The sequence below is a fragment of the Phyllostomus hastatus genome, unplaced genomic scaffold (assembly GCF_019186645.2).
Source record: "Phyllostomus hastatus isolate PE091 unplaced genomic scaffold, TTU_PhHast_1.1 phas_scaffold_12, whole genome shotgun sequence".
NCBI classification, from domain to species: Eukaryota; Metazoa; Chordata; class Mammalia; order Chiroptera; family Phyllostomidae; genus Phyllostomus; species Phyllostomus hastatus.
Window position 1 is genome coordinate 11,700,344 of NW_025334007.1, and position 53,041 is coordinate 11,753,384.

The 53,041-nt window shown below is 39.4% G+C and overlaps 1 protein-coding gene across 1 annotated transcript; it reads left to right on the forward strand.

The window, feature by feature from the left end:
- The first annotated feature begins 446 nt into the window (after positions 1–446).
- On the forward strand, positions 447–52,216 carry BCLAF3 (BCLAF1 and THRAP3 family member 3). The gene is made up of 11 exons (XM_045856105.1): positions 447–575; positions 10,610–10,690; positions 15,681–16,235; positions 16,607–17,257; positions 25,998–26,170; positions 27,727–27,841; positions 28,547–28,592; positions 30,142–30,257; positions 36,227–36,329; positions 40,249–40,401; positions 51,938–52,216. The coding sequence occupies exons 2-11, from the start codon at positions 10,647–10,649 to the stop codon at positions 51,965–51,967; spliced, it is 1,986 nt and encodes a 661-aa protein (XP_045712061.1). The 5' UTR covers positions 447–575; positions 10,610–10,646; the 3' UTR covers positions 51,968–52,216.
- The last annotated feature ends 825 nt before the right edge of the window (positions 52,217–53,041 follow it).

The window sequence follows — 53,041 nt, forward strand, 5'->3', positions numbered from 1 at the left end:
TTAATTTGAGGCCGTGGGGAATGTTTACAGATTGAGTAGGCAGAGAGAGAAGCCACAGGGATGCACGTGCAGGTGGGATGGTTCTGGAAGGGCTTTGAGGGCCAACCCAGGGCCTGGAAGGCCTCCTGCGCTCCCACTTGCACAAGGCTGGAAGGTCTACAAGACCAAGCTCCTGTATCTGACTGAAGGGTGAGCTCCAGACCCTAATCCTCAACCCCTAGGATGCCTGCACCTGCAACGCCCGAGGCGATCCTTCCTTCGGAGCGGACCGGGAGGCAGGCGGCGCACGCGCTCTGGACAGAACGGCAGAGGGCGCAGGCGCCGGGGGCCGGAGCGGCGTGGGAGGGTCACAACGGCTGAGGGAGCCGTGAGAGCAGGGGTTGCGAGAGGCAGCCCAGCGCAAAGTCTCGGGGAGTGGGCGGGGCCAGGGCGGGGCGCGGCAGTTGCGGAAGGAAGTCGTTCCGGTTTCAGGGCCCGGCTAGTGGTACAGCTGCTGCTGAATGCGGTTGCTGTGGTAAGGGCGAGGCCTCAGTGGGCGGCGGCGGCGGCGGCGGCTACCTGGATCTCGGGGACCGGTGAGCAGCCTAGCAGGGCGGAGGGGGCGTGGAGGCTCCGACTCACGGGGAGGGCGTGTCAGTCGCCCGGGAGGGGCGGTTCTTGGGATGGCGGGTGAGGCAGCTGAGAGGATGCCGCGGTCGGACTCGGACTGCCGGGCGACCGTTTTTCCCTGCCACCACATCTGGCCGTTGGACTGGTGTCTTCTCTTAGGCTCGGCGATCCCGCCACCTGCTGCCACGGCTCCGGTCCTCCCCGGTCGTTGGACCGTGTGCGGTCCCGGTGCTTGGGAGCGTCTGCCGTGGGGACTCGGGGAGCGGTGTCCGGGGACGGTGCCCTTGTCTCTGATGCGGCCGCGATCGCGTTGCCTGAGCGACCCGAGCGGAGGAGCCCCCGCTTTGTCCTTCTCCAGGGGCGCTCCTGCCGCGCTGTAGCATCTTCCTCCAGAATGAGTACTGAAGGCTGCTCTTTACCCTGGAGGGTTAAACTTGTCTTTTTAGAAACGTACACTGAAAATCGGCTTCATCTGTGCTTCTCTAGTGTGTATTAGGAAACTGGGCTAGTCACTGACAGGATTGTCCTTTGGGAGGGAAAGAAATGGGAGAGAAACTTATCCTCCCAAATATTTTCCTGCCGAAGTGCTGTTAAGAGCTACCCCTTAGGTGATGCTTTTCTTTTCTGGAACAAAGTAAAAACTACAGGTAGAAATGGGGAATGTCTTTCAGACTTTCAATGCCTTCTGGCGAGGCAACTGTTGTAGCGTTTTTCTGAATTCCAGCTGGTAGGAATGAAAGACTGGGATTTGAAAAGAATAGGGCTTGGGTGTGGATTCGTGAGTGCTTTATGTTTCAACGGTACTTTTTAAATTGAGGTGGCATTGGTTAACAACAAGTTTCGGTATGCAACGTTACAATCCAGTGCTATTTTAATGGTAATGGTATATACTAATGCGTTTTGAAAATGTTTTTTTAAAAATGGCTACTAAAATATTCTTTTGAAAGTCCCCCTGTTCCATACCCCCCTGAAGCCTTAAAACGTCTTATTAGAAACCCTGAAATATACAATTACAAAGAAGATACACTGTTTAACCGTTCCGCATAACAATTGTGAATGTGGTTGCACTCGGTGTACACTTCTCCAGCCCTTTTCTTTGCAGTGATGAATGTGTGTATTGCTCTAAAGTGGATACTCTTTGGTAACCTTTTTATTTTCTGACTACATACCCTTGTATGACCTCAGTAATTTATTTAGTTGGCCGTTCCCAGTCTTTAATTACTTAAATGCATTGTTGGAGAAATGTAAATCTGCATATCTATGATTACTTTCTTAGTGTAGGTTCCTAGATGATAGAATTGTTGGTCTGTTTCTGTGAATTGCTCAATTTCCCTCTGGAAAGGATGTGCTGTTTTGCACCTCCAACAATCTGTAGGTGTCCTTCTCCACACCCTAGCTAAAGGCAACATTTAAACACTTGAGCCCTTTCTATTTCTCTCCCACCGTGTGCAGATGTTTCCTCTAGCTATCCTTCCCCCATCCTTATTTGTTGATAGCAGTTCAGTTTCTCATCTTTTATTCCACATTTACCACTTTACTAAAGAAAGTATCTAGATGAGGCAAAAGCATTGCAGAGTAGGAGATTTGAAGTCAGGACTTCCGTGAATTCCAGTGTATCAGATTACATTGCACAAGTCACTAATTTTTTTCCTAAGGGACTCTTTCCTCAACTCTGAATTAGACATTAGAGAGCATTTGTCTTATCTTTCTTACAGGATGGTTTTAAGGGTCAAACGAGGCATTTATGAAAAAGTACATTTAAATATACTTTGGCTGCTAATTATAGTCATCTTGTAAAAATTTCAGGGCACAAAAGTATCTTGATTTTTTTAAAGGAAATATCTAAATTCAAATTTGTCCCCATACTCTTTCACTCCTTAAATTTGAACTTTTATGCTGCTGTCCCAGGTTCTATTAAAAATGATATCAAAGTTATAAAATTAGGTGCATGAATGAACTTACACAAATGTTGGAGAAAATATTTAAAAGCACTATATATAAAGCTGAGGACAGATGTAATAAAGCTAAATAAAACTTAATCCTTGGAATCAAGGTAAATAAAACATAGTCTTTGTGTCCTATAAGTTACAGAATGTCCAGGAGGTTAGAGGGCATAAAAGCTGCTTTCTGAATCTAGACAGCAATTTTAGATGTAATGCAGGATTCAACTGTTCCGGAGTGTGCTAAAGGCTAATTCTACTGACTAAGCATATGTGAAATGACCAAGCAGTGCCTTCAGGGTCATTTTTCTGAAGGTAGAGTTGAAAGGTGGGGAAGTGTTAGAACCTGGACTTTAGTTTCAGGTCCTTCATTGGAGCAGATTGGTTCATCTTTTTGAGGCTCGGTTTCTTTGCCTAGGAAATGGAGGTAATCCCAGTTTCCTTAAAGGCATGTGAGGATTAAATGAGACAGTAGTTGTAACACACTTAGTACTGGCACTCCTGTGATCTTTGTTACCTACTGAAGATTTAGCATCTCCAGGAAATAAACTATGTCTTTTGCAACTTTGCATGCCTAGCCCCCAGTCAGTCACTGTTTGCCAAATTAACAGAAAATGGGACTGCTGATAAAAATAAAAATTTAGTTTGGACCATTGAAGAAGGTAATATGTAAATGTGGAACACTGGGAGAAATTGACTATATTATGTGGAGGGGATAATAAGGAATCAAGGAAACATTAAACTAATTGGACCTAGAGGCATCTCTATTATTACTGTCATTCTACAATGTACCCTCAGTGCCAGACATGTATAGTCCCTCCTTACCAACAGCGAAGCTACGCCCTTAGACCCGTATCATCCAGCAGCAACCCAGTTTATTTCCTCCCCTTCCAGCTAGACTGTTAGAAGGAGTTAATTAGCTTTCTCAGTTTCCTTACCTTCGACTGAAGCTGTGTGGTCACATTTTTCTTTTTCTTTTCTTAAGATTTTATTTATTTATTTTTTAGAGAGGGGGAAGGAGGGAGAAAGAGAGGGAGAGAAACGTCAATGTGTGGTTGCCTCTCCCGCGACCCTTACTGGGGACCTGGCGTGCAACCCAGGCATGTGCCCTGACTGCGAATCGAACCGGCAGCCCTTTGCTTCACAGTCAGTGGCTCAATCTGCTGAGCCACACCAGCCAGGGCTTTCCGTTCTTAAAAAAAAACAACAACAACAATATTTTTATTGTTTATGCTGTTATAGTTGTTCCTGCTTACATTTTTCATTCCTTTTATTGGGTCTCTATGCAGCTTTTGACATGAAAGTCTGCTCTCTTGAAACATCCTTTTTTAAAATTTAATAGTTTATTATTTATTTTATTTTTTTCATTACCTTTTATCTCCCTTATACCCGCTTCCACCTCCATCCTTAGTTTCTTTTTTTTTTTCATTGTAAAATTTTTATATTTAGAATTAGCCAGCTGGGCTCAGTTTAGATGATCCCAATTTTGTTGGCAGTGACCAAGGCATCATAGTCCGGAGGCAGTCGGACATAGCCTTCTATCTGGCCTGATCAGGGTGTGGACCTTGGCCACGTGGATGTCTGAGAGCTTCTTCACAGCCTGTTAGATCTCCGGCTTGTTGGCCTCGATATCCACAATGAACACAGGCTGTCTTCTGTCTTTTTAAGATATTTGGGGGCGGGGTAGTCTTCATGATGGCTTAGTGGTCAAACTTGTTTCTCCTGGGGGCCCTCCTCCAAGGGTATTTAGACAGTCTTCAGAGCCACGGCAGTGTCTTTGGCGGGCTGAAGCTGGGTGCGGTCAGAAGGTGCGGTCAGAACGTGCGGGACCTGGGGGTCTTTTTTTTTGTGGCTGTGGATGCATTTCAGCATTGCATTTTTTGCCTTCCTGCAGGTCTTCTTTGTGTGTGGCTGTGGACGCCTTTCAGCTTTGTGTTCTTTGCCCTCAAAGTGGTTGCTTTGGCTTGGGCTTTGGGAGAGGCAAGGACTTCCTTCTTCGCTTTGGGCGCCATCTTCTTGAAAGGGTCCTTTTTTAGTTTTTGAGATTCTATGCCTCCAGGGTTTCCTACTTCTTCAAAGGGTGTACCTTTTAGTCTCTTTGGTTAGTGTGTCTTCTGCGAATGGTTGGTGTTTCTGTAAGTTTGGTATTTTCTGTGTGTGATATACAGGCTCTGGAAGAATTTCTAAAGCACGGAGGCTATCTGGTATTGGAAGGTTTGGTAAAATTCCCCTGTGAAATCATCTGGACCTGATGCTTTTTCCTGGAATAAAGTTTTATTTCCTTAGTAATTTTCTCTGTTTTATCTATGGAAATTGTTCTGTCTAAGCTTTCTAATTCTATGGGGGTTAATTTTAGTAATTTGTACTGTTCCAGCAAAGTTTCCCTTTCATGTGGATTTTCAGATTTGTTAGATAAGAGGGCTACAAAGTAATTGCTTGCAGTTTAAATTTTTTTCTATTTAAATGGTTATTTCTCCCTTGCCATTTCTCATTTTGTATATTTGTGCTTTCTCCCTTTTTTCTTAAGTTACATAGTGCTTCATCTATTTTAATATTTTCACAAACTACAAAATTTTGAATTATTACTTAGATCTAGTTTTCTATTCTCTTCCTCTACTTTTATCTTTATTATTTCCCTTTTTTTTGTTTACCTTGTTATTTTATAGGTTATTTTTACCATGGAAAATGAATGTATTGATTTTTTTTAGAGATTTTTATTCATTTATTTTTAGAGACGGTAAGGGAGGAAGAAAGAGAGAGAGAGAGAAACATCAATGTGTGGTTGCCTCTCCGTGGCCCCCACTGGGGACGTGGCCTGCAACCCAGGCATGTTCCCTAACTGGGAATTGAACCTGCAATGCTTTGGTTTGCAGCCCGTGCTCAATCCACTGAGCTACTCCAGCCAGAGCTGAATGTATTGATTTTTATTCTTTCATTTTTATGTTTAATACAATGAATTTTCCTTTGCCACTTCAAATCATATCATGAAATTTTATGTGTAGTGCTTTCATTGTCATTATTTCTTTAAAAATCAATAATTTTAGCTACAGAATACCAGGAATGGCTTAATAGGAAATTTTTTAATTTGTAGGTGGAAAAGGGCCTGTTTTTTTTTTGTTAGTAAATTCCAGTTTTATTGCATTATGATTAGAGAGTATTATTTGTAATATTTCTAGTTTATGGAGGTTACTGATGTTTTCTTTGTGACCTACTATATGGCTATTTTTGGTGAATGTAGTGTGGGCACTTTAGAAGAATGTGTATTCTCTAGTATTGGAGTGTAGAGTTTGCTCAATATCCTTAAGATTTACCCCATTGATTACACTGTTTAAATCTTTTTGGTTCTCCTAATATATCACTGAGAATGCTATATTAAAGTATGCTGTTATTAGTGTGTTTCTCTCTGTGTCTTCTTCCATTTCTTGTAGTTTTTGTTTTATAAAGGTGGTTGCTATGTCACATTCATGTGAATATGTATATTTTAATTTATTCTGTCTTCATCTTGAATTGTGGCTTTAAGCATTAAAAAGCGTCTGGCAGCCCTGGCTGGCGTAGCTCAGTGGATTGAGCGCAGGCTGCGAAACAGTGTCGCAGGTTCGATTCCCAGCCAGGGTACATGCCTGGGTTGCAGGCCATGACCCCCAGCAACTGCACATTGATGTTTCTCTCTCCCTCTCTTTCTCCCTCCCTTCCCTCTCTAAAAAAATAAATAAATAAAATCTAAAAAAAAAAAAAGCGTCTGTCTTTGTACGAATGCTTTGGGGCTTTAATTCTGCCTTGCCTTTTCCCAGGATTGCCACCCCTCCCATCTTTTTGGAAACATCTGCCTTGTACGCTGTTGCATATGGTAACTCTGTTTAATTTCTTCAGGAACTGCCAGATTGTTTTCAAAGTGGCTGCATCATTTTACATTACCACCAGCAGTATAAGGGTTCTCTTACCTCTATATCCTTTCAGTACTTACTATTTGAATTTAGCCATCCTGCTTGATGTGAAGTGGTATGTCATTGTGATTTTGATTTGCATTCTCCTAATGATTAGTGATGTTGAGCATTTTTTCATGCGCTTATTGGGTGTTTGTGTATCTTCTATGGAGAAATGTCTTTTCAGCTCCTTTGCCCATTTTTAATTGGGTTATTTGTCTTTTATTATTGGATTGTAAGGGTTTTTTATATATTCTAGATACAATCCCTCATCAGATATGACTTGCACAAAATTTTCATCCATTCTATGGGTTGTCTTTTTACTTTATTTTATTTTATTTTATTTTATTTTATTTTATTTTAATCATTGTTGCAGTACAATTTTCTATCTTTTACTCCCATTCCACCCCACCCACCCTGCTCTCCCTCTCTTTACTTTTTTGATAGCATCTTTTATAGTGTAATTGCTTTTAATTATGAAGCCTAGTTTATCTATTTTTGTTACTGTTTTTGATGTCATATCTAAGAAACCACTGTCTGATCCAAGGTTACAAGGATTATTTATCCTTATGTTTCCCTCTAAGTTTTATAATTTTAGTTCTTAAATTTGGTCCTAAATTTGGGACCAAAGACCTAAAGATCTAAACTTGGGTTTTAGTCCATTTTAAGTTATTTTTTGCATATGGTGTGGGGAAAGGGGGAACTTAATTCTTTTGCTTGAGGATATCCAGGTGTCCCTGCAGTGTGTGTTGATTTGTTTAACCTCTCAATATCTGATTTATTATGTTTTCCCCTCAGTATGTTTAAACCCAGCTATTACCTACACAACAATTTGAGCTTTCACTATTCTCTTTAGCTGTCTCTTCTCCCATTTTTTTAGTTGTAAGTAACTTTTCTACTCTGTCACAATATGCAATAATTTTACATTAGTCTTCCACCCTCATCTCCATCTTTCTTTGAATGTCTTATATGTACACTTCCATTATGTTAAAATGCTCACTGTCAACTTTGCCGATGTTTTCTCAGCAAAGTTGGGTCATCATTTGGTTGAATGAAGCTCATCCTGTAGTAGATTCCTCAGAAGGGCTAGTAAATGCAGAAATTCTCTATGTTCTTATATGTTGAAAGCTTTTCTTTCTGTAGCCTTGATGTTTGAGGGACAACTTGATGGATATAAAATCCTTGGTTCACATCTACTTTTATTGATTTTATTTTATTTTTTAAATTTTAAATGCTGATCCTTTGTTGCCTTATACTTTGTGGTTGGTTTTAAAATATCTGATGCTAGTCTAATTTTGGGGGGATTTGTAAATTATTTATTCTTGTTACTTAAAGTTCTGGGGGACTTTAACTTTGAAATCAAATAGTTTTTACTAAACTATATTTCAGAATTGATTGTTTAGGGGTAATTTTCCCAAGTATCTGGTGAGCCCTTCAGTATGTAGATTCAGGTCTTAATTTCTGGAAAGTTTTCTTAAATCACAGTTTTTAATATTAGTTCAGTTTTATTGTTAGTTTTTCTGCTCTGGGACTATAATAATACAAATATTATTCCTTCTTTATGTCTTCTGTCTCCCCCACTTACTCTCCATCTTCTGTAAAATCATTTTCATTTTCTTGGTTGTTTTCATGACTTTCTTCAGTGTACCTTATTAAATTATCATTTGGGTTTATTCTGTTTTGGGTACCTTGTTATTTTTCACTTCTGAGAGAACTGATTTTTGTTTTCTAAAGAAGTTTTAAAATTTCTGATTTAAGGTGAGGTTTTTTGTTGTTTTTAAATATCCTTAGGTGCTGCAGCTTATATGTATTGTGTTTGGACTACAGATTTAGTTAGACTTTCTTTCTGCTTCAGGGTTTTGGGGGAAGGAATTTTCCTCAGGTGAGAAACTCCTTTTCCACTTTCTCATAAACACACAGGGATATCAAACTTTAAAATTTTTGTATATCTCCTAAGTATGAAATGGTATCTTGTTTTAATTTTACTTTCCTGATTAGGTAGGGTTGGTTATCTTTTTCTATATTTATTGGACATTTATGTTTCCTGTCTGTTGAAAACTCAAAGGATATAGCTGCTATTTACTGAGGTGAGGCAGGCTGTCGGAGGGGCAGGTTTTGGAGGGAAGTCAGGAGTTTGTTCTTGGACATGTTTATAGCCTGCCTGGATTCTTTGTCTTGAGGCTTTTATCTCTCTCTTGCAGACAGGAATCTTAGGGGAGGACTGGGAGGGTTTCAGCAGAATGTTCCGTCAGATTTCCAGGTATGCCCTTTCGGGGTCATGGTTTCCACCGAGGCAGGTGGTCAGTGACAAGGAAGGAATCTCTCATCATTGCAGTTGGTTCTGGTGTTACCCACCTGGTTTTGCTACTTTTCTGAGACCTCAATGTTATCTCCAGGAAGAAAGCCTGGGGAGGAGAGGTTTCCCTGGGGGTAAGTCTTGTTTTCCCAGTTTTGCCCCCTGCCAGGCGCTAGGGGCCTTCCGCCCTGGTTAACATCTGCACCTGGCTGTCAATTGCTGGGCTTGTAAATTGCTAAACCATTGTGTTCAACCCATCTACCTATCTGTTTCCCTATTTCACTTGCTAAGGAATTTTTCTAGCTTGTTACTATCCTGTCTTTGTAGGTCCAGGAGAAGGAGGAGGGGCCATAACCATTGGATGTAGCAACATGGATTTCTTTAGTGACTTTGACTAGAGCAGTTTGATGCAGTGGTGGAGTAGAAAGCCAGATTGATGAGGGCCCACGCAAGAATGGGAAGGCAGTTCCATCTTTACTTCTCTGACCTAATCTTTAGAGCATTTGTATCACCCAAAGGTTGCCTTTTTTTTTTTTGCAGCTTTGAGGTATAATTTGTATGCAATAAGATTCACCCATTCTGAGTAAATAGTTTGAATTTCAATAAAGCTAATTTTAATATTAGCAAAGGAATATATCCTAACACTTCTTTTTATCATGTAGTCAGTAAATCTCACTTGTAAATATTTTCTCCCGTGACTTTCACCTTTCCACTTTAAATCAGTAGTTCTACAGTTCCAAGACTAGCACATGGGCACCTGCATTGCCTGGGAACATGCTAGAGGTGGGGCCCAGCCCTGGGGTAAGGCCCAGCAGTGAGCCTTTCAGGTGATTCTGACACACACTGAAGTTTAAGAACCATTGCTCTAAGGTATGTCTCTGAGTGGAATTGCTGGACTGTGGAATATGAGCGTGCTCAACTTTACCAGGTGCTCTCAGCCCCTTCCAAATTGGTTATGCTTATGTATATGTGTACATAGCAGTATATGAGAGTCCCTGTGGTTCCACATCCTCACCAACACTCCGGAATTTTTAAAATTCAGTTCCTGAAGCCATCAGTTCCTTTTAAAGATTGAAGTATACCTTTAAAGAAGTCAAGTCTGTCTTTTAAAATGTACTTATTTGGCTTTATTTTAGGAAAAATCAGAAGTAAGCTAAATGTTTAATCATGGTTAATTATGTTTTGATATATTTATCCAGTGAAAGTTAGGTAGGTAGTCGAGTACTATAATTGGGCATTGTAATTCTTATTATTTCACAATTTAAAAAGCAGGAGAATACCGTCAGATATTCTTAAACATTTTGACTGATTACGTGAATTGTCTGTGTACATGGCAAAAGACAGGAGGGTAGTAGTGGTTGTACTTAGAAGAATTCTGGGTAATTTTTTCCTCTTTTGGAACACTCACTTGGCAGTTGCTGTATGCCAGGTGTTCTTCTAAGTTCTTTTCATGAGTCAACTCAGGAATCATCAAACTGTACTGCATTTGGTATTTGGGGCCTGTCTGTGTGTTGGAGGGGAGGAACTTGAGTTAAGAATGGTTTTTATATTTTTAAAGGATTGTTTAAAAAAGAAGATGCATAGAGACTGCATTTGGCCCGCAAAGCCTAAAATAGTGACTCTCTGGCCCTCTGTAGAAAATGTTTGCTCACCCCTGATTTAATAATTTTATCCTCAGAGCATTGCACTAAAGTGGGTCCTATTATTATCATCTTCATTTTTCAGATGAGGAAACTGAGGCGTAGTAGGCCTAAGTAATGTTTTGGCCCATGGCATTCACTGTTTTTAGAGCAGATCGCAGGCTCTTTCTATAAACTTGCTAACACTGTGTTTCTTTGCAGTGTAAAAAGTGGATAGTGACTTGCATGACAAGAAAAGATGGCGAGGTCACGCTCCAAATCATCTCCCAAGAAGAAACAGAGGTGAGCAGTTCTTAGTTTAGCAGGGCGAGCTTGGATTTGAGATGTACTTTGCTTTCAGTTCACTAGTATCCTTGTTATAGAAGAGACTGGGAAGGGGGGCAATATACTGTTATTGAATGGACCTCCTCTTCTCCCAGGGTCTCCCTGTACTAGGTTTGGCCTGCCTGTTGCCAGGGAATTACAGCTCTCGATGTCAGAGATTGGTGAAAAGGAAAGGAATTCTTTATTCAAAGGTTATACAGACTTAGAGTAATGACTTAATGTCTTCATTAACATCCCAAAGTTCCTTAAAATACCCCAAAACACACAGTCCTTCCTTCCCGCTTTGCCCAGTCAGGGGTACCATATCTCAGGAAAAGAAATAGAGGTCCGTGGCTCAGGTCGCCCCCGGTTCTTCCCAGTAATCCATGCTCAGCTGGCAGGCCTGCCTCGGTTCCTAGCACCATCAGCTGTGTCACCACCACGATCTCCAGTTCTTAATCCAAATCTGTGTGGCACCTTCTCATGGCCTACCAGCAAGAGTCCTTTCACCCCTTTCCTTCCCGCAGCATCTCTCCTGCATTCTTCCATACTGCTAAGAGAGAGTTCTATATCACTGCTACATCTTGCTTTCCAGATTCCTAAGCTGCATGGCAAAGGGAGCCTCAAAGCCGCGTAGCTCTCCCTTTCTCACCAAAAACCGCGTGGTCCGTCCTTTTTTTCTCTAAAGCCGCATGGGCCCCTCCTAGCATGGCAGCCAGGCTGGATTTAAATCCTGGTACCAATCTTCCTCTGCGGCCCAATTTCCGACTCCCCCCTGTTTCTGACTCCTCCCACAATAGGCTACAACTGCCAGCATTCCCATATTTCTCCAGCTTTTCTGGGCTGCCATAGTAAGTCCAGGCAGGTATGGCCCCATGGCCTGGAGCGAATCATCTCCAAGCTCACATGCAGGCCACTGTAACCAGGGGAGTTGCCTCCCAGTTATATCTGGGTGTAAGTCACTCCCATCTCCCTGGCTCAAAGCTCGACCACAGCTATTTAAGGTATCAGTGAAATCAGTTAAAACTTATAGGTATGTTAAATGACCATACCTGAGGTTATTTGCAAAACTGTTGCTATGCAGAACAACTCTCAATGGCCCTGCTGCATGCGTCACATCTCCCAGTTCAGGCTTGTGGGGGAGAGAACATCCTACATTTTTAAAAATATTTCCTGGACACCCTGAGTTCTGGACCCCATTACAAATCCCTATTTGGGGTCTCCCCTTGCTGCACTCTGTTACATCATTAAGAATTTATTTTAATGAGCTCACAGGATGTGGTTATTCACAGTAGGTGCTTTACAGTCTTAGAGGTTGTATTTCTAGGAGTTGACAGCTTTCTTTAATTACAGCCCGCAGCTAGAATTAATCCATAATAAAAAGAAACACAGTGGCCACAGCCAGGGAAAGTGAAAAACATCTTTGAAAGTGTTCCATGTTTTTGTAACAGTAAGTGGTTTAGAACTTTTGAGGGTGCATTTTATTTTATTTTTTGATAATCAATGTTTGAAGAAATTGGGAGTTAGAAGATTGGGAGCTTCCTATTTCTTCATGGCAGAATAATATAGAGTTTTACGTAGCTCAATTGTAGTTCAACTCACTTTTTTCCAAGTTGGTAGTATGAAGCATGTATATATAATTAGATTGCAAGAATTCAACTAGTACTTATTGTATATCTTTTGCTGGCAAGTTCTAGGGCTACAAAGGCAAATACAAAACCTTAAGAGCCCTCAGCAAGCACACAGGCTGGCTGGAGAAATTGACACCATCACAGGTGGGAAAAGTGTGGTACAACTCATTGAGACAAAGTGTTGTGGATCCACAGGCAGGGAGTAATTCTGCTTTTGTGGAGGGAAAAGGGGGCTATACTAAGAAAGTCTAAAAAAGAGATGAGATTTTAGTTGTCCATTTAAGGATGAGTAGAACTTCTAAAGGCAGAAAGAGAGAAGAAAAGTATTCTAGTTAGCCTTGGCCGGTTGGCTCCCTTGATTGGAGCGTTGTCCCATACACCCAAAGGTGTTGCGGGTTCCATCCTTCCATCCCTGGCAGGGCCGAGTATGGGAGGCAGCTGATGTTGGTTTCTCTCTCTCCTTCTCTCTCTCTCTCCCCCTCCCTCCCTCTCCCCCCTCCCTCCTCCCCCATCCTCTCTCCCCCCTCCCCCTGAAATCAGTAAATATATCTTGGGGTGAAGATTAAAAAAAGAGAAAGTATTCCAGTTAAGGGGGACAACAGGAGCAAAGGCACAGAGTTGGGACTCCTAAAAAGGACAATAATTACACACACAAGGCAGACCAAGACTTTTCCTGTTAATATGACTTGGCCATTGTGCTTGTTTTCATTATGGTTCTACAATGACTAATCAATCATTTCTTCAACAATTTTAATTTGGAGTTTATAGGACTGAATTGTAATGGGGAGGAGCTGTAAAAAAAAAAAGGAGAATATAAAGAAGCAAATGTTTTTAACATGGAGGGCATCACAGAGGCCATTTTGTGTCACCCTTTTGTGGTAGGCCCTGGTGTGGGGGCACAAAAGAACCTGTCAGACTTAGTGCTGGGGTGATGACACAGCTGAGGAACCCAAGTCCCACGAGGGGCTTTCGCATTGGAGAAGACATGATCTTATTATCCTGTATGTCAAACAAATAGGCCCTCTGCCCCTGGGGGAGGCCCTAGCTCCCTCTTCCCAGGCTGTTTGCCTTGGAATGAAAGCTGTCAGTGCCTTTGCTCACAACGTGTGCTGAATGGAGGGACCCACGGAAAATTGTCTCCCAAGACTCCTTGGGTCTCTTTTTTCCTTTAGGAGAACCAAAAATGATAGCAAGCATTCCAGCAGTCCCCTTCAGAAGAAAGGGGTTCTATACAATAAAACTGTGAAGTGAAATATCATATCAAAGTGTATTCAAAATGAGGTATGGACTAAAGTAAGAGATTAAATATTTGGTCCAGTCTGGAAAACCTCTGCCTCTGGCTGCTAGCAGTGGAAGAAGTTAAACCTTCCAGAAAGTCCTCAGAGGCTCCAGTTGCTTTTTGCTGCAATGATGAGGTGCAGCCAGCTGGATGACAGAGCTTCAGCTTCGGCTAAATAACACACTTGCCAGTACCAATCTAGCTTGGTGATTTTACCGGGACATATTGCCAAGTCCAGTATGTAAATCCCAATATCATGTGGGGAAGCTGAGTCTGCCTACTTTCCTGCAGGGAGCACACAGGCAGGTCACCAAATGGAAAAGAGTTTTTACTCATGGTTCTAACTCTGAGGCAGCTTCTGAAGAGGGGGTGATAACAAAGCTGCAAGGGCAGCAAGCAGCTTCATTGACTAGAAGACATTAAACCCTCAGGAAGGAGATGGGGAGATTGGACAGGTCAGATGGGAGAAAATGTCTCCAGGGGCAAAATGGAACTTCATTGTGCTCCAGATTGTAGGGCTCCTCTCTCTTATCCTGAAGTCTAAGTAACTGGGACCCACTGCTTTCTCTGGATACAGAAGTCTTCCTCCTCAGTGAGAGTGAAAGCCTGGATGTTGACAGTGCTGAGGCGTTAGAGAAGGCAGCTACAGAAAGGATGTGCTGTCCCTGGAGAGGATTTTAGCAGCGTAAACACTCACATTCACCAAAGTTACACATCTTTCATTTCATATGTAAGAGAATACGATATATTTAGGACTATAAGATGCACTGAACCATAAGATACACCTAGGTTTTAGAGGAGGAAAATAGGGGGGTAAATTTCAAAGCAAAAAATGTGGTAAAATATTTAATAACCTGTGATGCCGCCCCGCCCCCCTGCGAGCCAGGTAAGCTACATTCGGGCTATAAGACGCACCCCTTTCCTCCCAAATTTGCGGGGGCATGTCTTATAGTCTGAAAAATATAGTAGGTCTGGGAGAGAAGGGCAACTTACCTATGTTGATAATATTTATGGAGGAACTAAGCATGAGGTTCAAGTCTTAAGACTCTCTTCTCCCCCCCCTCAACCCTCCACACACCATTGAAAGATGAATTTTTTGTACCTTGATACAGCCTTAGTAGAGAGAACAGACGGTTGGAAAAACTGGGGTCAGTTTTGGAACTGAGTTTGGGTTTTTGTGGCCTTAAACTCTTAGAATCTATTTTAATTTCAGAGGTTATGTTCAGTTGGCCAGACATTCTCCTACATATTTATTAGTATGAATTCAGCCCTCCTTCTGCCTTTTTCCTTTCCTTCTTTTTTTAATCTTCACCCAAGGACAGTTTTTTTCCATTGCTTTTAGAGAGAGAGAGAGGAAAGGAAAGAGAGAAACATCAATGCAAGAGAGAAGCGTCGATTCATTGCCCTTCTGCCTTTTTTTACCTAACCATTGAACCTGATGTAAGCTCTTGCTAACCAGTCCTTTTGCCAGAACTTTGCCGTCAGTAATATTCCAAAATGGAGTTTGCTCTCTGCCTAAGCTGGTCCTCCTCCCAGCAGGATGGGAGTTCTCAGCCCTTTTGAACAGCGGATACATTAGTTCAGATGGAAAGAGAGTGCTTGTTGAATGGGAACAAGCATAATCAGAGCCCCACATGGACAGTTTAAAATGTGGATATAGCAAATTGATGAATTTAATTTGAGTGGAAGGAACAGTAGAAAACAAATCTTTTATTTGGGTAAGTCATGTTAAGACAAGTAATTTATTGGTTTTTTTTTTCTTTTTTTAATTTTTGAGTATTTTTTTAAATTTTTAATTGTTGTTCAAGTACAATTTTCTGCCTTTTACTCCCATCCCGGCCCACCCCCCAGCCTTCCCACCTCCCTCCCCACCTCCCTCCCATTTCCACCCCCACCTTGTTTTTGTCCATGTGTCCTTTGTACTGGTTCCTGCAAACCCTTCCCCTTTTCCCCTGAAATTCCCTCCCCTCTCCCCTCTGGTCACTGTCAGCCCGTTCTCTGTTTCAGTGAGTACTTTATTGTTTTTAAATGAACTAAACTTGTCTGTGTTTGTTTATAGGCCTTCATCACCAGCACCTAGAAAGTCTGAACACTACAAGCAAAGAAGTTCTCATGGGTATCATGGCCTTGACCATAGGAAGGATCTGAACAGATCCACCACTTGGAGAATGCACAAGAATGGACAGAGGAGATCAAGGAATTCTTCTCGTGAAAATACGTATTACCGATATCATAAACGTAGATCATCTTCTCCAAACACAAGAAGCTCTTCAGACAAATTTTATTCTTATAAGCCTTACCAAGCATATTCACCAGGAAGAGAGGATGGTAACAGGTATACGTCCAGATACTCAGAAGGTGGATACTACCCAGAGTATCAGTGGGATTATTATCCTCAGCACGTGCGAGGAAGGTCTATTCCTTATGACCACAGAGGTAGAAGAAGTGGAAAAAGAGGAAAATCACCTCAGAGGTCAACAGAAGATTCTTCTAGATTTGAACGAAAGCAGCGTGAAGATGAGCTGAGGTCCCAGAAGACACGAGATGAAAAATATTCTCGCTCTCTTAGAAGACGCTCTGAAGATGTTGAGAAAAGGAGCTCTTTTAAGAAGAGGTATAAGAAAACATTAAACCTGGGTAATCTGATATAAAGCCTCAAGTGAAAAAGTGTGTTTACTTTATAGTTGAAGATAACCACCTTGAAAAGCTTTTTTCTGAAAAGATAAAAAGCATTATAATGTAGTTAGTTCAACTGGTAGGAGTGAAGTATTTATTTTAGAGTAAATTATGTTGAAGTTACTTGCATATTTAAAAATAAGATGGCATTTCCTCTCTAATGAACCTCTATGAGTTGGCTTGAAGGATTATAGGTTAACTTTGCCCACTGCATTCTGCATTTAAAGCCATGCTACCCAACATTCCACACATATAAGTTCTCACTTTATTCTCTGTAGTGCAAGTATAAACTGTTTTATGTCACCACAGGCATACTGAGGATCGTGATTACAGAAGACATGGACACACATCAACAAGACACACAGGCGTGGAGAGGCATGACAACAGAGAGCCGTCCAGAAACCCTCAGAGCAAGCCGAGGCATCCCCCTTCGCCTCACCAAGAGAAGAGAGCTCAGCGCAGCCCTAAGTACCAAGCTCATCGACATGCTCAGAAGAGACCCTCGGAGACCAGTTCATCAACCAGGGCATCCAGCGACTCTCGCCACAAACGCCGCAAGACCTCAGATGGGGACCAGGACTTGTCTGATGGAAAAACTCAGAAATACTCTAAGGAGGAAGATAGAAAGAGCACTCCTCAGAATGACAATGGAAAGTCCAGTTGCTCACGTGCTGGAAGACAGAGAGAGACTGAAGATGGGAAAGATAAAAGTCCTTCAAAATCATCTAAGAAACACTCCATTGCCTCTGCTCATTCAGATAAAAGTGTTGATTTCAGAACCTCTAACGACAAACAGAAGATGGAAAGAAAGAAAGAAAGGGATGACAGGAAAGAGAGCAACTCCTCCAGTAACCACCTTGATGAAAGTAAAGCTTCTGATATGAAACCTTCATCCACTAGTCTTAGAAAGAAATCACTTATAATTAAAGTAGATGAGAAGAAAACAGTAAATATATCCAGGTATTATCTTTGTTTTTTTCTTAATGCTATTTAATAAATGTTTCTGCCATCTTTACTCAAATCTTTGAAATGAAATGAAAAATAAAATGAATAGTGTGTCTAGAGTCTGTCAAGGGGGAGGGATAGCCTAGATTTTTTCAAAAAAGCCCTGTAATCCGGATGAATCTCATGATCAGTCATACGGGGTGGCATCACATCTGCTTGTTTCCATGTCATATCTCAAGGTACTTTTGCGGCAGAGCACTCTATGGAGCTGTTTTCCTCATGAGTATGCATGTTATTATGCTGCCAGATATTCTGTGTCCAGGGATAGGCGGGGTAGAGTTCAAGGAGACCTATTCCCTGCTCAGTTTCTCGGAGCCTGTTTTCCTTGTTGCCTGAAAGTCTGAGAATTTTTGCCCTGAGAGAGACCTCAGCAGTTCCAGCTTTTATAGAGCAAGAGAATGAGGCTCTGAGACATGAAGCGACTTGTTTAAGTCAGTGCCTTGGTCTCAAACCCACGTGGCCCCTTGTGACTCAAGGAGGCTGGTGACTTAACATGGTTCTTGCTGCCATCTCAAGATGACTAGCACTCAACCTACTGGAATCTCCTAGGTAGAGGAAATTAGGCTAGAGTCAAGAAAGAGGCCCATGTATAAGACACTTGATTTAGCTCATAATGATTCTCTAACAAAATAGACCACTGTCGTTATACATTATATTCTAAAGTGGTTTATGTGCTTTCTTGCATTATGAATATTACCTCTGTGTATGAATCCTAAGAATAATAAGGCACTGCAGTTTGCTATGTCAGCTAAGTCTGTTCATTACTTGAATACATTACCAGTACGTGAATAAAAAGTGATGCACCATGTTGTTGATCTGGGGCATTTATGTTCCCAGTTGACTCATATATCTGTATTTGAATCAAAAACAAGAAAATAAAATCCAAGGCGAGGATGTGACAGGGAATTAGGTAAACCCAAAGTCCTTTTTTTTTTTTTAACAAAATATATTTTATTTTCTTAAAGTTAGGTACTCCAGTCCCCCCCCCCTTTTTTTATACTTGAAAAAATAACTTTTTCAAAGATTTTATTTATTTATTTTTAGAGAGAGGGGAAGGGAGAGAGAAAGAGAGGGAGAGAAACATCAATGTGAGAGAAAAACATCAAGCAGCTAGCTGCCCCCTGTGCATGCCCTAACTGGGGACCTGGCCCACAAATCCATGCATGTTCCCTGACTGGGAATCAAACCAGCCACTCTTTGCTTTGCGGGACAATGCTCAACCAACTGAGCCATACCAGTCAGGGCACAAAACCATTCTTCAGTATACATATGTATATATTTTTAAGAATACTTATGTATTTATTTTTAGAGAGGGAAAGGAGGGAGAAAGAGGGAGAGGAAAACACTGATGTGTGAGAGAAACATCTGTCGGTTGTCTTTCGAACCCCCCTAACTGGGGACCTCGCCCACAACCCAGGCATGTGCCCTGACTGAGAATTGAACTGGCAACCTTTCCATCCTCAGGCCAGCGCTCAGTCCACTCAGCCACACCAGCCAAGGCTATATGTGTTGTATTTATATGTGCATAGAAAACATTACAAATATAATTATGGCACAGAAAGTTAGACAAATAGAGGTGGGAAAATAACTCATAACCCTACTACCCTAGGACAATTTTATTAATATTTTAGAATAGCTCTTTTTGTTATTTTTCTACATGTGTGTTACATGGTTATCGTAATACTATATTAATAATTTTGTATTCTATGTCATATAATATTTCTTACATCATTTTGTGCTATTATATTTCCTACTAGTTCTTAATCTTAAGAGCACAAAGGCTCCTGTAAGCATCAAGTTTAGGGATGTTAAACTATTTCTCTTTCCAATATTATATCATGAAAATGTTCAAATATACAGAAAAGTTGAAAGAATTATGCAGTGAGGATCTATACACCCACCACCTAGAGTCTACAATTAACATTTTACTCTACTTTTGTAATCACATATCTGTCTATATTTTCATCTGTTGTTCCATCTTATTTTTCAGTGTATTTCAAAGTGAATTGCAAATATCAGTAATTACCTTTTAAATACTTCAGTATTTAATTTTTATATAGTTTTTTCTTTTGAGATAAAATTATATAAAATCAAATTGCAAAAAAAAATCTTGAATTGTTTTGTAAAAGTAATGCTACACCCACTTTTAAAATACAGTGTTTTCTTTAAAAAAGATCTTATTTGCTTATTTTCAGAGACAGGGGAACAGAAGGAGAAGGAGAGGAAGAGAAACACCAACATGTGGCCGCTTCTCCTGTGTCCCCCACTGAGGACCCAGCCAACAAACCCAGGCATGTGCCGTGACTGGGAAACAGTGAACAGCCGCCCCGCCCCCATCCCCCCCACCCCAGTTCACAGGCCAGCGCTCAATCCACTGAGGCACACCAGCCAGGGTGAAGTGTTTTAGAGTGCTAGAAATAGCGATTTTAAAGGGTTTTATATTAAAGATACTGAACACAATTAGTTTTATAATTCTACATTGAGAAACGGTAGCTTGATCTTCATCACGATCACACAAGTGAGCTTCCCAAAATTGAGGCTGCCATATCTTTTGTTTGAATTTACAAACTAATTTTGTGAAATTTTATGAGCTGTCAGCAGGGCCTGTCAGCACACATTTAAATTACCTGACAAGGACCTGAAGTGCGGCTTATGTAATAAAAAGCTTCCACTGCAAATGCTTTCTATTCAGAAACCTGAAGACTGAATAACTTAATAAATACATGCATTTTTTTTTTTCAGTTTGATAAAGCATCATGCTCAACAAGATCTTTCTGATGATAATTATTTATTTGTTAATGAGTTGTGGAAGAGTTTTGTGGGGTTGGGTTGAATTATGTATGGACTCATGAAATATCCATAAAACAAAGGTAGTTAATGCAAACCTCAGTAGAATTATGTTCTCAACTATTGCCATAAATTAGCTTTTCCTCTGCTCGAAAAGACTTAAATAATCCTAGAGTGGACAGAAGTTTATTTGTTGGTTAAAATCTAGAGAATTTATCCTTTTTTTTCTTTTCTTTTTTCTTTTCTTTTTGGAAAGACTAAGATGGTTCATTTAGTGCATTTGTTTGCTTTCTTAGCTTTGGTCAAGTATTGACATATGTAGTTAAAAACATATGGCTATCACCCTGACGGGTGTGGCTTAGTGGGTTGGGCACTGTCCCACAAAGCAAAAGGTTGACGGTTCAATTCCTGGTCAAGGCACATGCCTAAGTGGCAGGTTCAGTCCCCTGTCTGGGTACATGCAAGAGACAGCCAATCAGTGTTTCTCTCTCTCTCATTGATTTCCCTCTCCCTTTCTTTCTCCTCCCTTCCCCTCTCTCTAAAAAATAAATAAATAAAATTAGAAAACATATGGCTATCACCTAGTGATTTTTCTAGATTCTAGTTTGTATCTAGAGCAGCAGTAGATAGATACTTACTTGAATGAATGTTCACCACATAGTTAATACTTCTCTTAACAAAGATCGTATTCTAGTGATCCCCTTAGTCAGAAACTGCATTATCAGAGGTAGAAGTTACACATAACTCACAATTATCTGTCTCAGAATGCAATAGGGAGCCACAATAGGAAAAATTGCACGAAGGTTATCATGAACCCCAAACATCCAGCTGTATATATCTGAAGCCTTGGGGCAGACGAAGGGAGTTCTGGTTTAATGTTGCGCTGAGTAAGTGAGAGCCCGAACCTTGATCAGACTCGGAAGGAAGTGAGGGGGAGGAGTAGGGGGTGCCAGTCTCTGGAGATGAAAATCTGATGCTGATGGACCTGAGGCTTCTCTCACCTCCGCAGGTGCTGATACTAGGCATCTAGGATACAAAGGTTGTCTAGCAAAGTTGATGTTGGACTGAGTATATGAGCCTCTGTTGCATTCAGTCCTTTTGTTCCCCACTGAAAAGATACAGAGGGCCTCCCTACCACCATCAGATCTTTCCCCATTCTGAGAGGCTTTCCTCCTTCTGAAAGGGGGTGGCTCCCAGAAGACAGTGGAGCCCTGATGCTCTGAGGAAAGGGCTGCCGTGTAGGTGGAGGAACACTGTAAAAAACCATAGCAAGGACTGAAGGAAGGTAGCCTAATCACACGAAATTTACGTGTGGTAGGTACTGTTCAGCTGGAGGCAAATATAAACAGGGTGGAGATATTTTTGTGATATACAAGCCTGCTGCTATCTTGCTGTTACGTATCACAAAAGTAAGGTTTCTATCTAAAATATTTCTCATGCATTTTTAAATCAAACATTAATTGAGGGAAGGCTCCCTTTCAGTCCTATCACCATAGCTTCTCATGTCTCTTAGGGGTCCTAATTTAGGGAGGTGAACATTGTGTTTGGGGTTGGGGTATGTAGGTTTTTGTGTTCCTGTGGGTCACTGAGCAGCTCTGTGACATTGGGCAGGTCACCTGGCTATGTCTTTTGGGGCCCAAATTAACCTGCATTTCCTCCTGGTTATATGAGTCTGCTTTGATGGGCTGATAACTATTGAAGCTGGGTTGATAGGCTCATCATAGGATTCTCTGAACTTTTATGTATATTTGAGATTCTATATTATTAAAATAGGAAATATTTCCATTTTAAATTGCTGTAAATGAAGTAAAAAATTTTAAGTAAAAAGTAAGCCAAGAAAGTTTAAAAACAAAATTAAATCGGCCCCAATTAGAATTTTGAAGTCAGTCATCTTTTTAGCTGAATCTTTCATTTCAAATGGTCCAAATCATTTTCCATTTATCATTTATTCATTCAATGGGTATTTTCTGAGGACCTACCCTGTGAGACAGCCTGTTAGCGTAACCTGGGGCTGTAGATGGGCACAGGATTAGGTTTCTTCTCCTCTGGTCTTGCACAGTAGGGCGGTGTTGGTAATACATGGCACTGTGATGTGGTGTGTGACCCGGATGATCTCCGGCGGGGGGATTTAGGGAAGGCCTCTTTCAGGACTTGACATGTGAGCTAGGCTTCAGAGGTTACGCTGTGTTTTCAACACATGATGACAAGATAGATATTTTATGTTCATATGTTAACAAAGGCAGACACCACACACAGGAACTTTGAGCTGCATGCCTTTGAGCAGTCGGTAAAAGGGAGTAAGGTACAGGAGGCTGCAAAGGTGGGGCTGCTGCACGGCCAGCCTGGTTTGACAGGATTAGCTAATAGGAGAGGACAGGTTGGCTCAGTTCTGGCTGCCAGGGGACTGCTGGCAAGGCCAGTTAGGGGACTTTTGTGAAACAAGTAATGACATACTGAGTTAACGGACTAGCAGTCTCCCTCTTTTCCCTCAAGTCCAAAAATTCTAAATGTGTATTCTTAGGAAGACAGGAGCAAATTAATGATTGCGAAAGTGCTTTATGAAATACTGGATACTGTACAAAATGTTCATTATTTTTGGAAGGAAACTAAGAAAAGAAAACCTTTATGTGTTGTATGGATTTTGTTCTCTATTTTAAGCTTACAGAGGACAGGATTTTGGTTGTTGGTTTTTTTGTTACTGTTGTTTTGCTGTGCAGTTGGGGTTTTTTTGATGGATCTTAGTTGTGTGTAAGAGGAAATTGAGGTCTAATGTAGCTGCTTATGTTTTCTTAGTTATTAGTGCACAACACTCAGGATGTCAGAAAATATCCTTAAAGAGAAAGAAAATAGGGAGGGGTTGAGGACAGAACCAAAGAACCTGGAAGATTTCATCAGACCACTTTAGAATATAGGTGATTTTTAACTACCTAAAATTCATCTCAAATGAGAACAACTTGGTCTTTTCAGCTTAACTCTTGTGTTGGGGGTTATTTCCTGAAATTGTTAACTTGTATTAATAGTAAATAATAAAAAGGAACATTTGAACTGATAGGAGATGAAATTTACAAATGTGAAGACCTAAGAACATTTTTTATTCCCAAGTTTCAGGAAGGTTCGTCATATAGCAAAAGTATGATTTTTAAAAAAGATTTTATTTATTTATTATTTATTTTTCGAGAGAGGGGAAGGGAGGGACAGAAGAGAAGAGAAACATCCATTGGTTGCACGTGCCCCATTCAAGGACCAAACCTGCAACCCAGGCCTGTGCCCTGACCAAGAATTAAGCCAGTGACCTTTCATTTTGCAGGACAATGCCCAACACACTGAGCTACACCAGTAAGGGCAAAAGTATAATTGTTTTTAAAAAACTAAAATTTTAGGCCCTGGCCAAGTAGCTCATTTGGTTGGAGTGTCATCCCCATATGCCAAGGTTAACGGGTTTGATCCCCAGTCAGGGCACATACAGGAATAAACCAATGAATGAATAAATAAGTGGGATAACACATCTATGTTACCCTCTCTCTCTCTCTCAATGAATAAACATTGTTTAAAAAAACTAAAATTTTAGATTATACTCTTTTCATGGCAGTGAGGTAACCCTAGGATAAATTTTTTAACTGATAGCAAGTTTAAACACTAAAATTTAAGGAATTGAAGAAATACACCTTCAGTGTATACCATATTACTCCTATGGATTGAGGGTTGGGCATCAAGTGGGGATATAATAATAAGTGACAAGTTATTAATTACTGAAATCCTCTATCAGCTTGCTTCCTCTTGGGAGAAACTGAAGCTATAATAAAAACTATTATCAATTGTTTTCTTCCTATGGATGGATCATTTTTATAGTTGTATTTAAACTATAAAATACAACTTACAAAATCTTATTTTTCTCTTATAAAATGTTTTTAAAGCTATGGTTTTTTGGGGTATGGCAGGCTTTCTGTACCATTAAACCCCTTTAAGCAGAGAGCGCATTTGTAGTGTTTTGTTAGTGGAGGTTGTTAACAGGGCCAATCTAGCTTCTAGATTTTTACCACTAAATGTCTCTTAGCTAGTTATCAGACTCACAATGGGAAGCTTGAAGCAAATTAGGAGGAAAGAAGGGGAGTGGGCTTTCTCATGAAAGTCTTCTAATGAACCAAGGAACCCACAGCAGTGGCATCAACTTGCTGCATAATCACTTTTCCATGTTTCTGCCTTGGCAGGGAGTCGTCTCCACAGCACCAGTGTGAGAGCAGGGAGCACAGCAAGTCAGATGGAAGCCTTTCCTCTGATAGGTTAAAAACAGGCGCTTAAAACCATCTTGTTAGAGGAGTTATTGAAGTTTTCAACTAAAGGAATGTCTGTAAGCCCCTCATAACCCTGGAGTCGTTTTGGATATATAGCTATTACGTGACTTAAATAAATAAGTAAATCTGTGCATTCATATAACCACACCCCGAAATGTATCCATCTGATTGGGTTTTGTTATATGAAGAAGTATCATTTTTTTTTTCCCAGTGGTGTTACTGTTATTTATTAATGAATCATTTATTTATTTATTTGTTTTATTCATTTTTTTGAGTAAGGAAAGGTTTACTGATAGAGAAGCCTCCAACCAAGACAGCGGGAGCTGTGCTGCTGTTATTTAAAACACATTTCTGGTTTCTCTCGTGGACGTATCTTCAGAACCTATGACGTACTCATGAAGAACTCTAGCAGTTGTAAATCTCAATTCTTTGGACAGTGACTTGATTTTTGGCAAGAGCCAAAAGCTATTTAGAGTTAAGTGTGGAGGAGTAAGATGGGTATAAGCTGGTTAGTGCCATTTTGGGTTCAAAATGAGGTATAAATATAAAATAATGAGACATTTTCTGCTGATGAATCAACTGCCCTCAGACAAAGAATTGAAGGCAATTTTAAACAAGAGTAGCATTCTTGGACTAAGATGTGGTTTCCCATTATGGCACTTGAAAGGATTATGTTCATATGAACGCTTGACCTGTGGGATGTAAAGCAAGACAGTTAGGACATCCATTGTCTCAGTGTCATTCATAAGTGTAGGGCAATCTTTAAAGAGCCCTACACTTAGCCTGTAGGGCTCTTTAAAGATTAAACAAGATAATGTTTGTAACCTCTAAGCTTCTGTGTTTGACATATGGTAAGCCCTCAATAATTACTAGCTGTATGTCATAATAGTGGCTTTATAGTGGTCCCTAAAGGTGAGAAGAGCTCTTCATGGAAGTTATAAAGATTCAGAAAGCATTGAAGGGGTAAGATAGTTGGGTTTATATACTAAATGTGGTAGCATTTCTTTAAGGATACGTTTAGGGTAAACACTATAATTAGTTATAATGATCATAACTTTGCTAATAACTAAGACTGTTTTCTGAGAGTTTGGTGAAACTTTCTAAGTGACTAAATTAGTGTCAACAGAATTTGATTTCAAAGTACAATTCTAAGCTTCTCCCTACTGATTCAGAGTTATAAGGATTTCTATGAAGTCAGAGAAGTTACTATGTTTGATACCAGCTTTTAAAGGGTGGTAGTATTTTAAGATACAATAAGCTTGCTGCATTTACAATTTTACGGACATTTGGAAGTAGAAAATAATCTAATTGATTGTGTTTACATATGGAGTGTATTTAATGCCTTGCTGTATTTTTTGAAGTAAAAATTGTTTAACTTAGGATTTTGAGGATCTTATTAAAGTGGCAAATATTTAATGATCTCTGATTTGAAAAGAACTCAAAACCATGTATGTATAGCTATTTTCTTCTACTCATACATGTTTTATGGCATACAATTTAGTGCCTTAATTATAAGAAGATAAGCATCATTTTAGTTTTATAGCTATATTAATTTTAATAAGTTTTTCTCAGTAAAATAATTTCAGATTTAACTGAGCATCTTCAAATTATTCTAGGGTCGCTTCTATCAAGACAGAGAGTGAGATGTCAGCTGATTTGTCTGCTGTTAGCAAGAAAAGTGAGGACTCGGAACCAGTGCTTGAACATCTTGGCTCAACTGAGAATACTGAAAACAAAAGTAAAGAAGAATTGGCTCAGGAAATCATAACTGTCATCCATCAAGTTAAAGGTTAGTATATTTTGCACATATATCAGGGATAAGACAAAAACAATGTACTGACTTTTCACGAGATACAGGAAAATATCTGTGAATTGTAATAGTAATTAATATTTCATTATAAAGTAGATCATTAATTAGAAAATCTGTTGAAGAGAGTAGAAGATACTAATTCAAGCCTAGTTGGGTGTTTTAATTATTATTTTCAGAGTACTAGATGCTCAAGGGAACCATGGTTCCTAGACCCAGTTGTTCTTTATATGTAGTTCCAATAACCTGGTGCTTCAACTCACAGTAGATTGGAAATCAGAAGTTATATAAAGGAGAGATTGACTGCTACAAAAGACAAGTGTACTGAGCGTGGCAAGAATCAATAACTGATAACAGAACAGGAAGAAGGAAGCAACAAAAACCAGATATGAAACTCAAGACATCTCAAAGTCTAGGTCCTCTGGTGATATTCTTCATGCCCTTGGGAGAATTATGGGAATTTAAGCCAGAAGGGTGATGCTAAGCAATCAATAAGATTCCAGTTTGACTTGGCATACCTTATGACACTAGGAAGTTGTATAATAAATACTTGGAAAATTTGCATTGAGTTGTTTTGTTTTGTTTTTACTGATGGCCAATGTCCATTAATTGCAAATTTCAGTCATGTAGAACAACTTTCCTCAATGATGCTGTGTAAATAAAGCAATTGTGAGTATTACAAACTAAGCAACTTCAAGAATTCCAAAATTTTTATTTTATGGTTTTTGCTAGATGATCGCATTAATCTTTCTTTACCTTCTTAAAATACTTTGAAAGTGAATTATTTTCTCTGCCTTCCTCACACTAAGGCATAAATTTACTTTAAAGCATGTGGTTTGTCTGAAACAATTCGCCATTTCAGTTCAGCCCCTTTTACCCAAAGGACGTGTGATTCTCGGTAGAAAGGGAACTAGTATTGCAAGAAAAGTCCAGGAAAATGTCTCAGGACAATAGCAGTAAGTTAGGGGAAAAGATTGCTTAAGTAGCATTCTAATGAGTCAAGAGTTACTATCTTTCTCTCTATCCTGTTAAAAGCCCATAGCATAGCTTGATTTCAAAAATGTCTTCATGAACTTGATTTAATGTTAAATGGCATTAAGAGGCCTTCTGTGATACGTAAACATGACTTTTAACATTTGTTCAGAATGATTTTGATGTTTTGGGGTTGTTTGGGGGGTTATTTTTTACTCTAGGTGAAGTAGAGCTCTGGACCATCTTTTCTTCCCAGATATAGTAAGGTCTTGTCTTGGAGAAGAACCGTTCTCACTTTGAGAAAGCTGCTGTGTTTCCCCCAACAAGTATGCTGGACTGTCAAGTAGGAACGGAATTCTTGGTTTCATAAATCAGGTGTTTCACTATTACACAGGTTTGAAAAAGCATGGGAACACTGAATTAATCTGTGGAGTTAGTTTAGGTCCCACTTATCTTCAAGAGAAAGAGAGGTTGGATGTTTTTTAATAATCTCTTCTTTCTATACTTACATGTAATCTTTTAAGTGGAATCAGTTTTACACTGATGTAAAACTTTCTTTTTTCCAGTTAATTATTTTCCATCACCTCCCATCACTCTACATGAGCGTTTCTCAAAATTAAAAGATCAACAAGCTATAGATGGAAATGAAAATAAATGGACTCCAGATTCAGGAAATCCAAGGTAATGATTATTGTATACTCAGTTATTTCCTGGGAATAAGCCTCAGGGGAGGTGTGGGAAGGTGCTGCCTCCTGGGCTTCCTGTAGATTCTAAGACTGGACTTCCTGCTTAAAAACAGGACAAACCCCAGCAGGTACCAGGCCGGTGCACTGTGATGGAATAGGTTATATTGAAGTCATCAATGAGTATTGTCTAAATTTGTGGGACTTTGAAAATATTTTCCTACCTAACTTTGGTTCTGCTGTGTCTATAGTAATTGTCTACTGAAGTTATCACTGGAAGAATGAAAGATAGTTGTCAAGCCACGGAACTCATGGGTTGCCTCGCATGGTCAGAAATGGCTGTTCTGAGAACAGCCAGGTGGAAACACATGTCTTCTGCTACTGGCACCTGTCTGAGCAGGTGGCATACCCTGCCTTGTGAGCTGAGTTGAATCAATGTTAGAATGCAGGAGATCACCGGAGCAAAGTTTAAGATTACATGGACTAGTGATTTGAGAACTACCAAGGTGTCACTGTGATGTTGTTCAGAGGATGTGTATGTCTTGGAAAACTGTCATATAGATGAAAAACCACCTGGTGGCAAGTTTCTCTTATTTCCACCAAGACATACCAGCTCTACTTCAAATTCCATTCTGTAGTAATGGAATTAAGCTATCAGTGTATAACATAATTATGTAATTGTAATATGCCTTTATTATTTTAGGAGAGTAAATATGCCTTTGGCTGAGCTTCCAAATAAACACGCTATGGTATGTGAATCGGAACAGGTAAGTGAATAGTAAGTTTTGATGACAGATTATGTTATTATTGGTGTACTAATGGGAAAGGGAACTGGTGATTGGGAATAAAAAAAGGGAGTTAAAAGTAGATGAGGAAAGATTGAAACCCAGGAATCTGAAATTTACAAAGCTCTCCAAGGGATTCTGGTTATTGGCCACGTTGCAGAGAGAAAGCTGACAAAAGACAAAAAAATATTCCCTAAGAGCAACAGTCTCTAAGGGCAACAGCTTTGTAAAATTGACACAAAATTATAGCATTTAATATTTATTCCAAAACTTCACACTGTAAAACTTTCAGAAAGTATATTTGATACCTACTTTTTCCAAAGCAGTTGTATGGAATGCATTTTTAAATCGTATGTGGAATAAATAAATACAAAGGAACTTACTTTTATTTGATATTGCCCTTCAGAGTCTATGGAATATGAACTAGCAATATAATGAAACTAATACTGAAATTTTTATTGTCACGTGTTGTGTGTGGTGGTTCCTGCCCAGTACCTCCCCCTAACCCCTACCTATTCCTTGGCTAATTAAATAAACCATCTTACCTAGCCAGGGGGGAAGAACACTGGCTTCTGTTTTTTAAAAAAGTTTATTAAGTTCTAAAAAATCAGCTAATGTATTCATTGAGTGAAGAGTTTTTATAAAGGAGAGATTTTAACGCATTTCTTATAGAACATATAAATAATTTTTTTTACTTGTAAATGGTTACAATTTTATAGAACTTAGGAAGATAGGATAGTTTATTGAATAAATTATATTTTCAGGAAATTTCTACTCATCAAAGTATTGATATTGTAATCAACTTAAAGAAAATTTGAGGGTTTTTAAAAATTAAAGGTTAAAAAAAGCCTCTAATCCAACCGCTTAACACAAAATATAGTTTGATCATCTTTTCTTGCAGTCCTGCATCTGGCATTTTAACATAGTTGCTACCCTAGCCCAGAAAGTTTTAGATGCTTTTTTCTTTTTACTTAAACCATAATAACTTTTACTTTTATATAAGTCTCTGAATTCCCCATGTCCTTTTATGATTGATGCTCTTTAAATTTTAATTAACTTTTTCCAATGTGTTTTTCCATGTGTACTTCCCACAAAGTCTATATTAGCATAGTTTAAATGCTTGTACATTATTGCTTTGACTTAAATTTATCACATAATCATTCTTCGCATCCCCTTTAATTTTTTTACAATATATGTAAGTTGCTTTTGTTGTTTTGTTGTTGCTGTTATTTTAAATATAACACTTTGAAGATATTTGAGTAGATAACCTTTTCTTTGAGCTGGAGTCCCAGAAACAGGATTCCTGATTCAATGTGATAAACTTGTCTAACTCTGTATTGTCAATTGTATCTCAAAATATTTTTATTAGTTTACACTACAATTAGCAGGATGAGTACAAAATAACTTGTACTCATCCTTGTATTTAGGACTTTTACTTAAGGTTCTTATTAGATATGGTCTTTGTGCAACTAACAGTAATGTGAATGGTTTGTCTTCTGTCAAAATTCCTCAGACTCTGGTCAAAGTAATAGATCCAAATGATCTACGACATGACATTGAAAGAAGGAGAAAAGAACGATTACAGAATGAAGATGAGCACATTTTTCACATAGATAGTGCTACAGAGAGGTAATCAGTAGATGAAAAACATCCTGTTATCAGGGAGCTTTTGGTATCAGCGTATTTTTCCATTTTTTTGTGTGACAATTTTCCTTCTAGCATAGGGACTTAATCCTTCAAATCTATTATATGTTTAAGTAAAGTCTTTTAAAATGTTTCAGTTATTCAGTGATCATCATATGCTGTTTGATTTAAACAACAAAAATTGTGGGGAGTAGGTGAGTATTTGAGGTCTTGATAATTCTAGAAAGGAGTGTAACAGCGTTTTTAATATTAGCAAGAGCCAAGACCAGCAAGTTTATGGATTCTTTGGCTCAAGCCGATTCAAACTCTGACAGACTCTGCCCTTTCAATTTCGGTATTCTTCAAATATTACAAAATTTGTTGAAGTCAGTGCAATTCTCTTTCAGAACTATTCGTGAATGTCCAACCATAAAACAGAGGCAGGCGTATTAGAAAGTGCAGAGGAAGCCCGAGTTTGAATCCTGTCTCTGCCAGTTGACAAGCTCTTGGGCAGACTTGCTTAGTTTCTGGGGTCTTTTCCTCTCTCAAGATGAGAATAACCAATTTGTGACGGAGAGGTTAGAATAGTAAACTGGCACGTGCAAAGCACTTAATGCCACGCATGGCATATGGATCATCAGTAGATTCTTGTTCTTTAGGGGCTTTGCGCAGTCTCTCTTTGGCTACATTTTATCTTTAGTTCTGAAAAGTATGTGAAACCCAAGGCAACTGTGGGTCCCCAAATGACTGTGAGGTATATTTGAATGGGACAAAATTTCCAGTTTTCTCCAACAGTCCTTATGCTGTTTGCATCTCCCAGAAAGTGGGAGTGTGTGAATAGGAAGGGCCAATGCTAATTCCCTTTCCATAGTCCTCAATGTCAAATTACTGATATTTGACTAGACTTTTAAGTCAAGTCTGTGGCTCACAAGATCCTAGTCAAAATACACAGAGCTTGCTTTTAAAACTGGACCTGATTCTGACAATAAGTTTGGGACAAATTAAAAATAGCAAAACTGTGTTGAGACGTATAAAACAGTTGAAAGTCAAATGGTTAAAATCTTGTTCCTTGACGGGTGGAAGTCTCCAGTTTCTTAATATGACATGGCACGGCTACTATTTCACGACACAGGCTCTCTCATGCTTGTCTTTGAATGAGTAAGCTGCAGAGACTCAGTGTACCAAGAAAGAGGATTTTTCAAAACAGATTTAAGATAATGAACATATTATGAAGACTGTGTAATGCTTCAGAGTGTATCTTCACCCTCTGAGGTGATTAAGAGCTCGAGCACTGGAGTTACACCTGAATTCAATGCCTGGCTGGCTGTGTAGACACCTAGCTATGTGACTGCCATTGGACAATATACTTAATCTCTGTTTCCTCAGCTGAAGAGAAGAGATAAAAATTATACTTACCTCACAGTGGTGAAGATTAAGGGAAGTGATGCGTGTAAGGTACAGAGCAGCTGGTCAGTGTTACCTATTAGTGTTAGCTTTGAGGATGGTGTTGCAGCATGCCGAGATGTCTTCCTGCGAGGTGTCTTTTGCTGGGTCTGTCGGACTGTTTTATTTGTGCTGAGGAGCAGGTGTGGTATAGTGGAACCATGAAGATTTTGTTAAATTGAGGTTTTACTTACCATAAAACTAACCTTTTGAAAGTGAACAATTCAGTAGTTTTTAGTATAGTCACAGTTGTACAACTGTGATCACTAATTCCAAAACATCTCCTTCACCCCCAAAAGAAACCCTGTACCCATTAGTTGTTACTCCCTGTAACTCTCTCCACCCTGCCACTGGCAGCCACTAATCTACTTTTTACTTTCTGTCTGTCTGGATTTGAGTATTCTTGACATTTCATATAGTCGTGGTTATATAATATGTGGAATTTTGTGACTGACTTCTTTCTTGTAATGTAATGTTTTTAGCATTCCTCCGTGTAGCATGAGTATTCCTTTTATGGCTGGATCCTATTCCATTGTATGGATATACCACATTCTGTTTATCCATTCACCAGTTGTCGAATATTTAAGTTGTTTCCACTGTTGGGCTATTGTGAATACCAGTGCTGTGAACATTTGTGTGCAAGTTTTTTGTGGACATACGTTTTCGTTTCTTTTCTGGATGCACTTAGGATTGGAATTGCTGGGTCATATGATAGCTATGTTTAACTTTGTGGTGAGCTGCCAGGCTGTTTTCCACAATGGCTATAGCATTGTTCGTTTTCACACATACAGTGTGTGTGTGTGTATGTGTGTGTGTGTGTGTTCGCCATGTATGGTGGTAGGGGGTTCCAGTTTCTTCACAGCTTCACCAGCATTTATTATTGTTCATCTTTTAAAAAAAGGACTATATAGAACCTTTAATCTCTCACTTTATTCTAATTTAATTTCCTTGTTAAAATAAGAAAATCATTTTATTCTATTCTTTTATCTTAGAAACCCGGTTATCAAAATTGACCTCATTAATATTTTTGCATAAGCCTTTTTGGTTAAGTCATTGTGTAGATTTTCATAGAAATTCAGAAGAAATGAATATGGTGAAATCATGAATCACAGGATACAGCGATTTCCCACCTGTGTGATTTCTGTCCCCTCGAAAAGTTGTATACAGGCTCTGTGTCTGGGTTTGTTCCTGATTGTATCCCCACTGCCTTGAGCTCAGTTCATAGCTGTTGAATGGATGAAGTCGTCTTTCCAAAAGAGTAGATAGGACAGAGGGTACTGGAATTTTAATGCATTTAGAGCTGGATCACTATTTATTCCCTGGTACCTTAGGTAGTCTTTCTCAAGCAAACCTAACACTAGGACATTCTATCTAGTCTCCAGACTCTGTTCTCAATTTTCTCCCAGTTCGGACCAACCTCTTACCCTGATGTCTCCATGTCTTCTTCTGGCGCACTATTTCTCCCTTTTGCAATAAGCATTATGAAGTTCCCTGCAGTGCTATTGATATATTGTGGTATATAGGCATGGTGTGTGTATGTGAAAAAGCAGCTTCAAAATCATGTCAGTAGACTGACATTAAAGTAGACTTTAAAAGAACACGAAACTCCCAAGATTTTCTTTTTTAACTCGGTGGGTTATGGAAAACATAACATCAGTTTTTATTTTTGCTATTATAATAATCTATAATCTATACTGAACTAGAATGACCTTAATAGACTGGTAAGTGTGGTGTGATTTTAAAAGAAAGATTTTATTTATTTTTAGAGAGAGAGGAAGGGAGGGAGAAAGAGAAGGAGAGAAACATCAATGTGAGAAACATGGATTAGTCGCCTCTCATATGCGCTCCAACCGAGGACCAAACCCTCCACCCAGGCATGAGCCCTGACTGGGAATCAAACCAGCGGCCTTTCACTTTACAGAATGACACCCAATCATCTGAGCCACACTGGTCAGGGTAGTGTGGTGTGATTTTATTTACAATAGTTACAGAATGCACTTACGGTTTTTCCAAAAATTGAACAGGGATGTGAATTACATGAGAGAGTTAGCCGTAGAGTTGTTTGGAGGGGATAGTATTTCACGACAGGGAATAGTAAATGCAAAGACCTTGAAGCAGGGTCTCGCTTGCTCTTGTTTAAGGAATAGAAAAGGGCCAGTGGGGTTGTAACACAGCGAAAAAGGAGAGAGTTAGATGAGATCAAATCATGAAGTGCTTTGAACAGCATGAAAACTTTGTAATTTACTCTGAGTGAGGTTAGAAAACATTTTGGGTCCTAACCTGAGAAGAAACATAATCTCATCAAATTTTAAAAGGATTGGTCTGCTTGCTGGGTGGAATATGAACTGTAAGAGCTCCAGGAAAAATTATTTCTTTCTCATGTAAAAAAAAATTAGAGGCAGGAAGTCAGAGCATGGTAGGGTAGACCCATCAGGGAACCAGGCTCCTTAGATCTCCCTTGTGCATGGCATTTGCCTCATGGTCCAAGATGAGCATTTGTGCCCTAGCCATCACGTGCCCATTGTAGCCTTTTCTTTAAAGACTTCCTAGAATTTACACACGATGCCTTAGCAACACTAGTCAAGATTTAGTCTCATGGCCATGTCTGGCTGCAGCGAAGCTGGGAAATACATTCTTTAATTCGGACACTCATTTGCCTGGTCAAAAATCAAATCTCAAAGAGTGAAAAAACATTAGTGTGGCAAAATAGGAATATCAGAAGTTTTACCATTTTAATATTTTTACATGTACAATTAATTGACATTAAGTACGTTCATAATGTTTTGCAACCATCACCACTGTCCACTTACACAAGTTTTTCATCTTCTTAAACAGAAACTCTGTACCACCTAAACTGTAACACCCCATCTTCTGCTGACAGTCCCTGATAACCTCTTTTCTTTCCGTCTCTATGAATTTGCCTGTTGGAGTTACCTCATACATATGTAGAACCTTACCATAATCATCCTTTTGTGTGTGGTCTACTGCACTGAGTATAATGTTTTTATCCATGTTGTGTCATATGTCAGAATTCTATTCTTTTTTAAAACTTCATTCCTTTAAAAGCTGAGTACTATTCCATTGTGTGGACATTCCCCTTTTGTTTATACAGTCTTCTGTTGATGAGCATTTGGCTTTCCACCCTTTGGCTGCTGCGAACATTGGTGTTGTCATCTGTTTGATTATTGCCATCCTAGTGGGCACACTGTAGTATTTTCATTGACATTTGGTTTGTGTTTCTCCAGTGACTAATGGTGTTGAGCATCGTTTCACGTGGTGTTTGTGTGTCTCCTTTGGAAAGTATCTATTGAAATCCTCTGTCCATTTTTAAGTTGGATTATTGTCTTTTTATGATCGAGGTGTAAGAGTTCTTTATAATTCTGGATACTATTTTATTAGATATATGCTTTGCAAAGAAAATCTTTTAAAGTCCATTCTTTTGTTTATAGAAGTAGCCATGCGTGCTAATAGTCAATATCTGAAAAAAAAATTTAACAAAGTTTAAAAACAAAAAATATGAGGCATTCTTAATTTAACCAGTCAGAGATGACCACTGTTATTATATAGTACATTTCCTATTTTTAACTATTTTTATGGACATATATGTGAATATTTTAAAGAACTGAAATTATCCTTATGATATGGTTTTGCACCCTACTCTTTTGACTTACTATCATTGTCATGAACATTTTGGTAAAACCTAGGGTATTTTTTTAACACTTCAAAAAACCCTGAATGGCTGGCTGTTTCATATCACGTACTGGGGTCAGAGCTGGGGCCACAAAACAAGCCATCCACAGAGCCTCCTCTGAAGGAGTCACAGCTTGCTGGGTGAATCATACAGGTGCCCCAGTATTACAAGCACAAGTGGTGCGTGTGGAGACCTCGAACGCTACATGTGCACTTAGTCAGGCGGTGGGGGCGGGTACCCAGGGCACCTCGCAGGGATCTGGGAAAGCCTTCCTGGAACAGGTACACATGGAGCTACCTCTTGAAGTTGCTCTGAGTTAGAAGGAAATTGCACCAGCAGGAAGTGCATATGCCAGCGTGTAGGAGCAGGAGAGGCTGTGGTGTGCGCCAGGGGCCACACACAGCTAAATGTTCCTGAAGCTCAGTGTGCATGCTGGGGAGACTGGAATGAAGCAGCCGGGCAAGGCAACAAGGAGCTGAGCAAGAAGGGCCTTGGAGGGTCATGATGAAGAGTGGATTTCATCTCCAAGTCAGTGAGGGGCCTGTGGGAGGGACTGAAGCAGGGCCGGGGCGGTGACGTGTTGGTCCACTGTGGAGCTAAGTTGGTTAGCTTCCAACTTAGCTCAGTAATGTTTGTTGAAAAATGAAGATTTTAACCCTGGTAACTTTGATTTGATTTAATTCTAGTAGTGATGGGTCATTGAGGTTATTTTTACTGTTGTACTGCTTTAATTGTCTCTGAGGGGGGTAATTTGATTTCTCTTGTTTATTTGTTGGGTAAGTGTAAACTAATAAAAGATTCTCATTTTTTTTCTCTCTCTCTTTCTCTCTCATTTTATTAGGAATGATCAGCCTTTCCCTTTTTTGACTCCTGCTGGTAGACCTCAAAACCCTCAGTGGGTTAAAAAGTCAAATTCTACAAAATTTATTCAGGGAACTTACATGGTAAGATTGCAGGTCCAAATTTTTTCATTTTTATACATTTTATTCTCACATATTTCTACATGTACAGGGATCACCAGTATTTTTCATAATGTTTGTAACTATTCAGTAAGTATGGATTGTAATTCTTTTGTTCAACATTAACATTCTGTTGAGGCATATAGTTATTGTGACAGAAGAAATGTCTACCTCTGATTTAGCAGGATTTTATTGCATCTATTATACTACTAGCTTTTTTTTACATAAGAACAATTTTATTAAGGTATAATTTACATACCATGAAACTCACCTGTTTCAGGGGTATACTTTAATGATTTTTTTTTGTAAATTTACCAAGATGTATAACTATTACCATAATCCAGTTTTGGAACATGTTCGTGACCCCAATAAGAGCCTTCATGCCCACTAACCACTAATCTACTTTTTTGTTTTTAAAGATTTGCATTTTCAGGGGCCGGTTGACAGATGGCAGCTGGCTTCCATAACAGCAACAAGTACCAGATAGAAAGATAGAAGCCAGGGTGTATTTGTAACCAAATCTCAGAAGTGACATTCCGTCACTTCTCCCATACTCTGTTTGTAAGAAGCAAGTCACTAGGTGTAGCCCACGCTCAAAGGAAGATGATGACATAGGGTCCTGGGCACCGGCAGGTGGGGATGGTGGGGGACCTGGTCCCACTGGTCTGCAGTGATTCGCAACCATCCCTTCGCATGCAAAATACACCTTCTCCCTCCCAAGGTCCCCCAAAGTCTCATCTCATTACATGTACCTTCACGCAGTTACTCAAATTTATAGACTTAGTATAAATTCAAGATGATGACTATGAAAAGAGTTTTATGTGACTTTTTTTTTTAACTGAGGAGAGAGGTAAAAAGGTATGAAAGAAGATTTGTGAGAAGTATAAACTCCAAGTGGAATAAAGAGAAGGTTAGAAGACTATTATTTTGGAAAAAAGAAGCCATCTTTCAGAATGGGCCCCCATTTTTTCTGTTCCCATCAAAGCATTCGGGTTCTTTGTAGTTACCATCTTTACCCCTGACTTCTGATTGTTCCCTAGTCATGGCAGGAGCATCTATCTCTCTGCCCATCGTTTATCTGAGTCAGTAAGACCTGCCTCCTGCAGTGTTGAGAATTTGTCTTTTCCTTACACAGTGGGAACTCTTCAGCAGCTTCTGATAAAATGGGTTTGTTTCTCTTCTGGATACCTGAATAAATGCCACATTTTTAGTTCATTCTCAAAAATGACCCATTGTGTTATGCTGGAGTATTTTTTTTTAACACTTCTCACATTCACCAATTAAACTAGTCCCTCACAGACCAGCTTGGGTTATGTGAAGGGAGATGTGTGTGCATGTTCCTATTGCTAAACTACGTCTTTGTGTTCTTAATCCTGTACATGTCAAATGGGTGTTTTTTAGTGGTCAAATGAAGTTCTAAAAGTGAACTTTAAAGTTCATTAACCCATGCTAATATTTTTTCATGCATAATTATACTATGCAGAGAAAAGACATCACTCACAAACTATTTCGAGTTGAGAGAAACCATCGTGAGACTTTAGAAGGTCTTTTAAATTATTGAATGTTACTTTCCATTTAATTCTAGCTTTTGGCTTATCCTTTGAACATAATGTTCTAAGTAGTAGTGAATTAAAAGCTGTTTTGTAACATTTCAAATAATAGCTATAAACTATCATTTCTGGGCATTTATAGTCAACTTGAACCAATTTAATGATGACCCCTTTCCTCAGGACTTGATTTTTCAATTATTTTTTAAACAGTGGAACCCTTTTACAAATATTACATGGAAATACTAATACATAAAACAGATACAGATAGAGTGGTTTCAGGTCAGGAGACAGGCAAGGCCCCAAACAATCCTTCTAAGTCCATCCCTCCACCTCTAAGATGTAAGTGCATAACTGTAGAGCCTTCTCCAGGATTCACAGATTGAAAATCCCTGCCCATAGATGTGCAGCCTTCAGAGGCCTTCTGGATCAATCACCAGAGAAAGATTCTGGTCCAGCAGCTTTGTTAAGGCAGTTCCATTGCATTCTATTTGTACAGCTGTGTCTGATGTAAGGGATAGTTTTAGTCAACCAACATGTTTGAGTATCCAAATAACCTCATCTCCCAAATGTATGGGATAAGAATTGTAGTGCAAAGTATTGTATTTTTCTTTCCTTGCTCTCAGAAGATGAGGTGCTTTTTAAATCCATTGGACTAATTTTCCTGCTTATGATAGGTACTTTATTCATATTATTCATTCCACAGGGTCTTTTTCCCCTCCCCCTCCAAAAAAAGAAAAGGATCTAAGTTTTTTCTTGTGTGAAAGGAGCAATTAGGCCAGTGGGAGTTGGCTCATTAGTAGGAACTTAGTGTGAGCAGAAAGGTAATATACACTATTCCTGAACCATAGAGGAGGAAGGCAGCTGAGCGATCTGTTAATACCTGGCTTCTTGAGAGTCAAAATTTTAGATGTCAAAATATTTTTTCCACCAGGAGCAACACAATTAATAGATGTTGTAGGTAATATTTTTAGTCAGTGGTTTATGTACCTAAAATATGTGTGACATTAGGTTTTCAAAAATAGCTATGGCCATATAATATATCAACATATTTTATACGATCTCTTAATCTCTTGAAGCATAAAATCATTAACGGAAAATGTGATGTGTGCATGACTTAGAGACTGTGTCACTGGACTTGGAGATTAAAGTGCTTCCTACATGTTGTTCTGCTCATGAGTCAGATAGAGTTGATGGTAGTATTTTTCTGCAAATGTTGTATAAAATCTATTTCCTACTATCCTTTCTCCTTCATGGAAAGTTCTACATTAATTATAAATGTTTTCCAAAGTATATGCAATAATTTTCTTGACCATTCACTTAAGCTGTATAATGTAGTATGATTATTTAGAAGCCCACTATTCTTCATAGTAAAATAGGAACAGAAAATAATCCTTCCTAAGAAAAGGAGTTATTTCATTAGAATTTAACTTTTATATTAATTGGAATAATTCAAAGCCAGAATTAGTAATCATCTTATTAGGTATGTAAAAGTGGTCATTGTAAATCTGAGAATTAGCTCTGATGTATTTAGTTCATGCAGATAATTTTAACAAAATCACAGTCTCGTTATAATTCTGTTTTACCTGAATTTTTTGTAGCATTAAGAAAACGATTGGAAAATAGAGGTGGAATAAATACTTTTTACAAACTATGTGCTTCATTGTGTATGACATACCCTTTGTTAAATAACTGCAGAAAGAGGAATGTACTTAGACTTTATAATTACTCCGTTATAATACACCACTTGTACATTTCCCACATGGGAAATACAAGTATTCATTGTCCTTTTACATCTGTTGTAATACTCTGCAGTATGCAGGCAAGGAAGTATGCCTGCAGTATGCAGGCTTTTTAAGTATGACTCTTGAAAATATTTGCTGTAATGAAATTTTTATGTTAAAGAAAGATTCACATGAAGGTACTGACAAGAATAAAGTTAAGGGAGTTTTTAATTCTTAAGTAGATGTTGACACATAATGTCTTCCCCACCATTTGTGATTGGATACATTTCACTGTGAATAAGAATGATAATTTTAGCTCATTTGAGGTTTTGGAAGTTGTATGATAAATTTCTTAGCATGATAAATTTCAAGAATTTCAAAATTGTTTAACTTAGTTTTTAAAATGGGTTTATGTAAATTTAAAACTTATTACATAAAAAATAATTACATAAAATAAGCTAGGAAGCTAATTTGATGAAAATGTACTTTATTAGTATTATTAACCTCTTCCCTTTCAATATTTGTAGAGCCTGGAAATCAAGGGCACCTCTAAATACCAGGCATTTGCCCATTTCTTACGCTAGTAGATTTGGAAGCTGTAGTGTTAACATTTCATTATTGTCTCCTTTACAGAGCAACTTTAGAGGTGGCAGACCCCAGCCCCATCATAAATCAGACCTTGTGCAGAAGAGCTTGTACATTCAGGCCAAATATCAGCGTTTACGGTTCGCTGGGTCAAAGGGATTTATCACTAATAAATTCAGACAAAGATTACTGAAGAAAAAGGTTAGTTGAATTTGTGATTATTTTAAAATGTTGAGTGACTTTTAAACTCCTGAATTATCTCTGTTTAATGGATAAATTGGGCTTTTTATTTAATTTGACTTGAGAAACAACCTAGATTTCAAAAATACTTTTATTGTATGATAGCTGCAGAAAAACTTCCAGGGCTGGTGGTGATAGAGTTGTGAGACTGTTTAATCTTAAAATGGTTTTAGCGTTATATCTCAAGTACTTGAACTATGCCAGCTGTTTAAACTTTTTACTTTAGACTTTCTGTTGTATGATCAATTTTGAAATGGAAATTCAGGTAAAGAGTTTTAACTGATGTATTTTAGCCTTATAAAAATGTGAGTTATCTAAGTACCAAAAAACACTGAACTGAATATATAAAAAGGGAGCATAAATGCAAAATACACTAACTGTTCTTTTCTCCCCATTCATAAATGTTTTATTGTGATAAACTGTGTAACATAAAATTTTCCATTTTTAAGGATACAATTCAATAGTATTAATTATATTCAGAATGCTGTGCAACCATCACCACTTCATGCTAATTCTTAATGTTAAAAAAAATTTTTTACTTGATAAGTTAAATTTAGTACTCTTAGTTGTAGATAGATTTTATTTAAATTTATCATGTTGGTATTTAAAAATGCAGCATAAATATGATACAAAATTACATTCTACATATTATATTTTAGATGAGAATAATAGCATTACATCAGTTAAGTGAGGTATCTTTGTCAGTTTTTGACTCACTTTTGTTAATAATTTTGGGCTAATATTTCCTTCTGAGAAATGTATATATATTTAGTGTTGCTACCAAATAGTCCAACTGTGGTTTTATAAATTTCCTAACCATAAATGTTTCCTTAACCGTTCATGCCTATAAAGCCTTTACACTGAGGTTGCTTAGTGATTTTAGTAAAACTTATTTTTCAGAACATGAATCAGGAGAATGAAGTCGACAACTGATTTCTTTTTTAAGTTTTTTAATTAAATGTAGTATCTCCTGAACCTCTCTCACCCCCATTTTAACTGAGTACCTTAGAAGAGGTTTCTAATTTCACTGTGTATGTCACCCTAGGTGTTATGAAAGCCATCTCTCCTTTAAAAATGTGGGTGTGATTGTTGTCGTTTTTCCCTCTTACACACCTCCATACTGTTGGGTTGAGGTGCTGCTGCTCTTCCTGTCTTTTGAGGCAAATTTCTTTTTTTTTTAATTTATTTTATTGATTATGCTATTACAGTTGTCCCATTTCCCCCTTCACTCCCCTCCACCCTGCACACCCTCTCCCACCCACATTCCCCCCCTTTAGTTCATGTCCATGTGTCATAAGTTCTTTAGCTTCTACATTTCCCATACTATTCTTGCCCTCCCCCTGTCTATTTTCTACCTACCATCTATGCTACTTACTCTCCATACCTTTTCCCCCTCTCTCCTCCTCCTCCCACTCCCCTGTTGCTAACCCTCCATGTGATCTCCATTTCTGTGGTTCTGTTCCTGTTCTAGTTGTTTGCTTAGTTTCTTTTGGTTTTGTTATAGGTGTGGTTAATAATTGTGAGTTTGCTTTCCTTTTACTATACATGTTTTCTATCTTCTTTTTCTTATATAAGCCCCTTTTACATTTCATAAAATAAGGACTTGGTGATGATGAACTCCTTTAACTTGACCTTATCTGAGAAGCACTTTGTCTGCCCTTCCATTCTAAATGAAAGCTTTGCTGGATAGAGCAATCTGAGATGTACGTCCTTGCCTTTCATGACTTGGAATACTTTCCAGCCCCTTCTTGCCTGTAAGGTGTCTTTTGAGAAATCAGCTGGCAGTCTGATGGGAACTCCTTTGTAGTTAACTGTCTTTTTATCTCTTGCTGCTTCTAGGATTCTCTCCTTCATTTTTACCTTGGCTAATGTAATTATGATGTGCCATGGTGTGTTCCTTCTTGGGTCCAACTTCTTTGGGACTCTCTGAGCTTCCTGGACTTCCTGGAAGTCCATTTCCTTTGCCAGATTGGGGAAGTTCTCCTTCGTTATTTGTTCAAATAAGTTTTCAATTTGTTGCTCTTCTTCTTCTCCTTCTGGTACCCCTATAATTCGGATGTTGGATGCCCCGGAGGTTCCTAAGTCTCTCATTTTTTTGAATTCTTGTTTCTTCATTCTTGTCTGTTTGGTTATTTCTTTCTTCTTTGTGGTCCACTCCATTGATTTGAGTCTCAGTTTTCTTCCCATCGCTATTGGTTCCCTGTGCATTTTCCTTCATTTTACTTAGTGTAGCCTTCATTTTTTTCATCTAATTTGCGACCAAAATCAACCAATTCTGTGAGCTTCCTGATCACCAGTGTTTTGAACTGTGCATCTGATAGGTTGCCTATCTCTCGGTCGCTTAAAATAATCAGTTCTGGGCTTTCATTTGGTCTTCTGTTTAAGCCATCTCCCTCCCTCTCCCTCTCTCTCCCTCTCTCTCCCTCTCTCTCCCTCTCTCTCCCTCTCTCTCCCTCTGTCTCCCTCTCTCTCCCTCTCTCTCCCTCTCTCTCTCTCTCCCTCTCCCCCTCCCCCTCCCTCTCTCTTTCTCTCTCTCTCTCTCTCTTTCTTTTTCGGTCTGATCGCACTTGTTACACGGATGAGGGGCGGAGCCTTAGGTGTTCACCAGGGCTGGGCAACCCAGTCGCTGGATTATGATGTTGTATGTGGGGGCGGGGTTGAGAGGGAACAATGGTGCTTGCTCCGTTCTACGTGAGACCTCAGTCCCTTCTGCTGCTTCCCCTGAGCAAACTAGGCCCCTCTGGTGCCATTTCCCATGTGGGTGGACTTGTACACGCCGTGGGACTTTCCAAGGACCTCTCCTGTGAGGCTGGCCATCTCTCCGAGCGCCTCAACCCCCACAGGTGTTTTCAATCAGTGTCCCTCGGCTCTATTTCCCAGCGCTGGGATCCTGGGTTGCATGCAGTGCCTTGCTTCACAATCGCAGCCCCACTGGGTCTGCTGGTCGCCACCCCTCGGCCAGGGTCTGCCAGCTGCCGCTTGTGTACTCAGGGTCCACCTGCTGCGGTCTTGCATGCCCCGGATGCCTTCTGCACCCGGTCCCAACGCTCTCTGCGACCCACGCCCAGCTGCCCGACTCCGCCCCTCCTACCGGTCTGGCTGAACGGGTCTGTTTCAACTTCTTGGTTGTCCGACTTCCATTCAGATCAATTTTCTATCAGTTCTGGTTGTTACTCTGTTTCTAAATTGTTGTTGTCACTATCTTGGTTGTGCAAGGAGGCACAGTGCGTCCACCTATGCCTCCATCTTGGCCAGAAGTTTTTGTGGCAAATTTCTTTACAGCAGATCTTCTAGGCATTTGTCACCAATCACAGGCGGCAGCCTGAATGGTCTCAGAGAAACTCATCATTGATTTCCACTTGAGGAGGAAGGCTAGGACAAGCCTTTTCCTTAATTTTAAGGTTGTGTGTTTTTCTGCTGTCTGTTCTTCCTGGAACTTTGAGCGTTAGCTCCATTGAACTCCATTTTTACCTCTATTCTTTCGGTGATTCAGGACTCCTGAGTGCTCACTTGACTGTCTGCCTCAGCCCGTGCTCTCTGTGTGCTCGTTGAACTTGCTCATTCCTGTCACTCTTCTTTGCCTCCCCTTGCCCAGTTCCTACCGACCACTCAACTTCTTCCAGACCACACTGGCCTCCAGCCTCACCTAACAGCAAATAGAAACGACACAGCAAGCCTTCATCTAAGGACGTGAGAATTGTGTCCTAGAAGGGGCCACAGCCTACTATGGGTCAGGCTTTTTGTGTCATCTAAACTGTGGCGACTAGTTATAGTTAGGGTTCGGTGCAGGTCATGGCCCTGCCCTCCTGTTGCCTTTCACTGCCATCTGAGTGGTTTAGAGGTGGTTCCACTGCACTAGATTTTTAAAAATCGCTCTCTACAATTGTTTTTCTTAGGCATACCCTTCTGTATAGTACTTCATATATCTTTGTATTGTAGCTACTTTTTGACATGGGTTTTTCCAGTCTGGCTACTGTCAGGGCCTGCAAGCAAGCCTGAGCCAGGTTGTTAGAGATCGTGTTTGAACAAGGCACAACCCTGTGACTACGGCTTGAAGTCCGTTTCCTACTGTTATTAGCACCTTACTTCACAGTGGGACTCCGCACTTTCCTAACCTTTAGGAAAAGTAATGAGGCATTGCAGCTGCTCTGTTTCTGCCAAGGTGTGAACTAAGTTACTTCAGGCCGGCTTGGCTTTAGAGCTGTCCAGTAGTGTTGTGCCACTCTGAAACCCCACTCCTTGTGTACGAACTGGTGACTCAGACCTATTACTCCATTTTTACCTCAGGCCTCGGCCTTCATGCCCTAAGGAAAAGGGGTGGAGGCCTGGAGTCTGGCTTCTTCTAATGTTGCCTGCTTCCCCTTTCCCTTAGATTAGGGACACTTTTCCTCAAATGGGGTTCCTGGGTGTGAAGTACCATTTACATCACTTTTCATCCTACGTTCAGCAACAGAGGAAACTTGGAAGCTTCTGTCTCAGAGAGAAACCTTAGTCTGAGCACCATGTGTTCACTGCTTTGGCTTTTTGCCCTAACAGGGACTTCATTCTTTTCATTGTTGTTAGACCACCACCTAGATTAATTAAGGATGCGTGATCAATTAATTAATCTAGGTACCCTGGAACTTCTTCCCATGTGCCTCAAAGTCCACTGGGAAGGTTTAGATGGATCTTGTCTGGACTTCTCACTCCTACACTACACTGAAATACCTGGGCTGATCATTCATGGCTTGAAAGCCTTGTGATGCTCAATTTCTCTGGTTACTATGCATCAGACATGTGCTTCTGTCTCCAGCACCAGTCTCAGGGACGGGTGGGGGAGATGTGCTTCTAATACAACCTCTGTCCCACTTACCAGAACGATTCTGGCTTCTCTAAAACCGCCTTGGTTCCCCAACTGCCTACAAAGTAGTAAGATTCCCAAGCAGTATTAGAAAGGTACAGAACTGAAGTTCTTTCTCCTCATTTATCATGCACTCATCATATCTGTCCCATTCTGGCACCTAGCTTCCCTTTTATTGTATTTCCTTTCTTTTGGATTCTGGGCTTAGATGAAGGGGTGGGAAGAATGTTTGTTACCACCTGGAATATGGCTGATCTTTTATCCACTGTCATTCACAAGTGCCCCTCTTAAATATCTCATCACAGAAAGTTTGCAGAAACTCTTGTTTTTAGAAGATTTTATTTGTTTATTTTTTAGAGATAGAGGAAAGGAGGGAGAAAGGGAGAGAAACATCAGTGTGCGAGAGATACATTGATTGGTTGCCTCTTGCACACCCCCAACTGAGGAACCTGGGTCACAACCCAGGCATGTGCCCAGCCTGGGAATTGAACCCACGACCTTTTGGTTTGGCAGGCCGGCACTCAGCCCACTGAGCCACACCAGCCACGAAGCTCTTGAGGGTCAGACTATGTACCAGAATAGGACAAAGATCTTAGTAAGAATTTGTGAAGCCACCTCAGGGAACATCGCCTCTGAAAAACTGAGCAGTTGTGCATTTGGTCAGGAAGACATGGGTTCCCTAGCATCATAGATTCTCCAACAGTTCTCAGGTGCCCATCAGATAGGCGCCAACCAGAGCTCTGTCTGTGGATAGGAAGGGGACAAAGGAGAGAGCTTCAGGACACTGCAGGAAGAAAGCGAGAGACTAGTATTTATGGCTTTTCGAGTTGGAAAAAACCTGGGAAGTGAGAGACTACAAAGATTAGAATAGGGACAAGATCAGATGAATCAACAAAAATCTGTTACAGCCCTGCCGTGTCCCTCAGACTGAAGTGTGCCGGGGTGCGGCAGTGTTGCATAGGAGCCTTACCGCCTTCAGACGTTTATGATCTGGAGCCTCCAGTTTCACTGCCTACTCCTCTGACTTCTCTGTGTTAGTGATTTCTCTCCCTCCGTGTATCCTTGAAACATGTAAGCATTCCCTAGTGTTATATTCTTTATTCTCTCTGTTTATTTCTTGTTGATACTCGCCTTGCTGGCCCTCACCTTTCCCAAGGTTTCAGCCATTGCCTCTGGTGATGTCTTCAGCCCTGGCCACTCTCCAGGGCCCCAGATTTCCAGCGGCCTCCCAGTACCTTCCCATGGATGTCCAGAAAGCACCTCAAATTCAGCATGTTCAAAATCAGACTTGCACCGACACACGCCACAGCATGGGTGACCCTTAAAAACCTGGTGCTAAGGGACAGAAACTAGTCATAAAATACCACATATTGCATGATCCCATCTACAGGAAATTTTCAGAAAAAAACAAGCCACTGAGACAGAATGTAGGTTAGCGATTGCAAGGGGTTTGGGGGAGGGGTAAAGGCATATGGTGTGTGTGCGTGTGTAACTATTAAAAATACAACTTGGGGTTTTTGGGGGGGAGGTTGAGAGAAACATTCTAAAATTGATTATGGTGACTGATGGTTGCACAACTCTGAGTACACTAAAAAACTGTTGAATTGTATACTTTAAATGGTTGAACTGTATGATATGTGGATTATATTGCAGTAATGCTGTTAAAAATAAAATAAAATGTGCTCTCCTCCTCAGACCACTGGTTTCTCCTCATGGTCCATAGCTCCTGCAGCCAGCCAGCCACACCAGAAACTTGTCCTATTAATCCCCCTAGTCCTCCTTGCGACTCCAACCAGTCCAAGTCTTCTTATTTCTGTGACTCACTCATGTAGTAATTCGATTCATTCCTTTTAATGGCTGCATATTATTCCTCTCTGTGGATGTGTCATTTCACTGCTTTTCAAACTTTTTTGCTTATCTACCCTAAGATTTTGAAAAATTATTAACCTCATTGCGCATGTTATCTAATTTTCTATTTCAAGTTTAAATTGTTATAAAGGATATAAATAGGCATATTATAAATACTGAGTCTTAAATAGAACGGTTACATCATTCTGTTAAATCTCTTCAGTGGAACCTGCACACCACAGGAATTTGATAACTGATGTCATCCATTTAAACAGTGAGAAATTTTACATCATTCCTCTTTTTGCCTTGAATTTGGATTTCATTTCATTTCCCCATAGACTTTTTTTTGAAAGTTTTTTATTGATAACCAAATCAAACTTGACATAAATGTTAATAGATTGCTGTGACTATTAGGTGTTAAATATTTCCTCTGGATTGAGCTAACATTACTATTGATCAAAGTAGCATAAATATATTCCATATTTTGTAAAGTATTGATTAGACAAAGAAGTTTTATTAGAAATATATTTCTTTTTTTAATTAGTTCACATATTCATAGATAAATATGAATTATTGCTGGTAGAATAATACAGTGTTCAAATATCCATTCTAATTGTATTTTTTCTTTTTATAGATGTAAGTCCTGAGAAAGTCCTTGTTTATATGATTATGTAGATGGAAATGAAAGGACCTTTATTATAGCGAAAGGACCTTTATTATAGCGAAACCACTGAATTCTTTGGACTCACTCTGAATTATAGGCCAGAAAAATCACTTAGCGATCTATCATCAAAAAGTATTTTGAATGTTCTTTCACTGACAGCTTAATTTTTCTCTTTTTTCTAAAAATTGTGTTGTTAAAGCAAAGACTCGGAAACCATTACACCTGCAGAAGTATGGTATTTATGACTAGCTGCTAGGATGGGTTTGTTTTTTTCACACTATCACCAGTATTTCCAATTTCCCATATGTGGGGGCTCCCCAAGTAATGCAGAGTAATAAGATTCAGGATGCGAAGGTATATCTTGTATAAATTGGGAGGTGGGGAATCAGACTTAATCAGTTGTACAGGCAGGTTAATTCTGGAAGGCAAGCATTGGGAATTAAGATGTGGAAATGAACTCCCTCCAAGCTAGCTGTACCCGCATACTCCTTGGAAAATGTGTATGTACCCCTAAGGATACGCACACCCCTGTGTGATGATTGCTGGCTTACTTAACCAAGCCTCTATTGATGACTTCAGGATAGCTTACAGATTTTCATTATTCTCAGTAACACTCCTGGGAACATTGACACTCTGGAATCTTGCCATATGCCCCTTGTATTCATTTCTGTTATCACCAGAAGTCCACAAAGGGGCCTGTTTTCCTACACCCTAGCCCACACTCCACATTATTAAGTCTTTATCTGTTGTCAGTCTGATAGCAGAAAATAGTTCTTACTTGCCTGTCTCTGATTAACGATGTGACCATATTTTCGTGTACCTGTTGGCCCTTTGTGTTTCTTCCCTCAGTTTCCTTATTTCTGTGCTTTCCCAGTGTTCCTGTTGAGGGGTGGCACTTTCTCTGGGTGACTTGTAAGAGCGCCTGGTTCCTGAGGGCAGTCATCTGCCATACCTTTTGCTGGCATTTATTTGGTGTTTGTCAGCTGTCGTGGTGGCTTTTCTAGGACAGAACTTGTAAATGTGGATGAATCTGGCAAGTACCATGCTTATGCTTATAAAAATTCCTTATGGTTATTTTTATAACCATAATGGTCAGGTTTATGGTTATAACATTTTAAACATATAAATATTTATTCCATTTAGAATTTATGTTTTATGATACAGTGTGAGGTCAAGGGCTCATTGCCCCGCCCGCCCCCCCCTGCCCCCCCCCACCCCCGCTAGAGAGTCAGGTTTTCTAACACTGTATTGAATATTTTGGCCTTCCCCCACTGATTGAAAGCTCCACCTTCACTGTATGCTCCATTCTGTGTATTCCTGGTCTGTTTTTGGACTCTTTGGAGCCTCTAACTTATTTCCTTGCTTCCTCTGATTTGCTTATTTCATTCCTTCACTACCAGCACAGGTATTGTCCTAAAACACAGACTGAATCGTATCACTCTTGTGCAAATACTGTCCAAGGGCTTTGTTGCCTATGAAAAAAAGAGACCAGATTTGCTAGCCAGGTCCAACCTTAAGCTACCTTTCTAACTACATTTCTCCACTGATCCTCTGCTTTTTGGAGGATGACATATGTTTTCATGTATTTGTATCTTTGTGCCTGCTGTTCTCTTGACTAGAAATAGCCTCCTGATTCCCAATCTTTTCTTACTAAAACCCTGATTTCTTTTGAAGACCCACTGTGAAGCCTTACCAAAGCCCCCTTCCCTTTCTAACTGTCCTTTTAGGTGGTCTCTGTTGTTGTTTACCTTCCTTTATCCCCAAAGAGAGGGCCAACCCTTTGAGGATAGAGGCTACCTCATTAGTTTTCATATATTCCCCTATTGCCTTACAAGTAGTCCATTTTTAGAAAAAACTTGTTTAATGAATCAAATTTAATCTTAAACACACATAACACATACATACATGCACGCACACAAACACTTCCATTCATAGCTGTAAAAAGATACTGAGCAACAGCCATTGTGCCAGGGGTCCCCAAGGCCACCCCAGGTTCAGCGATTCCCTAGGAGGATTCAGAGTACTCATCACATAGTGACACTCTTGGCTATGATGTGTCACTGTGGAGGGCTTCACAATCCAGTCAGACAGGGGAATTGGTACCCAGGCAAAATCCAGGGGACACCAGATGCAAGTTTCCAAGAGTCTGCTCCCAGTACAGTCACACAGAACGTGCTTCCTTCCCATAACAATGAGCTGTGCACACACATGCGAGGTGTTGCTAGCCAGGGAAGTTTGTTAGAGACTCGGTGTTCGTTGGAGACTTATTGAGAGCTGATCACATAGGCAGCACCTGCCAGGCACATCCTCAAAATCCAGACTCTCGGAAGGAAATCGGGTTCAGCACTATATTGTTTGCACAGTTTAGACACTGATCAGTGGTGGGAACCCTCCCAAAATCTAAGTTCCTAGATGCCAGCCAATGACCAAACTCGTAAACAGACCTTTCAAAGGATAGCTGTCAGGAATACTACATTAACTATTTGTTGTACAATCATATTTTTGAAGAGCTTAATTTCACTGAGGGTAAATGCCTAAAGAGAGGAGGAAAAGAGCAATGCGTTAGGAATAGTCAGGGAATGTATGCTAAGCACTTACTTCGGTTTCTATTCTCTTCACAGAGCAGGTAGGTTATGGGCTCAGTCATGGAGTAGAGCAAGACATAGAAGGGGCTACAGCCAAAGACCCATGTTTGGCAGTAGAATGTCGAGTTGGGTGGAGATAGGGGTATATAAGTTACAAAGGACCTTAAAAGCTTGGTTGAATAGGATGTGATGTGGTAGTAATAGGGCATCTTCCTAGACTGAGAAGGAAAAGGGGATCCTTGAAGGCGATCAGTTGGTGAGCAGTTAGTAGGCAGGGTTCTGGGCAGGAGAAGAGATGCAGGAAGACCCACAAAGGGACATATGCAATGACTCAAGTGTCAAGTTAAGAAAACCTAGAAGAGGATAGTTCTCATTTAGCTGGGTCAGCAGTCTGCTTAAGTAGGTTTTTAAAAAATTGGAAAAGTGGAATGATCAGTCCAAGAAATGGTGTAGAAGAAGCTGTGTGAAAGGTGAATATGATTCAGAATAATTGTACATTTTTATAAACAAGGTGTTTCAGTTGAAAAGTTTTAAGACTTATTGTAGCTAGAAGTTTTTTTTTAAAGTTGTTAATAGACAACAAATTTTTTTTATATTATATAATGAGTGAAGAAATGGGATACAATGAAGCCTACCTCTATTTAAATGAATAATGTTGACAAATATATATGCATGTATTTTGAAGGTTTCATTACCCAAAATAGAAGAATAAGAATTTTCTATTAGTATTGTTTTTGTTTGGAATTAAACATTTGCATACTAATGTAAATGCCAAAAAATAAATCAACTTTTAAATTTCTTTCAGTTTTAATAATGTAAGACCCTAGTAAAAGGTAAGCATGTATGTATTAATAATTTTTAATGTCCCAGAAAAACATATCATTCTACCATTTTTGCTCTTTTATTAGTTACATGGTCTTATGTCCAGTTTGTGGTTGGTAATTTAATATTTTACATAGCATCACAGTATAGAATCCATGTTCATTACCCTTCAATCATAGTCTTACTGTTCTTGTGAATTTCTTTTTCTGTGTTTATTGAAGCCTTACATACTTTTATGTTGTAAGTGACCATCCAAAAGCAAGAAAGCTTCCCACCCCCCACCCCTGCCCCAAGCTGTCTTTAGTGTTATTGGCCAAGCTAGAAGAGTCCATATAGTTTCAGAATCAGATACCATACGATGACGAAGATAAAAATACCATTCCAAGTTGTGCGTGTGTCACATCAGACTTTGTACCTGAGGGACTAATGTTTTAAGAGCCCTGATTTTTGTTGCTGGGGATGTCCCCCGTGAAACTTGCCCAGTGGCAGAATGCCGTTTTCGTCAACTTACTAATAGCAGTGTGCTGACTACCACCTATTTTCTTTGTCCCACTTGGATGTGCACTGTCATTACTTTGTGTGTTTGCGGTTCCACACACCTTTGTGGGGATCTTGGATACAAGTGGTGCTATATACATTTAAATATTCTGAAAATTGCAATGTGAACAAAACTCGAGCTCAGGTATTACAACTGATCCTTCTCTTGAACTCTGTATTTCTTTTGTTTTCTTTCCATAGGAACACACAAACATGGCCACTGAAGTCTAATGGGCAATCGATGCAAAGGGAAGCCACACTACAGGACGATATTGAGAGCATCTCTGTCAGGACTTAGAATTATCTCTAAAGCACTAATACTGTAACTTTCTTGAAGAAAATAACTTTATTTTTCTGTAGTGGATGCTGCAACTGTTTTATACTTGCTTTTAAATTACAGTATTCAATTGAAACATTGTACAACTACAGTTTCTTTTGCAAAAAGTCTCAAAAGGACATTCATTATTTGTTGAATTTTTCTCTGAGCATGGTTTCATAGGGAACTTAACCGAGTTATATCCAAACGTTTATATGTTGAGAGTTTTTCTTATGTAGTAAAAAATAAAAGTATCTGAATTATGTAGTATCTGCACATGAAAGAACTTTAAAACAGTGGCCTTACAGTAGTAAATTTTATACTGGAGTTTTCTTTTTCTGATGACATTTTGGCTTACTGAAATTTTCTTAAGTTTCTGAAGTTCAAGGCCTAGATAATTCATACATTTCATATTATAAGAAGGCAAGACAAAAGGTGCTTCGAAATATTTCATCAGGTAGTGAGTACACTGAATTTTTAGTAACTGGTTCATTGAATTTTTTCTATAACTATTTGCTCTTTTCTAGTTTTAAAATGCTATTGTGGAAAATATGTGAAGATTTTATAATCTATAGTCCATCTTACTTTCCCTCAGGGCAACCTTGTTCATACCATATTTTTAAAGGCTTTTAAAATTTTTGACAAAGTCTCATATTTGGGAAATGTACTTTACTATAGCGTTATACATTTTACAAGAACATATTATAGAGTGTTTATTTTAAGTTCAGTTGTGTTGAATATCTACTATGTATAAGACATAATTGATGGGATTATAAAAGATATTTTAGGCCTTAATAATCTAATTTCTTTGTGTTTTCCATGTTATGCTTAGTAGTACATATACATTCCCAATCACATTTTTGTGAAATGTTTATTGATTAATAAAAGTTGTTGTTCCTTATGCTTGAGGAAGTTACTTGCCAGTTTGTGAGAATATTACTTTAATTTTATATGAGAATTATAGCCATAGCTAGGACCTGCTGATGACA

What these genes read in the sequence shown, in the direction of transcription:
- BCLAF3 (XM_045856105.1), top strand. Translation starts at nt 10,647, where the DNA reads ATGGCGAGGTCACGCTCCAAATCATCTCCCAAGAAGAAACAGAG. An exon ending in TCTCCCAAGAAGAAACAGAG is followed by an intron (nt 10,691 to 15,680) that starts GTGAGCAGTTCT and finishes GTTTGTTTATAG; the next exon opens with GCCTTCATCACCAGCACCTA. An exon ending in TTATTCAGGGAACTTACATG is followed by an intron (nt 36,330 to 40,248) that starts GTAAGATTGCAG and finishes TCTCCTTTACAG; the next exon opens with AGCAACTTTAGAGGTGGCAG.